Source organism: Ostrinia nubilalis, chromosome 7 (genome assembly GCF_963855985.1).
Source record: "Ostrinia nubilalis chromosome 7, ilOstNubi1.1, whole genome shotgun sequence".
Classification (NCBI taxonomy): domain Eukaryota; kingdom Metazoa; phylum Arthropoda; class Insecta; order Lepidoptera; family Crambidae; genus Ostrinia; species Ostrinia nubilalis.
Window position 1 is genome coordinate 7,539,813 of NC_087094.1, and position 60,269 is coordinate 7,600,081.

General features: G+C 37.1%; 2 protein-coding genes across 3 annotated transcripts; one reads left to right on the plus strand and one right to left on the minus strand.

Moving 5' to 3' along the window:
* Window positions 1–16,438: 16,438 nt before the first annotated feature.
* Window positions 16,439–18,030, minus strand: LOC135073582 (uncharacterized). Of its 2 annotated transcripts, none has more exons than XR_010257646.1 (3): window positions 17,516–17,673; window positions 17,234–17,403; window positions 16,439–16,742 (listed from the first exon to the last, which is right to left on the minus strand). XR_010257646.1 is itself a non-coding variant. In XM_063967751.1 (3 exons), the coding sequence occupies exons 1-3, from the start codon at window positions 17,980–17,982 to the stop codon at window positions 16,439–16,441; spliced, it is 489 nt and encodes a 162-aa protein (XP_063823821.1). In that variant the 5' UTR covers window positions 17,983–18,030. The 2 variants fall into 2 exon arrangements, 1 of the variants encoding a protein (XP_063823821.1); XM_063967751.1 differs by lacking the exon at window positions 17,516–17,673 and adding an exon at window positions 17,968–18,030.
* A 2,842-nt stretch (window positions 18,031–20,872) lies between these two features.
* LOC135073483 (uncharacterized) lies at window positions 20,873–29,664 on the plus strand. The gene is made up of 2 exons (XM_063967667.1): window positions 20,873–21,631; window positions 29,404–29,664. The coding sequence occupies exons 1-2, from the start codon at window positions 20,873–20,875 to the stop codon at window positions 29,662–29,664; spliced, it is 1,020 nt and encodes a 339-aa protein (XP_063823737.1).
* The last annotated feature ends 30,605 nt before the right edge of the window (window positions 29,665–60,269 follow it).

Here is a 60,269-nt window from a genome sequence, read left to right on the forward strand (position 1 = left end):
GCGAGGCCTAAAACTTTTTCTACGCGCTCAAATGATCTGGTGATTGTTTTTTAATTTATTTCGTCGTTCGGCGCCGTCATGTGGTTTCAATCACAGTCCGACGATGCTTTTTATTTTTTGTGAAGATGAAATTAACGCTGAGTTAGCTCATTATAATGCAAGGATTAGGAGAACACAAATGGAATCGTTTTTTCAAGTGGTTTGCATATAATTAAAGACTCTACATTTTTATTAGACACACAAGTGTCCATTCTCGAGTTTCAATACAAAAGCAAACAAATAGAATCGGTACTCCAGAAATGAATGGATTGTTATTGCTGTTTTTGTCCCTATAGGTAGAGCAGGGATACCCGAGGGTTTTAACCCTCATTATGTTTCATTTATGAAAACAATAGGAGTAAATAGTGAATGTACCGCGTCAATGGACCTTCCATAAAGTTGGCGTCCCGCAGCGTGGCACCCTCATTGCAACATCTGTCACTAAACGGAACAACTATAGTTCCATTATTTTTTAGACGTCACTTGTCAAATGAATCAAGAGGATGTCGCAACAGATTGGTTATCATGATGTTACACATTTTAATTTAGAATTCATGACATCATTGCTAGCTTATATGTAGGTATATGCCAGTTCATTTTTGAGTAACTTGGAATATAAGGTTAGCCAGATAGGTAAAATGACAATGAAAACGAAATTAACTACGGTTATTAAAAACTGTCGTCGCAACTGATCGCTAAAGAATCATCAGTTTCATATCAAGAATGCGCATCTTGTGCAGTCAACAATAATACTTAGGTATACCTCTACCTAAGCTGTTGTTTGTCATTCTACATTTCTGGAATCATCCAAGTACAAGCGACATACTTCTACCTGCTAAACACTTACGACGCCATCTCATTACTTACTCAAACAAACATCTCGACTCGTATTCTCGACTGTCAGGAACTAAATGAATTCAAATATTCATTACAAACGAGCCGTATTCCGACGAACAAGGAAGCTGCGCCCGCGCCGCGTGACGTCACGCACCAAATTAACCCGATTCCGAGAATTGAACTGTTGCTGCACTTGTCTTGATCGGCGGCACACGTGTGGACATCCTAACGTACAATGTAAGGACATGCCCAACTTAAATATAACTCCGTACCAATTCTGAAAAAGGCATTAAAGTAGGTAGCACTACTTCACAAACATTGATGTACAGGAGAAAGACATTTTTATCATAAAATGTGATTTTATCTTCATTATGATGATGTGTATTCCCATTACCTACATAGAGTTCGAAGAAAAATTAAGGCAACAAAAGAATAAACGCAAAAAACTTCCATACTGCTAATTTGTCTAACTTGGTACTTAAAAACTAGGATAACATAACTCACTATTGAATTCAAACCTGTCTCTCAAGGAAATTAATATCCCGGAAAGCTTAATGATTAACTTTCTGTCAATAAACCGTATAAATAGCCGGGATATCTACGCAACAGGTCGTTCGACAGCGGCGCGGGCGCAGCCATAACGCGGGCATTAATAACACGCGCTCTCCCGCGGTCTCCTTATGAAACTGCCGATTGTAAAGAGGAAATATCTAAGTACTTTGTCCACTTCTATCTACATACCGATACTTACTAAAAAATCCATAATGTAGCTTAGACCATATTTTTGCTTAGCTTAAGAGCGTTGTCACATTTTTCATGCAGAAATCGAGAATTTGGCAGATTTCGAAATGATTTTAGTCATATAATTTATTGTTATAGCTTCTTTTGACTTATATCATCGTAATTATCATACGTTTTTACGGAATGTCTATTGACAAAATCTCGTTCAAATTGGATTTTTGCCTACGAAAACAGCGAATTTCGAAAGCCCGATTTCCAGGTAGAGGTGGGCGCCACGCCGGCGCGCCGCCGCCGCCGCGAATTTTTTCACGCCGCCGCCGCCGACGAAAAGCTGTCGGCGCGCCGATACTGATCCTGTACAAACTATTTGAAATTTATTCCTCTCCTATACTGTACTAATTTGTGTTTCAAACGCATAAGAACAATTTATTTATTGAGTTAAGCGGCTATTCTAGTTCAATAATTAAATTAAAAATTGTTTATTGACAAAAAGTTTTATTTATACAATATTTGTGCGGAGGCTTCCCAGTAAGTAATCGGAGATACTTGTGTTGGGAATGTCTCGCATCTTTCCAAACGGTAAACAAAATTACATCGCTTTTTGCAAAATACAATTAAGTCCTAGTATCACTGCGACCGGTACCGATCTATTGTGATCGCCGCTATTTTCCTTACAGTTCGCCTCCGAGTCCTGCATCCATTAGGAATTGCAGTATCTTTTGGGGGGCGAGATATCTTACATCTTGTAGGCTTAGGATGTGTTTGCCCAGGTGTAAGCTCCGCTTGCGCATCAAAGGTGCGCAGTCCGTGGGAATGTGTAGTGGCGTTTCATCTGCCTCTTGGCACATCCTGCACGTTCTTGATTCGGACAGTCCCATGGTGGACAAGTGCTTGTTTAAGCTGCTGTGTCCAGTGAAGGCTCGAACTAAGATGCGCATTTTGATCCTACTCAGTCCTATGATCTGCTTAGAGCATTTTCGGTCATAGGCTTATAAAAGAACTTTGGAATGAGTTAATCCTAGCGTGTCTGACCATGCCTTAAAGGATTTGTTTAAATAGATATTCTCCAGGGTCATTCGAGCGAGACTTTTGGGAATGCCACAAAAGGGTTCTGGACCATATTGTGTTCCCTCCGCTTCCGCTCTGGCCAGTTCGTCGGCATTTTCATTGTCCACGATTCCCGCGTGACCTGGAACCCATCTCAGCGTTACTCTGTTACGTTTTCCTAGGGTATTCAGTCGACTCATGCAGTTTTCTACCAACTATGAGGTGATTAAGTTGGAGTTTAAGGCCATCAGCGCGGCCAGACTGTCTGAGCTAATGTAAATTATGTGGTTGGCATAATTTTTTCGCAGATTAGCTTCCGCACATTCAATAATGGCGTAGACTTCTGAAAGATAGAGGCAAATTTGCCCAGGCTTTGAGATAGCCTAAGCTTCGGCTGCTCTCCATACTAGAGGTGGGCGCCACGCCGGCGCGCCGCCGCCGCCGCGAATTTTTCCACGCCGCCGCCGCCGACGACCAGCTATCGGCGCGCCGATTCTGATACTGTACCAACTATTTGCTATTTATTCCTCTCCTATACTGTACTTTCTGGATTTGTGTTTCGAACGCAGAAGAACTAACTATAATATTTATTCTTTAATGTATACTAATATTATAAAGAGGTAAAGTTTGTGTGTTTGTATATTTGCTAAATTGTAAGGGGTAATCTCGGGATCTACTGAACCGATTTTAAAAAATATTTTACCAATAGAAAGCCAAATTATTAAACCGAAAAATTCCACGCGGGCGGAAAGCTAGTACCATATAAATTGGTACACAATGCGAACTTAATGCCGTTGATATTAATAAATAGATTGAATAACTTAATACTAACTGTACTAACAGTTAATCCAGTATATTATTCAAGTTGCTGCTTCGTCTAGTAAATAAATAATTGATTGCGAGAGGCGCCGATCCCTCTTGCTGTCAAGAAAAAAATCGCCGCCTTCATTTGGCATACTACCCACACTATTGGACTATACATTAAGCGAATCACTCACACAGAGATTGCCAAATATGTCTCGGAATGCAAATGGGAACCACAACCTCTGGAAGGTAACAAAGTACCTCCCTCAAAATGTTCTCCGCCTATTAGGTCCGGTAATACATGAGTGGGAACTGACAAGAAAAATCACAGACCTTTGCTACATGACAAGTCGGTTTATTTAAACCCATTGACACGGATAATCCAAAAAGTCTACAATTCAATCCAAAAAATAAGATTAAGCATTGAACTTGATCCGAGACTTGCAGCTATACCTGTCTTTGATTCCTACTGATGATGATGATTCATCCTACTGATTTCGGTCATGGCGACCACTTCGACTTAGCTGTCTTGGCGGCGCTAGTGTGCCCGAAGCTGGTTTACGTAGCCGATTTTCGCTGCAAACTCCTCTCACATTGAGAGAATCTGAGCATACCGCCAACATAATTTTAGTGAATGGCGGCAGATGTACGGGATTTACATCATCGCGTTTCGCGTCGAGTTCAGTTGTGCGTTGCTCCTTGAACTCGCGGATTCGTCTCTTCACAATCTCCCGCCATTCTAGGCGCTGTGCTGCCAAACCTTCCCATTGTGATTTGAGAGGGCCCATTTTGCATCTTTTCATATTATGCTGCTTCTGGACATCTTTGTACCTGACTATCTGAGGAGTTGACCGCCATGTTTCCGCTTACTCTCCTTAAATTCAAAGTAGAAGATTAATTCCTACTACGCTAAGAGAGGACGAAAGACGCAGGAGAACCAAAGTGACTGACATAGTCCGCAGAATCGCTAAAATCAAGTGGCAGTGGGCGGGGCACGTAGCTCGTAGAGCTGATGGCCGCTGGGGCAGGAAAATTCTTAAGTGGCAACCATGAGCCGGAAGACGTAGCGTGGGCAGGCCTCCCACTAGGTGGACCGACGATTTGGTGAAGGTCGCGGGAGGTGCTTGAATGCGACCGGCGCAGGACCAGTCTGTGGAAATCCTTGAGGGGAGGCCTTTGTCCAGCAGTGGACGTCTTTCAACTGAAATGAACGAACGAACGCTAAGAGAGATGGCTAAGCTAAAAAAATAGCCAAAATATACCCTAGTAAAGCACCTGCATTTGATCTGATCACTATGAACTTGTGTGTCTTGACAATGACACACTGAGTGAGAATCTTGCAAGTCTCTTAACTTTGAAAATGATCCATAAGGCTGGCAAGTCGCCTAACGAATTCTCCTATCGCTCAATTAATCTGACATTTGTATTGTGGAAAGTTATGGAAATGGAAATGAAAAATATGGTTTATTCCCTTGCCTAAGTATGACCCATGTAATATAGTATACCCGACCTTAAATTTTGACAGAAACCATACCAACCATAATCAGTACAATGTTTGGAAAAGAAAGAATCCTGTACATTTTTTTTGTTGCATAACAAGCCAGTTATTTAATTTTGACCACAACCGCACCTGATGTTAAGTGGGATGCAGTCTAGTTTAGTTTAGTTTGCTTTCGATGCGGCTTCAACTGGGTTTAGCATAAAGGACTACTCTATGAAATTAAAAAGTACCTTCCAGCACACTTCTACTACCCGCTGATAGAGTCTTATCTCAGTGACAGACAGTTTTAAATCAAACTTAGTGACAAAATCTTCTCTTTTAGCTGCAGAGCTGGAGTACCCCAGGACTCTATACTTGGTCCGGTACTCTGTAATATTTAAAGTAGCCCAGACACCAAAAATCTGCGGCCTTCCTCAAATGTAACTGTGATCTTAAAGCGACAAGACTGTTGCAAAGTCAACTAAATGCCACTGATGCTTGGCTGACCAAGTGGCGCATGTAAGCAAGCCCCGAAGTCTCACCATATTATCATTTAAGACGTGAAACTTATCCTCTGGCCAATCTAGACCTCGACACATTACTGCAATCAACCTGCATTAAAAACCTGGACCGTAGGATGACATGGAAAGACCATAAATATAAATAAAACAGATCTGAACATAATATTCGACCGACAGTCAGCTAATCCAACAATAACTATGTTCTTCCAAAGAGTTCAAAAATACATGTTAAGGGTACTTTTATCGAATAGATAAATAAATACACGAAAACCTGATCTCGGCCAAGCCCGCTATTCAAATGTCAAAGTATCTATGATCAAGAGAGCTAATTTACTATGGTTAACCACTGCTCCAGTGGCTCTATTGTGTCAAACCCCAACCAACTGCAAATCACCTGATTAGTCTTGACGAAAGATACTATAAAAGCAGATTTAAAAAAAAACCTAATGTGTAAAGGTCAAACAAGGTCACGCCGCCGACGCCGCCGCCGCCGAAGTCAAAAAGTCGGCGCGCCGCCGCCGACCAATTTTATATCGGCGCCCACCTCTATTTCCAGGTAACTCGCGAAGGCACAACTTTGAACTAATATTACAACAAATTTATTTCTAAGTAAGAAGATAGAATGTATTCATTAGAATAAGCATACCCTGAAGAAGAAAGTGTATTGAGAAAATTTTGATGTTTAATTCATTAAAATGCATTTTTATCATGTCTAAGATAGTCAAAATTCGAGATAATTACTGCAATAAAACAGGTCACATCTCATAATCTAAAAGTCATTTGGCAACATAAACTACTTTATACTTAAGAAGAAACATAGTACTATTATTGTGTGAAAAAGAAAAAATATCTATCTTCAATCTTCAAATGAAAAATTAATTTGAAAATACTATAAAATCGGATGCATCAAATGGCATAAATCAGTCGTGCTTTGGCACTCGTAGACGCCGGGTCTATGTCAGTTGACTGCCCACTGACGTATATGCGTCACGCGTGATTTTTTCGTAAATTGTAGTATGATTGAGTACTTTTGATCCGCAAGTATTTTTAATTTATTTGTTTAGGTAAATCGGACTTGTAATTTCTTTCTTTTCAAACTTTTTATTATTTTACTTACAGAATATGGGTAGAATAGATAAAAGATATTATTATGGTATCTGTTTGGTCAGGAAAAAATAAATGACTAATAAAATTTTTAACAGGGTGTCAAAACATTAGTCTATGCTATTGTGTTTCTACCAACATAAAATATACTCTTCCTTACTAATAAAAGTTGAATAGCGTCTGTATGGTCACACAACGCTTCGTCATGTTTTTCCGAAAGTTCAATTACTGACGACTGAATGAAAGAAATTGGTGCGTAACTATTCATCTGATATTAAACGTTTAGTAATAAAGGTGTAGGTCAGGTAAATGGCAAATCCACCAGCGGTCGCTCGATGACACTTAGACAAATAGTTTTATAAAACGTCAACTAAGTTGGTTAGGTATTTGTATTGTAGATACTTATATACAAATGAACGTATAAAATGAGTTTATTTTTAAAAGTATAGGTACAGGGTGGAAACGATAAGTGATTTCACTTGATTTTTAATTATACAACATATCGAGAAACTGTTTACTGTTCCTGTAAGTGCTTCATGAGCTCTTTAAAACAATAACAATAAATAGGTCAAAGAATAAACTGGATCTATGCGAAAATTCAATGTTTCCGAATTTCATACTAAATGTATGCCGCCAGCCATACCTACCATATTAGAAGTGTTAATTTTTTAAATTTAAATTTTTAATTGAGTAATATATAATAAATAATAATCAAACAACAAACTCGTAAATTGCATTCTTATTTAAATTATTTACGGAAAACATGATTTTAGGTTTAACTTGCTACAATATCATCAAGAGATACTAATGAATAAATACTAAATAAACAGATAAAGGGGACGGCATTAAGGCACTCAGAATTCTCAGAAACCATTGATTTCGTGTTTGTTTGTAACTGTATTAAATGTATGAAAGCTGGAAATATAGGTTTTTTGAACAGATTCAGTTCGTTCTTAAACATATTATTGATGCCGTTTGCCAGGTCTCATGAAGCGCTTTTTCAGTAAGTAACCATTTGTTCGACATCTTGTATACCTACTATAAGAAATATTCGAGTGAGATCACTTATCGATTATTTTCGTCATCCTTATTTGTATTAAATTTAATTAAAATACACTAAGGCTGAGATGCACCACCTAACTTTGACCCTAACTGACAATAACCGGTGTTTTATGTTAGACAGATTTTTGACATCCAAAATTTTGATGTCAATGTTAAAGTAAGACGGTGCAACACGGCCTAACAAATGTATCGTAGACAGTACTTTTTATTTTCTTCATAAATCTTTCTTTTCTTTGTAAAGCTATCTACAAGCTTTTATTTTCTTTGACATCTGGAGTTGTAAAATCTTGCAACTTAAAATTTACTTACTTCCCGCTTTCCCATTGAGCTGAAATTTTGCATGTCTACACAGGCATGCAAAATTTCGTTTCATTTCGCACTAAATAGTTTAATTTACACGTGTTTTCATGCGATGGCCAAGTCAATATATTTATGTAAAACGTTAATGATTTCCTGGACTGAACTTGGTATTACATGGATCTCACAACTTTTTACCGTAGAACAACTGAGTAGTGAGACTTGGTTTTTTGACAAGTATTGTTTTTGATGGGTTTGTATTACAGAAAGCATGTGTACCTAATGGGATAACTGTTTAAAAACACGATTAGATAAATTTTGCTCTATGGATAAAAATCTTAAAGTTACCTCTGATTTTTTAGCATTATACGACCGTGGTTTATAATAATAAATTCTATAAAATCACAATGATATCAGTATTTACCTCTTTGATTTCCTGACTTGTTTAGATTTACAAAAACTAAATATTTATTATTAACTTTTAGATAATAATTTGAATGGCGCTTACGATGTTTAATTACGAGCTCTTTGATGGACACATATATTATAGATAACGTTTAAAAAATGGCACGCTCGTTTTCATACATTTCATTCTATTTATTTAACCTATCCATATTTATGTGCGGAAACGTCACAAAATCAGAATAAATTTTAATTTTTCCATCCAGCATCATAAAAACTAAAAAGTCAAAAGTAAAATTTAAATAGTAAATATTTTTCATAAACAAGCTTTTGATGCTGTAAAAAGAATAAAATAAAACATAAATTCTTTCAAACCTATCAACTTATTACTTTACTCAATTTAAAGATTAAAAACTTGTCGCGGGATTTACTAGTGTAAAAAATACATTAATTACGTAACTTGATTTTGCTAAAAGTCTGATCTGAGAAAAAATCAAATAGGTAAATTATAAATTATTTCTTTATTATTATGTATGATGTACTGTCTTAGGTACGATACAACTACGGATTAAGATCGTTTAGTCGACGCAGCGTTGAAATTGTACAGATAAATGCAGTTTGCGCACTCACTACGCGACGTCAAGCAATAAAAACCTAAAATTCGAACGCCAACTTTTTGCTACAACGCTCTTAAGACAAATTAGTGCTTAACTTGTCGTTATTCATCTTCTATATCTTCTATACATAATAAATCTGTAGAGAGGTCAATTCTGTACATGAAATATATTTTCAAAATAACTATCAGGGGGTGATTAGTGATCGATACTGATGCCAAAAATGCAATCAGTAAAATTTTTGTCTGTCTGTCTGTCTGTCTGTATGTTCCTTATAGAAACAAAAACTACTCGACGGATTTTAACGAAACTTGGTACAATTATTCTTCATACTCCTGGGCAGGTTATAGGATACTTAGGAATTCCCACGGGAACGGGAATTAGCGGGAAAATCCTTTTGTATGAAAAATCCAAACCGCTTAAGTTAGACGCTTGAAATTTGGCACGCAGGTACCTTAGTAAACTTAAAGCTTAGTTACAACAGGATATTGCAAAATTCCCACGGGAACGGGAGTTACCGGGAAAAAACATTTGTATGAAAAATCTAAACCGCTTAAGTTAGACGCTTGAAATTTGGCATGCAGGTACCTTAGTAAACTTAAAGTTTAGTCACAACAGGATATTGCAAAATTCCCACGGGAACGGGAGTTAGCGGGAAAAAAAATTGTATGAAAAAATCTAAACCGCGTAAGATAGATGAAGGGGGTAAAACGGGATCCACGCGTACGAAGTCGCGGGCGGCCGCTAGTGTTATCATAAATTATAATAGCTCTCTACTCGTATTGCCACCTTTTTCAGTTAATTTTAAGATAGTAGTGTCACAGATGGTAGTGAGTGTGTCACTGAAATCCACACGAGCTTGAAAGATGCAAAGCTACAAACTAGGATCACTTCGTGCGATAATTTTATCGATTGTTAACTAGTTTATAAGTTAAGTACCTAATTAATTATGACACAAAGGTAACTTGATATATTAATCATTTCAAACATACGTGAACTCATCGGCCTAAATGTTTGTCTACCCCACGCGGTGTAAGCTCCGGGAGACGTGGAAAAAATGTTTATGTCTACGAGTCTTCCGAATCAAAACAATAATTGAGCAACGCATTTGCCTGACGTTTACGTTGACACTTTGACAGTCCCGTCATCGTGTCCCGGATACAAATTCGAAATGTATTAATACCAATTCTTGTAGAGACGAATGTAGCATAATTATGTAGAGTAATTACTCTAACAACCTAGTTTAAAAAAGATGAACAATGATAAGTTACTCTATATTAATTTAACGTTAGCTAATCACAAAGATACAACTTTTCTATGAATACCTATTTACTTTTGGATTGCTATGTTTTTATCAGTCCATTACAGAAAGTGAAAGGAAATAAGTTTGTACAAAGTTGGATTTTTCAGGAAAATATTTTCAAAATGAACATACAAAATAAAATTATAAGGGTATAAAGTTGGAGCGTTTCAACCAACACGTTACACATTTTACTTTGTGTAATTATTTCGTTCCTTCACAGAATTCTGCCGTTATTGGACCTGAAGTGACTTCCCGGAACCGGGGCCGGTAGTAACAGGAAGTCCCCCCAGTCTCCCCACCACCCTCTCGTTTCTGGTCAAGGGACTTCCGCGCCCAACTTTCGGCGATGGGCGGAACATAAAACGGCGACTGAAAATCATGAAAATTCTGACATGAAACTTAACTTCCTGTATCCTCTTCTGGCTTAAAATTGAATTTTGTTTAACTGTGTAGTGAACTCAGTAATTGGAAGGTACTTAAACTGTTATTAATAAACATTTATTATCGGCCTTGACTTAATACAGTAGATTGTAAATTATTGTTATAGGAACTGTTCTACCTACCTACTAAACGACTTAAAACCGGACTTCCGTGCTTAAAGCAATTTTAGTACATACTTTTATGCACAGTTTCTTGCTATTTATTATTAAATACTTATTTTATTCTAAGCGTTTAGTATTAATTAAAATAATCGTGTTTCGAAAACCATAATTTACATAACCTGACATTTTCGCTGTGATATTTGGGGCAGGAATATAGAATTGAGTCAAATCCTCATTACCAAAATAACACTTATCGACTGACTCAAACAATGTATTAGGTGAGTATTTTTTACAGATTTTAGCAGCTATTAACTTTTTAAAAGTAGGTAGCTAAAGTTGTTTCTTGCCAGCAAAGCCGTCATAAAAAGAGGATTTAGGAAGATAACGTGTTGTCGTTAAAATCCTACCGGTTGTTATAACTCGTCTCCATGTGTCATGATGATGCGCCACGGTAGCGAGGCGCGAAATCGGACACTAATCCGAGAGGCTGGCACACGAGCCGCTTGCCTACAAGTGCGAAACTTGATATCCGCTGCTACATTATGGTTTAATAATACCAATGAATTGGAGTCGCAGATTCATATCACTCTTTTAAAGTTCGTCGACTTGCTATTAAGTTTCTACTTGGCCGCCTTACGAATGCCTACCTACTTTACATTATAATAATTCAGTAAAATTAATTAGTATTCTGTAATACTTTGACCGTCTACTTGGGTATCTAACTGGTAAATTCTGATTTTTGTAGGTCAAATAGGTATTAGAAAAGGGAAAAGGTAATACATATTTTGCAACTCTACTAAATTCGTAACAGTCCTGCTTCATTTTACGGTATCTACAAACAAAGTAGTTAACCAATAAAAAGGAAATTGTGTATGATTTTTATCGTGCTCTTCTCAGTACTAGCCAAATATTATAAAAATCTAAAAATGTATTTTACTAGCTTGCTTACCAACTTAATACATCAGTGAATGGATAAGCAAAACGCAATTAAAAAAGTACTTAACGTCATTCAGTGCAATATTGCCTTAAATTCCTTGTTCCCTTCAATCAAATCGCTGCAAAAAGAGCAAATGCGAATTTAAATGCGATATTCAACTTCAGACGGTGTGCTTTACAAGACCACACTGTCTGCGATCGATTTAGCGTGAAAGCATTCTGAACGTTGCCCCTGGCTCGTTTTACGTTTTTCTTATTAAGGAATCCTTTATTATCTGTCTGGCATTTGATACGGCAAAGGCAGCTGGCGCCTACCGCTTCCGTAGAATGGGTGCGGATTGAAGAAGATCGCGGAATTCGATATTTTGTTGATGGAAGCTCGAGTCTGGCGTATCGATTATCGGAGACAATCTGCCTCGTGCTCGTCTTCGGTAACGTAACCCGGAGGCCTTTGTGGTGGCTGCACAATGGGCATGTGCGACAGACAAGATAAAAGACAGCTTTAGATTGGAATCGGTCATCGACGTATCTGATGGTATGCGAATGGCGTACGTCGGCGTTGCAGATGGCATGTTGTTCACGTAACAGTACCTAAGTATACATACATATACCTATTGTGACTCATCTTTAAAGAACCTAGATAATGGAATACATAGTTTCGTTTCAATCAAAATGCATTCCAAAAGTTAAAACGTGACCTACCTAAGTCAATAGGAAGAATCGTCTCAAAAGAAAGGCGTTTCCTATTTTCAATTTTCTTTTGACCGGTAAAGCACAGTTAGCGCGGTCGTCAAGTTAGCGCCCTACATGCATAATGCGCGTTGTTACGGCGCGTTACGTGCGCCGGCGCAGCCGTTATGCAAGCGCCGCGGAACCGGCGCGTTCGCCGTGAGAAGCGGCGCAACACCTGTAATACACCGCGCTAAGTGCGCACGATCACGCTTTGCAACTCCGCTAACGGCGCGGTAGTGTTGCGAGGTGACCTAGGTTTGTGGGACGTCCCGATTGTAGCCACAGCAAAGATGAAAAACCATGAAAACGTGCCTGAAACTATGTATTAGGGATTCGTTTCAGGAACTGAAAAAGAGTCTGCTGGTAAAATACTGGGTACAACGCCAGTAACTAACAATTTAAACATGAATCTCAAATTCTACTGTTAGGTACAATAGACTCCCTTTTGGGTTCATAAAGTCAAGGTCAAAATTGCTACAAATATTATGAAACAAACACGACGTGCATTTTGAATTACAGCAGATACCCACTAGCCCTTTTGCAGCAGATAAAATTGTTTCATATACGAATAGGATTCTGAAAATAAAAGTTATAGTCAACAATCACATGTCCCGATTCTCGGCATTCACTACACCCCTCACTAAAAACAGATAACGCTTTTTACAAACTATCACCCACTGTCTCACCCTATTTATTCATACCGTAATGCGTCAACTTCGTTTACGCCAAGCCAATAAGTTACAATCGCAGCAAGAAATAACAAAGTGAAAGAACTGACGAATGGTCGTTACCAACAATCATTTTGAAATCGGATTGCAAAATAAAACAATAATTTTGAGTTTACGAGTAGGTACTAGGTAGGTACTTTGTCACTTCAAACACAAAAGCTTCATATCAGCTATTTCCAGTGCCTAAAAATTACTGAAATTAAGTTTTAAATGTGTGCAATAAAACATCATGTAAGTAGGTAATTAAGAAACACTGTAAACATTGAAAATTATTTTTAAAAAATTAAGTGGGGGTCTACAGAAGATCCGTTGAAGAAAATAAGGTGGCTCATCATTTCTGTTGAATCGACTTAGCAAAACATAGCTCTCAAAGGAAACTGAAAGATTTGATTTTATTACCTACCTATCTAGTTACCTACTTATTAAATTTTGCATCGGTTGTAGAGTGATGACTCAAAACTAGATCGCTATGAATAAGTAGGTACTCCACATTCCGTCACTCATAATACGTTTCGCCGTTTAAAGTGCAACCAGACGCCAAAAAAACGTTAACTTGTAAAGAAGACTCGAATGTTGAACAAACATGTGCGACGCAGTTCCTTAAAAAACCTGATGCTTTGTAGAAAAAAACTTTAGAAAAAAAGACTTAAACTCTGAAGCTCGCTTCGACTGACAGGAAATATGATATTTTATTTTGGGCGTGGGATCAAACCGAGTCGATAATTTGTGTCTCGAATAGAACTTCACAGGAGACGGAGAAATTAAATTGTTAAAGACGCTTAATGTTATTAATAAGGAAGGAAAAGTTCTTTATTGTGTGAAATATTTGTGAACATTCGGTAATATCAAAGGGAGACCATAGTTGTATCGACTGTCACGGTCTAAAAATGTTGCAACAAAAGAACAAAAGGGAACTTTCGTTTTTCAAAACTACTATGTTATAAAAGCTCTACATACGAGCCGGTAATCAGTACCTATTTATCTGAAAAAGCGCGTATTACTTGCCCTAGCTTGCAGACGACCTTACATAGCACTTGAGTTTAATAAATATGAAATTTCATGAAATTGAAAAGCTTTTTATCTTGACATGGTTGTGACCGCAATTTAACTAAAATGCACGGAGAAATTTTGATTACTTCAGTCGGTATGCCATTTTTCCTGTTTTACTTGGTAAGACAATTAAATAAGACAACCTTGTCCGTTTTCAATTAAACGGGAAAAAGGTGTAACGAAAGTAACCAATTAGGGTAATCATCGCAAAAGACAACGCCCCATCTGAAGTGATAGGCGGCCGTACAAATGTCAGACGGTCCGGTTGTAATGAGAGAAATCAATATCAATCAGCTCCAATCAGCATCCGGAAGCCATGGCTGGACCACCGACACAATGACGCCAGCGAGGGAGCGCTGGCAAAAACCTGCTTAACAGAATTGGGGACAGTTCAAATGTTAAGCTTTAATATTTCACTATTTACCAATTACTTACTAATCAGGTATTTCACTGATAAACCAGTTCACTATTTAAAAACTGAAAATTTCGAATTTCCTCTGAAATTTTCATCACAAAACGGTAATTTCATAGCTAAGCACTTAAGAATTTATTCGAAGACTTCGGGATTTTTGGCTGATTTACAACCACAATTAACAACAAGGTACTTCTGGTCCTATATGGTAACTTAAATCGTTTTTTTAATAGTTAACATGCTTTTACTAACTACTAACGTCCGAATAGCAGGGGCCGCAATGACGCGAGAAATAGATTTTACGAGTGCGTGTGTGCCACGATATTTACGTGTGTTTACACTTCAGACGATTTTATAGGCTCAACGACACCGTCACCAGGGCCATCAACGAATAAGGAGCACTCAACATCTCTTTGCGTTGCTTGCTCAAGCGTTCGCGCCTTTATTTTTATTGCTGCATTGAGTAACTGTTGTGAAACCTGTCCGAATCGAGAGAAATATCGTTTGTTTTCGATTTAAGTATCTCTTCTTTTAATTTTACGGCCAGATAATAGAAAACGGGAGATGTTGATGCTTCCCGCGAGCTGTAATATTAACGTCTCAAAATTAATCTCGTCGCGTTAGTTAGATGCTCGTAAAATTGGGTTACATTTTGATGTCACCGCCACACATACATTTTAATATGTAGGTAGGTATCTATCTATTCTACGAGAAACATCATATATGTATAGCCTACGTTTTCAGTTACGTTTCTCATAAGCCCAAGTTGGTCAAAGTTTTGACAGATATGTAGATAATGAATAATTTATGCTACAAATTAGACTTTTCATTCAAAAATAAATTGTGATCCGCAAAGTAAACTACTAAGTAAGCAGGTATTATAATGTAGCTGCTACATAAGCCAAATCTAACAATGAATTCAATTAAGCTCTACAGGCATCGTAACATTATTCATGTCAATCTCAGAAGTTCCAAGAGAAAGAAACAAATGTTCCACTCTGTTCTAAATTCATACATCATTTAACTTGTTGCATCATGGTTTTCACCCACCTACGACAGGACAAAGGCGCTGACTCACCGACGAGATTATTAGGCCTAATATTACGCATGCGTATGCGCAACCAACAGTGATCTGTCTTGATCGCTATTCCGAGCGACCACATAGGGTATTTCAGAAGCCGTACCGATGATGTCAACTAGGTCCTTCCTTACGCAAGCTGCGAAATTATACTATCCATAAAATACTAAGAACGTGTTCTCTACATTTCAGTGTGTGCTCTACGTAGAATTTGGCAAGGAAGATAATTTCTAAAAACTATTTTCCCTTTTGCAGATTTATCAAAGCTTAATAACATATAGGAGATGTGTATGGTATTCTGTATGCTCCTAAAGACAAATCAAAGAAAACATCAACTAATACCTATTTTAATGAAGCAGCTACCATTTTAATATTACCGGTCCATCGAATTAATATTTTATGTTATGCAAATATTATGCTGTCTATTCTTTCGATCGAAACACATTTTCAATGACAGGATCTAAAGTAAGGTATCAATAATTGATATTGGTCAAGGTAGATAACTTAACTTGATAAATTAATAAGCTCGTTAAAGTTACGTTATCGTGTTTTCCTAGATCGAGTTACTAATGCTTTATCCATGAATCAAGGTTGAGGAAAATTGAAAAAAAAAAGGAAATGACGTGCCTACAAATAAAACATTTTATACCTGATGGGTAAAGTTGTAAAAGTTTATTTATAAAGCCTAAAACCAATCAAAAATAATGATTCATCCTTCGCCACCTTCTCCCGAATATGGGATGTGGTTTAGAAACTTCACATTGACAGGGACTGCAAAGTATCCAGTGACGTGGTCGCGCTTATGCGCCGCTGCCAGCTGCAAATTTGCCTTTGCACAGGGTATGGGCGAGACAGCCTTAGGGGACGCTCGAAGGAACAGCTCGGCCGTCAGACCTGGCGCTAGGAGGAACCTGGTTTGTGGGTAGCAACGCCACCGCGCTCCGAGGTACGCTGTTTCATCCCAGAGCTCGCAGCAGTGGATGTAGATTGAACGCAAGCAGCTATTCCAAATCCTAAAATTTTAGAAAGGATCTCCTTTGAGATAACATGATAATCCTATATGAAGAAAATCTTAAAAAAACATGTCAATTTTCCTTGTTGTGACCCCAATCTCAATGAGTCTTAACTTCGAAAATATTCTGTTTAAAATAAACATTTCAAAAATCCATCCTCAATATCTATCGAGGAAAAGTAAGATAATACCGGAATATCAATCCATTTTAAAATACCAATTTAATTTTATTCTGTGTTTGTTAACAAGACTTTGTTCTGTTGTCCTTGTCCTTGTTGTATTTGACACAAAACAGCCTTTATTTAACCTAAAGAAACTAATCGTTACTAGCTACTTTACTACCTTTTAAATGTATCTAAGTAAAATCTTTCTTCCAACGTAATCATCTTTAATTTTCTTCAGACGGCGTAAGAAGTTTGTTTTAAATAATTAAGTGTAGAGCTACAGGTAAGTAGATTTTACTTGTTTCATTTATTGAATTTGAAGTCTCACCATAACCTTTGGACGATCGCTTCTTCATTGATTTCGAACAGCAACTCTTGAGGAGACCACGCTAGCGTCAAAGGGTGGGAAGGAACTGGTTTCGGTATTGCTGACACTGGCTCCAAAACATCAGCTCTCGATTTTTCTTTGCGAACTTTGGTAATTTCGATGGCTGGTATCTGAAATGACACACACGTATTTTCTTCGGGGCCTAGATAGAGACGAAGATGCGTCTAATAATAAATCATAATCTTCTATTAAAAATAGATGAACAGAAATATTGTAGAGCACCTCTTCAGGAAGTATCTTTTCTCGTAAATTGGCACAAATTACAGGCGGCAGTGTGCCCGTAGTAGGACTATCTCTTTCGGGCGAGGATTCCATTAATTTTAGTGGTATTGATTAGTTCTTAAATAATATAAATCATTTTCAAAAACTATCCTGAAAAAGGGAGGTAAATGTTAGACATTGATTGACGTGACAGTTTTCTTCTTAATATTTTCAGTATCTTCTCCGTAGTAAATGTACAAAAAATAGACAAAATTCAGCGCGTCTTCAAGAAAATCTCAGAAAATATAACATTCACAATTTCGTATCAATCAATTGATTGAGATTGATTGGCCTTTACGAAATTAAAATGCATAATTATCAACCGTGAAATGTTATTCATATTACGAAAATTCTGCCGAGCATTTTTTACTAAAATTCAGTGGTATTTCGTACTAAAAATAAATAAGACTCACTTCGATCTCGTGCATAGCACGTCAATTAAAATAGTCGTGAGGGCGTCGGATCGTGAAAGCCGGCCGGCGAGTCGCGATGCGCGGGCGCCGCGGCGCGTGACGGCGGGCGGCTCCCGCGGCCGCGGCCGGAAGTCTTGCGCGCTTCCTCTGCCCGCGCACCGGCCGGAGATCCGGTTGCGACGCTACACCAACCGCACCTAACGAAATCTTGATAGTTCACTGGGTTTACATAAAGACAAGCAAAAAGAAAACACGCAATTCAAGTCATTAGCCAACAATATTAATTGGATTTTTAATCGAAGTGTGTGATTGTTGCATAGTCATAAATGCCGTAATCAACGATCATGAAATTGATAATTCAAAAAAAAGTTTACATTACACATAGGTAGATTAGGATAAGATCATTCCCCTTATATTCCCATCTTGATAATTTAAGATGGTAGAGACAGGGTGAGACTAAATTCGATCTTCAGCTTGAATTCCTTCCAATCACTTAGGTACGTGATACTAAGCTCTGGTTTTCTAAAATCTTGAATAGAAAAGAAAATTAACAAGCTTAATTTTGGCACGAGTCTCGTTTACCTTTGATTTTGTGAAACATTTGAAAAATGTTTGACGAATAATCAGTCTGTTGTGCTGCGATTTGTTAGTGTTAATGTGGCCGCAATCAGCCGTAGACTAAACAATGAGCTCAGCTGCCCGACGGTGTCCCGTGACAGCCTAGTTGTAAACAATGACTCCCATTATGTTCCCGATTGGGCACTAAGCACGAATCTGCACTAAAAAGTAGCTGTGCTAGATTTATGGCCGACAGTAAAATATTTCAGTATTTATGTTACTATTACTTCTATGAGTAACTAGTTAAGTAGTAGAAAACCCTGCCCCAAGAGGCAATAGATTTGTTTAGTCGCCTGCACTCTTTAACCACGCCGCGACGGGAAGCTCTCTTCGCCTGCATATCATTTGATGGAAAGTCGAAGGTGTCAATTGCAATTTGCATTGCATAGCTCTATCACGTTATTAATGAACCTACGATCAATTTATAAAGAGTATTCAGTAACTACTCGTCTTTGTCAACGATTGGTCTCGATCTATCGATTCACAAGAACGATCGTCGACGGTTCCCAAAACAGATATGTCATCACGGCGATTGACTTCTCAGAATAACTATTGTCTTGATCGCTTGTTCTGGAAGCCAATAAGCACGCTTTCCCAGTGCGTCCGAGGGCTGAGGCGAGGCGAGGTGAGCGGGGATGGTAAGTAACGGATGAATGTCCGTGGGAACGGTCACCACTTCCGCTCCAGAGTACTCGTGCGCCGCCACTCTCAGCTATTTCCTTTACCATAGGGTGACCCTCGGCGCGGAGGTGTGACGGACATTTGTCTTCTCAGATGTCGGAGCCACGTAAAAGGACTAATGAATGGGTGGGTCCAAGATGGGACAATGGGTTTCGTGCACGATATCCTGACCTTTGTGACGAGAAGCAAATTCGGAAATGGATGTTATGCCCTTTGGTTCGTGCATTGAAAGTTTAGATTTTAGTTACTGGTTTTTGCATCAATAATGACAGTAACAAAGAAAGTTATACAGGTTAATTAAATTAATAAGCAAAAATATTTAACCTTCAAAGGCACTGACTTAGGCCTTAGGCCCGCGAAAATGCGTTCAAGAAAAGATTCAAGCCTGCAATTTGTCAAAATTTCAAAATCAGTACTTTTTAATTAGTTTTAAAATAAAAGCCTTAAAGTTGGTTCCACTACATTCGTTAGCGGATCGCTTAAGTATGTTGCACTACAGGACTGTGTTGCAATGTCCCTCGTCGGTTCGCTGTAAATTTTGCAATATTTATGATTAGCCAGCAGAAACGATTCAATTCAGTCAGTTACTTTTACATTTTTATTCTTTTTTTACAACTCGCAATAAATCTCTTATCTAGCTGATCTCTGGGCAATAAATAATATTGAACCACACGCCATTTATGTAGGTACCTACCTTGCTCCCACTACGTCTAAGCGAGTCTACTATATCACAGATTTTAACAAAGAGTTAGGGAAAAAAGTTTCCTGTAGCACAATCGAACCTCTGATAAGTATTTTTATTTATATTTTTATCGTAAAATAATTAATTTTTGGTAGATGGATAATTAATTTATGTAAGTGAAACCGTAATGTAGGTAAGTTTTATGCATATCATTGATGCGATTTTTTTGCTTTGATTTAATACGGCGAGGGCGGGTCAATAAAACCATACATACCTATACTTAACACAGGTAACCATGGATGCAAGGAATATGAAAATTGGTATCGATTGGAGGCATCACCCAGATTGATTTCTTACCGTGTTAACTTTTTGCTCCATTTTGCTCTAACTTTTTGTAGGTACACATTAATCAGAGTAATAAATTAACTTTATGAATGAAGAGAGCGGATTGAGTAGCGTCCTGCGTTCCCACATCATTGCCCAATACAATCAACAATAGAAAACAATAGTTATACTGTTCCTTGTATGTATCGGCGGCTGAGCCCGCCAGTTTTATTTTAGTCGCAAATACACCTTTCAAGAAATCACATGTTTTACTGTTCCAACCTTCTGACGTACGTTTTGTGGATTTAACTTATAAAGTGGACATTACTTATAAGTGGACAACAACAATAATATACCTGAACATAACGTATATTAATATAATTACGTACATCGGGTATATATAAAATTAACGTACATTGGTGACCCCGACGTGATCATTACGTATACAGTGTATGAATACGCCCGACGTGATCATTACGTATACAGTGTATCAATACGCCCGACGTGATCATTAGGTATACAGTGTATAAATACGTACATTGGTGACGCCAGTTGAACATTTTTTTTTTTTTTTTACGTTTTGGACAGTGCATTGTGGATATGAATCCTCAAGACGGACCCGCACCTATTTACGCCGCGCCTAATACGCCGGCGCCTTCTTTAGCGGCACCGCCCGCACAGGCGTCGACGGAGACGGAGACTTTGGCGAGTATAAGTGTTTCGTCAAGGATACCTGATTTTTGGTCAGACCAACCGCGACTCTGGTTTGTCCAATTTGAGGCCGTAGTAGAATCGCAACGACTAGGAGATGTAACAAAACAAAACTTAGTCGTTACCAAACTCAGCAAATCTGCCATACAACAAGTCAGCGACCTGCTGTTGTCACCACCACAAGAAAGACGATATCAGACATTGAAGGACCGTCTATTACAAGTGTTTGAAGAGTCTGAGACGCGGCAATTTCAAAAGCTTTTGGGGGAAATGGAACTGGGCACCCAAAAGCCATCGCAACTTCTCCGTCGGATGAGAGACTTGGCTAGAAACAAACTACCAGACTCCACGCTACAAATAATGTGGACCAGACACTTGCCGTCGGCAGTTCAGGCTGTTCTTGCTGTCACCGAGGTCAAGGACTTGGAGAGCTTGGCAACGGTGGCGGACAAGGTTATGGAGGCAACCAGGCCAGAATATACAGAAATAGCCGAAATGAAAACCTCCACGCCGGGAAGCATTCACGAATTATCGGAAATGATTAACCGACTGCAAACGGAAATCGCTGAGTTACGCCGGTCCAGAACACCTCTACGGCAGGAAGATTCAACCGTACGAGGGAGAATAGGCCGATCGGGTCAGCGCGACGTGAGTAAGTCCCGAAAAAAACCAAATTGGTTATGTTTTTATCATCACCGTTACCGTGCTAAGGCTGTGAAGTGCGTCGAGCCTTGCAATTGGAAGGGAGCTAAACCGATATCTACGCGGAAACTCGACGCGATACAGCCGGTGGCGGGGGCAAGTATCGAATCGCATAATAACCGCCTTTGTGTTTTCGACCGAAATAGCAGACTAAAGTTTTTAATTGATACGGGTGCCAACGTATCTGTGATTCCTGCAGTTAAAAAGTGTGTGTCTTCGCTTTCAGATGATTGTAATTATAAGTTATACGCTGCAAATGGTACTGAAATTAAGACATATGGTATGCGTACTCTTGTTTTAAATTTAAATCTAAGGAGAGCATTTAGATGGACTTTTATTATAGCGGACGTAAAGCAGCCAATTATTGGGGCAGACTTTTTAAGCCATTTCAAACTGTTAGTTGATTTACACGCGCGAAAATTAAGGGACCAAGTTACCAATCTAAATGTTCTCGCTTCGATTATTTCACAGGTTTTTTTTGGCCAGATATGAATCGAGATATATCAAAATGGGCTCGTGCATGTATTAACTGTCAAAAAGTAAAAATTACGAGACATACTGTATCTGATGTAGGACAGTTTGGGCGACCTGATCGTTTCCAGCATTTACACATAGATATAGTAGGGCCTTTACCAATTTCGGCTGACGGTTATAGATTCTGTGTAACGATGATAGACCGATGTACCGGATGGCCTGAAGCATTTCCTGTTCAAAACATTACAGCGGAGACTATCGCTAGAATAGTGTTTGAGGGTTGGATATCTCGTTTTGGATGCCCTTCAAAGCTTACCAGCGACCAGGGTAGACAATTTGAAAGTGATCTTTTTAGACAGTTAATGAAATATTTAGGAATACACAAATTGCGTATGACACCTTATCACCCTCAAAGTAACGGCATGATTGAGCGGTGGCATAGAGCACTTAAAGTGGCTTTGATGGCACGCTTACAACGCAACAGTTCTTGGGTAGACGAACTACCAGTTGTATTGTTAGGTTTACGCGCCGCTACTAGAAGCGACAGCGGTGTAAGCGCAGCTGAATTAACTTACGGCAAATCAATTCGATTGCCAGGCGATTTTTTTGAAGATACTAAATTTTGTGATACAGATTCAGAATATTTGCAGAAACTAAGAGATTATATACGTAACCTGAATCCGAGACCATCGAGTCATCGTAATTCACATTCTTTATTTGTTCCTAGTGATTTAAGTACTTGTAAATATGTGTTTGTTCGGAATGATTTAATGCGCAAATCTCTTCAACCCCCATATGATGGCCCCTATGGCGTCATAAGTAGGAGAGGCAAAACATTCGTCATTAAAATAGGAGAAAAAGAAACTACTATTTCAATGGATAGGTTAAAACCCGCGCACATTCTTAGTGACCATGATTTAAACGATACTTTTGATTCTTTTACTAATTCTAGTAGTAGTGATAACTACGGTAGTAAGAATACTAGTACTAATAACGCAGACACTTCTAGCAAAGTTCTAATTCCAAAAACAACGCGAAGTGGCCGCGTTATCAATAAACCGGTGCGTTTTGACTTGTAAGTTTTTTTCTTTCTAAGTAGGTAGAGCGGCTCATCGTTACTTACTTAGGATAAGTTTTTATAAATACAATGTTCTAATGTTTAATACGAAACATGTAAACTATTATGCGTAATTAATTAGCTATTAGTTTATTAATTTAAGATTGTATTTTTATGTACTTACTTTATACATGGTTTCATGATTTTTTACTTTACTCTTTATTCAAATTGATTTATTGTATTTTGTTTGGCAAAACATTTTTGTTATTTTGTTTCTGAGATGTTTATTGATGTTTAGTAATTTGTAATTGACATTTTTATATTGTATAATGATAGGCACATACAACTTTCTTTTGTTTTTACTTTTTACTAAAACTTGCGCATTGCTTGTAATTTCACAATGGACCAAGTGCACAATTTGATTGAGCGTATTATGTATTATGTCTCTAGATATTTTTAATTGACATAGAATTTTGTTTTATAATGTTGTTTCAAATATTCATTATTTTGTTATTTACTCAATCAAGTGTTATTGTGTTTTATTTTTTGTATAAGGAGGGGGATGATGTAGGTACACATTAATCAGAGTAATAAATTAACTTTATGAATGAACAGAGCGGATTGAGTAGCGTCCTGCGTTCCCACATCATTGCCCAATACAATCAACAATAGAAAACAATAGTTATACTGTTCCTTGTATGTATCGGCGGCTGAGCCCGCCAGTTTTATTTTAGTCGCAAATACACCTTTCAAGAAATCACATGTTTTACTGTTCCAACCTTCTGACGTACGTTTTGTGGATTTAACTTATAAAGTGGACATTACTTATAAGTGGACAACAACAATAATATACCTGAACATAACGTATATTAATATAATTACGTACATCGGGTATATATAAAATTAACGTACACTTTTTAACAGTATTTTAACTGGTTTATGTGGATCTAGGTAGGTGTGAAGCAAGTACGTTGACCGCTGTCGTAAGTCTCTCTTGCTGTTATCGCGCGGCCGGAAGCGGCGCGACGGAAATACGCAATCTCTACCAATTGGACGAGCGCTGTCACGCCGCGTGCGCGTGCGCTCGAGTTGCCTTCCTAACCCCTGCCCACACGTGAGAAGAATACGCTCTACCTACGAGCCTAACGACGTGAAACTTCTGATTACCTTGATGACTCTACCTACAATGGATCTGATTTGCAGCTCTTGGAATTGCAGCTCCTAGGTGGGAGTCCCATAGTCTGAAAGTCCCATAAGTAAAAAAATGTGGCCGCTTGTAATGGTGTTCCCTAACCTTGATGACAGAATCAGTCATCAATCATGACTACATTATACAGGCTGTTCAAAACACTGAGCGGTAAAAAACACAATATGCGATAGTTTTGTTTGTACAACTGTTTAGTTATGCTTGATCAAATATTATACCTACTATCTAAGCAATCTAAGGGATGCCTATAAGCCAAAACTTCACTAAACATTATAGATTTTAAAATTGATAAATTAAATAATAAGTCACAAAATGATAAGCGCTTTAGTATCTTTTGTCAATTATTATTTCGAATATCTTATCTTCTATTTGTGTGGCAAACGTCCGTTATATACGGATGTTAATTTACTAATGTAATGTAAATATTTAGATTAAATGTACAAAATAGTTTCCTAGAAAAAAGAATATCTAAATAAAAGATTACATAAGCACGTGTATTGTAAGTACTTATTTAAATTTTAATGGTTCTAATACACGTGCTCCTCGACAAACTAGTAAAATTACCTATTAAATAAGCGAGGCAGTTTAAAATATGCCTTAATCACGATTTTATATCAGCATGGATGGTATGTTGGCATAAATAAAACAGAATTCCAAGCATTTACCTGGTTTTCGCATGATTAATATATGTGATAACAAAGATATAAGGCTGATTATCTGCTTCTTATGAATATGATTAATATTATAAAATAATAACTAAACTTATACATACTTGCTTCAATTAATAACTTCAGACTAGTTAGGTTTCCCTGTAAGGTTTAATACTTAAGTAAATTAAACTTTATTTAAGATCATTCTTAATTTGTTGTTTAATAATAGCAAAGTAGAGCCGATTACCGGTCTTTAATAGAATACACGTGACTTGTCGGCGCGCGACTGGGAAAAACAGCTTTAATATTCCAATAATAATGATAATTAATCATTTTATAACATCTTAGCTATTATTTTTTTATATTTGAACACTTCCTTAATGGAAATCTGTTTTGAATTAACAATAAAATAGAATATTGCACATCTTAAATTAAGTGAAGAAGAAATAATTTTCTTGGGAAGCTATTAATAGCTATGCATCATAGGTAATGATTACTAATTAATGTTTATTCTTTGCTTTTATGACCTATGATATAAATTAGGATTCAGATAATGTAGCCACAGAAAGTGACAGTCAGGTCTCAATAATTGAGAATATTACTATTGTAGAAAAATTTTATTCTACACTGACTGATGTGAATTACACAAAAGAAAAACCGATCTCTACATTTACAAACACTCCCACGTTCCACGAAATCTAATTAGCAATACTTACTGAACATTGGATCCAAGTTCTTTGGCGTAGTAATAATGTATTACACGACGACACTTCATGTATCACTTGTGCCTAATCACAAAGCGGAACCGGCAGTTCAGCTGCCCAACTTACAAAGATCCCTGTAACTTCCTTTGGTCTCAGTACAATAAACGAAGGGAAAGGAACTTAAATGTACTGTAGAGGTTCTTGTTTCAGTGGTCGGCTCAGCTGACATTGACCTCCGAGCCGACTGGAGCTTCTCTCTGCGGGCATAAATATTCATACCAGTTATCTACATAATTATTAATGGTACGAGAACAGTGAACACACGATGAGACGATACGTCTGCACAGTTAAATCTTTGTGTTTGTTTCGTGCTTAGAATGTTATTATTAAGTACTTTTTCTCACTACATTACGTTAATACTTATGCCCATAGGTAGGTATTGAAATCATAATACCTACAACGCATCGTACTACTGAATTAATTAACTATGTAAATATCGTGCCTAATTATATTCTTAGGCAATTAATTCTTGTGACGTTTATGCGAGTAACCATAAAATCAAATGGTGGAACGAAACTTTTCCTCCATTTTAACATTTCCCGTAATTTTCAGTTCCTTCCTACTAAGATCAGCTATACAAGCTGTTGTTGGCGGCTTTACCTGTAAGGCTTTCGGTTTGTCACAAAAGTGTTACGAAAATAACTGCTTCAATCAACACCATGTTATCTTCGTAACTTGATAAATTAATTACTTATTCATTAAGTCGTTTAACATTGAAAGCGGCCTAATAGAAAACCATCCAAACTTCCCTATTTAAAAACCTAATAAAATACTCTATTTGGAAAACCTATTGTCGTTTAAAACTAAAACGGGTTTACTCGACGCCATCAAACCGTTCTATTGGCTGTGCGTTAATCGCTGACTAACATTATCCGCACATGTTACCAACCAATTCTCTAAGATTCCGCGAAATCTGTTTTTATTACTTCCTTCGTGATTTGAGGCAAAAAATCCCGTCAGACTAGACAAAGTTCCGCGTGACCTTCATCGGTGTTCATCTGTAAAAAGCTGTCGGGGACCAACATACGTGAAGCGACAAAAAAGCGGTCAAGCGTGTGTCACCCGCCAATGTGTGATAAACGTACCATTTCGAGTTGACCGTCAGAATTTTACGAGAATAAAGTAATTTTGGTTAACTTCATTTTAGTGCTGGCCTAAGCGGGTCTTTTGTGTAAATACAAATAATAATAAATTAATGTGTAAACATTAATGTTATATCACAGAATAATAATAAGTATATGCACACTTGATGTAGCCTAGGTACTAGCTTGTTTAGAAATTGCAATTTCAGAAGTAGGTAGTTTTCTTCTAGAAAACGTGACACAAAAATGGAACGAGCACAGCACGGTACCCTAAAAAATGCTAAATAAACCACAGTACGATCGGAAAGTCCAGGCGGGTGCCGTCTTGTTTTCGGAATAACACTTGCAGAACCGGTTTCGCGACGCCAAATATCAACGTGTTTCCTTCCTCGTACGTAGCATCCATCGGTCGTGCCGCGTGCCGAGAGCCCGGCTTTCTGTAGCCTTTATCTCTTGGCTCCCCAAGCGTGTAATAAAGTCTATCGTGTTACAGACATATTACATGCAGCCTGTAATAGTTATAAAACAATTTTATAATTTACTAATTGCACGCGTGCAGTTTACAAGTTTGAGAGCACGAGCCAATAAAGTAGAGACATTCGCATGCCGTTTCGAAATCATGAACAACTGACGAGTCCGATCTAAAATAGTAACTTGTCCAAAGTAAGTTAATAGGAAACCAATCATAAGATATATTTTAGTACTAAGTAGGTAGGTAGGAAGTTAATATTATGTAGGTACTACTATCACAGACGGAACCAAAATGTTGAGTCTGTCAACAGTCAACACACTTTGCGGTTGACCTAAAACTGCATAACGCATGCATTCGCATTGTAATTCATACTTATTAATAATGCAGCGTAAGGCATTAGTCAACAGCGGACTTTGTCCCATTGGTGTTTTCGTCGCCGCTGGAGCTGAAAATAAACACGAGACGGAAGTCGTACGTACTCGCAGCAGCATGCAAAACCGAACGGATTTATCGATTCAACTCCGGCAATATGGCGACGGTTTATTTATCTTCTATCTACCTTCCTGGCGCCGCACTTCCGCCGGAAACGGGCGTCGTCTCCGCTCTAACCCTTACCCGAGGTTCCGGTTTCCGCCCGCCTTTGAAGTTTCCTTTTTGCTGCCCTATTATGGAACAGGATTCTCAGTTTAATAAATGCTATATTTTAGCGAGCTCAAAGATAATGGCTATTTGCTTTATTTGAGCGAGGCACCTCGTTAAATTGAAGGCCGCGTGACGGTGAAAAAAAGGACTTTCATGTAATATTTATTTAACTAACCGCTTATTATTTTACATAGGAATCTAGATTGAGTCACGGCCTCATCACTGATCAAGAAAACTGGTGTTAAGTATCATAAATGACGAGTTTGAAAAATTTTAAATTTTCAGTGCCAATCCAAAGAATATTGGGAAGTGATCCTCATTAATATCAATACTTGAAGTTTATTTTAGAAGAAAAGTTAATAAAATAACACATAGGTATGTTACGATGTATATTGATATTAAATATGTACCTACTAATTCAATAGATGTTTCGCAGTAGCTATAACTGAAGTTGCATCTTAGTTTCACTAACCGTTAATTGCTTCAATTTTGCGGTTGTTATAATGATTGTTGTCTTACAAAATGTAACGTTAGTTTCGCTCATCTCAGCATTTTAGCAAATAGCCGTACAGTACTGTTCATTGTGATTATGAAACATTATGTAAGTAATGATAAGACGCGTTTCATGTCATAACATTATAATTTTCTTAAGATTCATCAAACCGACAATCCCTTATAATCAGAGTCAACGACAACCTTCAGAATCAGACTCAATGCGTTCCAAAAACATTACAAAACCTTAAAAAGCTGTGTCTAAATCTCGGAAATTATTAAATTGGCACTAATAAGCAGAACATTCTACATCTAGGCGTGTGCCTGGCTCGCGACCCCGGTTTCATAACGCTTCCTCCATTGCCCAAACCGAAAGCGCAATTTCTACGGTCGGTTCGTGCAAGTCAAGCAACTGCCTATCCTGTAAGTGCACCTTTAACATCCGTGAACAGAATTTTCTAGCACTTCCAGTGGCCAGTAGAAGTTTAATTGGTGCTCTATATTACTTATGTACTGTTTTCCTCTTAATCTACAATTTTAATGTTGTTTTATTGTTGCTCAATGGTATTTTAATGGATCACCTCTTTAACTGCGTATAGTAATGTAGGTAATTATGCATGTGTAGTAAGTAATAAATTGCTAGTCACAGTAATTGGAGGTACTCGTACTACGACATTAGTAAGTTTCATGTTTTCTGTAACAACAATCTCATAGATGAACATAATTTTCAGTAGGTACCTCTTCCATAAAGTAACGGTAACCACCATTACAAAATAAGTAATTTCTATAATGGCATGTCATTATGAAAATAATTGTAACGTAAGGGCTTTAACTACACTATCGTATGTGAGCTAATCGAATTGCACATCACGGACCAGAACTGCGATGTAAGTTTCCTGGTAGAAGGCGGTTTTGCAAGAGCGGGCGCCGGCTGTCGCAAGCTCATCAGATCGCAGCGCTTCCCCATTGCAAGTTGCGCGCGCGCCGCCCGCGAGCGACCGCACCGCGCCGCCCAATCTCTCCGCTTGCCAACGCCGATCTGCGAACCACCCAGAACTTCCTGCCGACTGATGCAACTCCTGCTGCGGTCGTTTTGCAAATTACACACAACTAGGCCAAACTCTGTCGGAAACCAATAAATCGTGACAGGAAAGTGTGGCCACTAAACATAAATAACCGGCATCAGACAGCTCAAATAAAAGCACATCATTAACAATATCGTAATAGTGACATAATACGTCAAACATGAACACGGTGAAGAAATAAGACTCGTTTTTAAATACAAGGGAGAGCGCAATCAATTGCACAGTCGTACTTCTCAACATTGTGCTCGCTCGGGCTTAGTTCATCGTATATTGCAGTATAAATGAAGTTAATTGGTCAAAATAATGCGGCCGCTCGCGAGCTCACATGGCGTTGCGCAAACGATTAGTTTCGGCGCATCTTGTATCTCGGCCTAGTTCGAGCGCAACGTGCGCCCGTTGTTGTCGGTTACGTCAGCGCGGATTGGGTCAGGCAGCGGCGCCTGCGCGCGTCCACACCACTTACGTTATGTCATACAAACATACTAAGTGCGTAATAAACGTACGTGCCGTAGCTGCAGGCCCTACGGTTTATTTTAATCGAACTCATTACAAATTACATAACATTCAGATTAGCGCAGCAGTTAGCTCATCGTCCTCCGGCATCGTTAATGCGACCCATCACTTCAACAATTTATTTCGCTATTGTCACGACTCGGCCGTTGAGCCAATTTATGTCGCGTAAAATAAATAAGCCTTTGTTATCAATTAGCGTTGTCGTTTACGGATCCTGTTCCTGTCGCCTCTGTCGCAGGCGCAGGTGCTCTCGACGCAACCTATATTGCTGGCGTGTAGACATCAGTATGCAGGCGCGTTGCCAATTACAGTGGAGACCTACTTTCTTACCTTCGAACTTTTACTTCCTGCGGGCCAGGCAAGGCGGCCGGTCGCACCACGCAACGAATTACGAAAGTAGCGCGAAATGCTCGGCCGACATTCGCGCGCCGCTTGCGCCACGTTTCAGGAAGTGCCGTTGCGGCGGGATTACGTAGTGCGGTGTTGCTGCGCCCGCGCCCGGACACTATCCTTCGCGGGAGCGGGAGTGCGGCTCTTACCTCACGCTCGCTGCCCGGCGACATAAATCACGCGAGTTACAACACTGCCGCTTTCAGCGCCTACAGAAACTCCATGTGCTGAACACATTCGGACATTTATTTTAAGCTGATTTAATTAAATTCGAATCAGCAGAAAATAACAAATGAGAATCCAAAGACGGTCTGCACGTAAAAGTGTCATCATTTTCTAATAAAAGATGATCTCATGAATTGTTGATAGTGTTTGAGATGTTTATGTTTCAATCGCCTTTTGATGTCGCTGGGTTCCTAATATGTCCAATGCCCATTTCTTAAAAGTGTTGTTACCAAGTTATGTATTTTGTAATCCAGAAAGTGAACGTGCAGCGGTGAAGAAACAAATCTTATGGCTTCGTCCGCAATGCAGGATGTATAATCTCACTCGGAACTATGCTGCGTTACCTAAGTCTGGAGGCTTGCCTAACATTCTATAATATGGTTATTGCGAAATCGCCTGGTTGCAACATCACTTGCTCAATATTACGGTTTGACAGATTCATAATATGTAGTCACGGCTCTTTTTGCAACGATAACTAAACCAACACATGGCTAGATAGTGACTAAAGTGTTACAACGCTGATATAAACTGAATAAAAATTTCAGTATGAAAATTTTACTCAGCAGATTGGTCAGTTAACTTATTAATTCTTCGGTCTGTTAATAGAGAAATATGAACTCATAATATTCAAGTAAAAGATTGATTTTCGTATATAAAATGCAAATGCGACAAGCACCATCCAAGTTAAATTAAATAGGTAGGTATCTATCCCAAGTCCCAACGTAACCTGAAAAGTGCCATTGGGAGATTCGATTATTCTATTAGCTTAAATTGAAAATGGAACGCATTCTGTAACAAATTAATGAGGGTTTTCGCGAATGAAAGATCCGCTAGATGGCGGGACGTGCATGTGGGGTCTGACTGCTGCGTGATTGGTGGATTTTGACATATCTGTCAAAAATAATCAATCATGCAGCATTTGGACCTTGCGTCTACGTATTGCCATCTGGCGGATTTTTCATTCGCGAAAACCCTCATTCATTCAAAAATAACACCCACGCAATACACATATACTACATTCTACAATTGAAACCCTGAAAGCATAGATCCATGTAAGCAACTCGTTAGCTCTACAAAAAGGAGTCACGCAGATAAGTTATGTCGAATTGCATATACTAGTTGCGCAAGACCGTCGCGCACGTTACAAAATCGGAAAAAAATCATAAAAACGTATCGGGGCGAGAAAATTCACATGAGCATATTCCGTTAGGCGGTTAATTCGCTCAGTGCATAACCCCATCTTCTAAACACGTAATGTGCAACGGTGCGCGCCGGATCTCGCACGACCGGTCCCAAAAGTGGGTCATCTCTTTTTGTTCCACCACGTTATTCCGTAATTAGAAGGAGGGGGTGAGTGCACTTACGTCTGTAGTACCTACTTCTCATGCTAGGCTATTTGAATATGCTCACACACATTACGTGAATGTTTGTTCATTTGCATGCGTTACCCTTTCCTTGTTGCACCGATTTGAGTCATCGGAATTATAAACCGGACTAAAGTGTTTTCCAGACCACATTTAGACTTGTGTTACTTTTTTCTTTCTATATCTTTATTTTATAGAAAACAAGTCTCTATTTTTCTAGATAGCTCTACATTTGTAATATTGTAGAGACCGGTATGGTACATTTTAAATTATTTCCAGATCTACACAAAGACAAAACTGCATCAAGAATTTATTCAATTTTATTATAATTTCAATCCACTTGGAAATACAAACTGGTTACCGGTCATCAGTTAAGTGATATAAGAACGCAATAACTATTAATTATTCCTGCAAGTATACAAGAAATGTAGCGAGCTAGCGAGTGAGATCAGAGGCGAATCTCACGGGGTGCCAGCCAAGATGGCGGCACGCGGAAGTGCGCGCGACTTCCGCGTTGCCCTGCGCGCGCGCTCGTGATGTGGCGGCATGCATTATTAAAACGGCACACAATTATTTCAGCATTAAAGGAAATTATTTGTAATTGTTTTGCAACAAGCTCAAACATTTTACGGGATTTACTCGTACAAATAAAAGATTGTTTATCCCCATCCCAAATATAGGATCTAGTAACTATTAGTCAAGTAAGCACTTATTACTACAAGCTATGTTTAAAATGTTATATGTATAACAGTAGCTGAACTAGAGGTACCTACCTATGTAACATTCGGATGACTGTTGATAATACAGATACCGTTATTACTTGATGCTAAATAAATAGGTAAGTACTGAACTACTGAACATCAGCGCTGCGCTTCTACATAGAACACCTAAGAGTTAAGTTACTGTGTTTTTCATTTCTCTGGCCCTTTCTGCGTACAACAAGAGGCAAAAGTCGTCTCAGTATCGTCTTATTTTAAATAAACCAGGATGAGTTCCCTGCAAATAAAAATCAGACCACATTTAAAATAACTACTACTTAAGTAGAGTATGTTAAAAAGACAAGTCAAATACTTAACCTTTCCTGGTCGTGTAGCATAGCGACGCACAATGTGACTGTAGATATATGATAATACCTATTAGTTGATTGTGTGCAGTCAGAAACATGCGATGTGACAGAGTAATTGACCACAGTCTAAAAACTAAAAGATGTTTACTTGCTGCTATTAGAGAGCGTTTACTTTTACTAGTAGTCTAATGCTTCTACGAGTAGTATAATTAGGGCAAGTGACCCGGTTGTGGCCACCGACCCCTTTGTGGCCATTTAGAACTTCAAATCGTTATAACTAAGGCAAGACTAATATATTACTCTATGGTTTACGGGAATAAAAATATCTAATATTAGCAACACTGATAGCGTTAACAGCTTTGATGTGTCAAGCTTCACTTCAATCCAACAAGTCATTATTTTTTGAGAAGCATTAATTGTTTTAAGTCTTAGCAAAAAGGCTAAGGCGAGCGGGTGAGTAAACAATCATTATTTTCTAAATCCTTCTTATTTTTTTAAATGTTTATGTTAATCCTTAATAAAGAATACACTGTCTAAGTGGTACTAATGATATTTTATCGCTATTTGTTTATTAAGGGGTTTATGAGAGGTGGCCACTAATGGAGCCAGAATGAATGAATTTTCCCATTTTTGGCCACATGAATGGCCAAAAGTGGTGCACGAAGAACCCCACTTTTGGCCATTTAGTTTTTATCGTGATTTTTCAATTTAATTACTTAGCTATTTTGATATAAGTAATCGATTCATTTTCAGAGTTACCATTATAATGCCTCCATCGAAACCAAATACTAAAAAAATCGGTGTTGTGAAAAGAAAATTGTTCCAGTGCTAACCGCATAAACTTATACTATAGGTTAATGTTGGTTGATTTCAATTCAAGCTGAGATATTATATTTCATACTAGCGGCCGCCCACGACTTCGTACGCGTGGATCCCGTTTTACCCCCTTCATCTATCTTACGCGGTTTAGATTTTTTCGTACAAATGTTTTTTCCCGCTAACTCCCGTTCCCGTGGGAATTTTGCAATATCCTGTTGTAACTAAGCTTTAAGTTTACTAAGGTACCTGCATGCAAAATTTCAAGCGTCTAACTTAAGCGGTTTAGATTTTTCATACAAAAGGATTTTCCCGCGAATTCCCGTAGCCGTGGGAATTTCGGGAATTCCCGTTCCCGTGGGAATTTCGGGAATTCCTTGTTGTAACTAAGCTTTAAGTTTACTAAGGTACCTACATACCAAATTTCAAGTGTCTAACTTAAGCAGTTTAGATTTTTCATACAAAAGGATTTTCCCGCTAATTCCCGTTCCCGTGGGAATTTCGGGAATTCCTTGTTGTAACTAAGCTTTAAATTTACTAAGGTACCTACATGCCAAATTTCAAGCGTCTAACTTAAGCAGTTTAGATTTTTCATACAAAAGGATTTTCCCGCTAATTCCTGTTCCCGTGGGAATTCCTAAGTATACTATAACCTGCCCAGGAGTATGAAAAATAATTGTACCAAGTTTCGTTAAAATCCGTCGAGCAGTTTTTGTTTTTTTTTATGAATTTTGATGGCCAGAACTGGCACAAGACTGTGGCAAGAAATGGTGTAAAGCTGGCCAAAAATGGCACAAATTCCCATTTCTTTTTCTTTTCTACAGGATTATTTTTCCATTTAATCATTATGAAAAAAATGTATCCTTAGGCTAGATCTAAATATATTTAATCACTTTTTACAAGAAATAAGTCCGTGATAACAAAAACTGTAAAATGATATAGCCTCGAAGTCTAAAAAATTCTTAAAATGGCCAAAACCGGGTCACCTGCCCTACAACATTTTTCCACTTACAATGGACCACTCACGACATGATCAGGCCAAAGGTAGAAGTGAGCTTCTTCCGGAATCCTCAACTACATCAGGAACTGGATATCTTACCTCCAACTGCAACATTAACAAAACATATTAAATAAACTGTAATTGTACACCACCATGATCACGATCATCATACCACATACCTACTGTCATCATCATACCTAATGATTCCTACCAAAAACCTTTGAAAATACGAGACCTTTGAAAACAAAATGAACCTTTCTTTTCTGTCATTTCATTTCGAATCAAGACTGTGTCGCCAAACTGGAAATCACGTTTCTTTCAGGCAAGATTCCAATGCAATAACACTTTAAGTGCCTAGTATAATTAATATCTGGAGTGGATGTACTGTGCCCCGCTAGGCTATGGCATGGCGGCCTGCCGGCGGGGTCGCGACGCGCCCGGACATACCGCCCACAATTACGGCCAATTGTGCCAATTGAACAGCCCGCCACCCTTCCGCTTTCTACCGACCAGCGTTGTCATCTACGAATCTATTGAACATCTGCAAGCCGGAAAATTAACACGATTTTAACTCTACATTTCGCCATGAACTCACGGTATAAACTGCACCAATAGGAGATTATTAATCGTCAAGTTTTTTGTCAAGTGTAGCAGCTACGCTACTGTAAAGCTATGCAAAGCGCAATGACCGACTCTACCTAAACTCCTGAGAAGAATGCCTTCACAGAAGTGCATGCTATGAGTAACTATGTATGTTTATTACAGCAAATTCCTTGTGCAACTATGCAATGATTAAAATATGAAAGAATCTAATAAGTCAATATTGCCGGGGTATTAAACTAAAGAATCGATTGACGTCATAAATTAATGTACATATTAAGGAAAACGTCGCGAGAAAAAGAAAATTTGCTAGTAATTTTCCGATGCTTTACACTTCAATTAATCTGAATCAATTAAGCCTATTTTTGTCTGTTGTATTTGTTTGCTGTATGCATGCTATGCATTCTGTCAGGCTGAAGAGCGAAAACAATAAGTATTAGTAGCAGCTGCTCCTCAGCCAATCTAATCCCCCCGAGTTCTATTACTAAAACGGCAGTCGTAATATCGTTTATTCTTAGTCCTTAAATTAATGATCATAGGATTGAAAACTCCCCAACAGTTATGTAACGCACGCAGTCTAGATTTCTACACCGCAGCAATTGGTTCAATTGATCAAAACCACCGGTCACCCTTCCGCTTATGAGATGACATCTGAACCTTCTGCATATAGCTACTTATGTCTCTTAGGTATTTAAAGCGCTTGCATCAACAATTTACTCGTATTTTTCATTAAACATGAGATGGACGGATGGGCTAACGAATAATTATATCTCTACCTAGCTAGTGTATAAAAAACTAGCAGTGCCCGCGACTTCGTACGCGTGAAAATGATATATAGCCAATAGCCTTCCTCGATAAATGGGCTATCTAACACTGAAAGAATTTTTCGAATCGGACCGGTAGTTCCTGAGATTAGCGCGTTCAAGTAAACAAACAAACTCTTCAGCTTTTTAATATTAGTATAGAAAAGCTACTGGTAGCTTTCATCGAAAATTCTGCCTCCGTTTGATAAGTAACGCATACAACGACGACGAGGTTGTTTTTCTTTTACCTGGCCTACTTTAAAGTTAAGTCTTTCTTTTAACTTATGAAATATAATCGATATCGAATTAGGCCTAAAACTGGAGAACTTTTTCAGGTTTAGTTTTTTAACTTTGATGTGGATTATACGAGTATTTTCAAATAAAACAGAAGCTTTAGAGCTTTTAAAGTATTGACGCCAACTAAGTAGGTAATCAGAGTTAGCGTTAGAAAATTGCACCTTATTTACTTAAGATATCATAATATAGAGCTACTCGTAGATGTATACTGTTTGTAAATACACGTCCTAGATATAGAATAAACATTCTTAATTAATTGAATATTCACTTAGACGGATAACCATCAATGTCGCCACTTTCCGTGTATTTATCAACACGTGTAGTATACGTAATAGATACTTATATTAAACACTTTATACCGTTCAATGTACATACTTAAGCCTGTTATAAATAACAACTAAGTATAAAACACATTATACGAATAGGTAGGTAGGTATTATTAATAATAACACAACATACCTAACAATATTAGTATTGACGTGTATGGTTTTCACTTGTATGAAGGACTAAACGTTTGTCGACTATATTAATATTCTAATTTTCATTGTGAACACAGACAAAAAACAACCATGTAAAACAAATCTACATGAATTAAATAAGTAGCCCTACTAGATATTGAATATCATTTTTTGTTGATCTTACTACACGTGATTGAAAATAATCATACCGTGTAAGTAAGTAGCTAGCGATAGACATATTTTTTGTCTAATCTCTACTATAGGTGTAATAGCTAATTACTTAATTTATTAATCAGTAAACGAAACGTTGCTAAGTTGACCGGTGGACACGTGTAATTTATTTACTAAATACAAGAAAATGGCGGACTTAATGCCAAGACTCTATTATCCAACTATTGGTCGCAGATAGAGTCAAGAGTCAGTGCCTCAACTACGCTGTAGATGGAAAAAGAGCAAGGAAAATGGAGCTAGTAACTAAAGGCACATACATTATAATCTTTGGAAAAAACATGTTTTCTTTAGGCTACGAACACACTATAGCCTTTGCAGGTCTTATGCGTTTTCCAAGAGTGTGATAGCCGCGAACGCTACGAAAACCAGCTGCGATCAACGCTGTGGGATCTTTAGTTAACAATCTTTTGTTTTTATTAAATACCACAAGTCAAACAAATTACGAATGTGCATCGCAATGTGAGTGGGATGTGTTTATTCACGCACTCGCGCTATTTTCTTGTTATTTTGGGTCGAATGTTGTAAAAATAGCTAGTCTAATCTCAGTCTTATATCTTTAGAATACCTACTAAATTATTTCCTCAATTGGCGAGCGTGGTGGGGGGATGACGTCACCGGCGATAACTCGGAGCTGGCCGGTTTCCGGGGCAGCTGCGAACTGCGATAGCTCTTATCACAAGTCCGCTGTCAGCGAGGTGGATGATCGATATATCGCGTTTGTGTGCAATTACATGTTGTTTGTTTACCCTTAGGAACCGGCGACTCATCCCACGATTCAACCGGATCCAACAGAATCAACAACTTGTGTCAATTAAAACGTTGCAATCATCTCACTTACACTTACTAGTTCTTCACACAAACGCTATAACGTGTTAAATTTATTTTGCGATCACGTGAACCGCAAGCCTAAACTTTGGCCAAAAATAAAGTGTTTGTACTACGAACACTGACTGAAAGCATACGTGGTCTTGATACCTACTACATAACTACAGAAGTACAGAATAGGTTAACAAGAACCTTATAAGCTTTCTAATAAAATTAAAATAATTGGATAAAGGAAGAAGCAATCAATAACCCGGAGTCTCGGACTGAAGGGTCAAAAGGTTAAGATATAAAAACATCGAAGCAAAGTTCAACCGTCTCTTAACGAGTGTATTTGCGGCAATTACGTCAAGTCATAGCCGGTGCATAGTAGATAACAATAATTGCAAAATAATAAGGTGCATGAACTAGTTCCGTTATCAATCGGGCATGTTTTGTAATGTTTGTTTACCAGACACTTTTCTAGTTCAAGTTTAAGATTTTTGCAAGTCTCTATCTTGAGATATGCAAAACATATGTTTACATTCGTGCTCGTGTGTTACACAATTCCAAATTGGGCAATGCGATGCCTACATCTCGTTAATTGGTATTACCTACATAACAAATCGGCAAATATTTGACGCGGAATACTTACAAGTAAGGCGGAAGACAGCACTAATTATACGTTCAAATAGTTGCGATTAAATGCAAAACGGGTGGGTTTGTGTATCTGGGCAAAGGCAAACAGACGCTATGGTAATCGGTTCGCATGACACAAAGTTTTTGTTAGAAGAAATCACATTGTTTTCTTCTCAGCAGAAGAGAGTGACAGTCCTCGCGTGAGCGGCGCGGGCGACGCCCCCGGTTTCTAAGCGCAGCATGCGTGACCAATTCATATCACGACTTTAATTTATGAAGTATAATAGCGCGTAATATGACCTAAACTTCTTCTTAATACTTCTAGATAGATATTACATAGGTATATTCAGAAGAACAACCGATCTCTTTCTAGTTAGCTTTCGTGGCTTCTAACAACCAAACAGTTCATGTTTCACATTCACTTAAACCTACATAGGTTACATACCTAAAGATATGTTGAAAAATGCAGCCTTTTTCTTTAGAAAGTCCTTCTTATACCTGAACATACAGCAGGATTAAATAAGATGTATTATCATTTTTTGAAAATCCTTTGAACTAGTTTGAATCACATTATTTCTAGAATTATAGAGCCTAATAAGTATAGAAGAAGTCCTAAATCGATTTAATTTTTAAAATACTACTTTTGACACCTAAGCTTTCCCTAAAGTTTTCCTGTGAACCGATGAAATTTTTGAAATATGTATAACAAATCGCAAAATCAAGCCTTTACCTAAAAGCATCCGAGAGTTTTATTAAACTTAAGTAACTAGCAATAAGTCGAATGTGTCCTCAGAGAGGAAAAACTTTTAAATACCTGAAGCCGTTATTGATAAATTCTGTGTTAGTATTTGAAGATGAACATTCGAAATCGTTGTTTCATTCTTTATCGCAATTATCAGCCGTCATTAACGTGCGGATTAACTGAAAACAATACGATTTTACGCCCGCACCAGTCACTCTCACCGAGCGGTCGCGTGCGCGTGAGCATTCCACTTTCTGAGCCGCAGATATTTCGCGTCGTAATCTTGCGAAACTCGGCGACAATGAACTTGGCGTAAACAGCGAGATTATTTCTTGCATACCTCCGCTATGTTAGTGTGCTAATCATGATATCAGTCTTTCCATTTCAATACCATGCACTGATAAAGTAGGTAAATAATAAGGCGCAACATCCCCAGGGTCGATTACAGATGAAAATAAAGTAAAGTAGTACCTAGTCCTACTGGACTGGAGTAACTACCTACCTATTGTGTTTACCTGGTCTACCGTTCCAACTTTAGCAGATTCTTCTGTATCTATCCAAAACTATACCCTACCTACTTTAAACGAGTAGGCACCTAAAGTTTAAGTCTGGAGACCAACTTTCCTAAGTTACTTCTTTACGGATGCTTCGTTTGTTTTACAAAAAAGATTCAACAGATTTTTGCTTATAACCTACAACCTTACAACCTATGTTTGCGCAAATATGAGTACATAGACGTCATAAGTATCATTGATATTTATATTATTTAAATATTTTTCAAACTATCCATAGTATTCATAAAGTGTTGAATACCTACCTACATATTTAAGACGTTGAAACTTAATTGCTGCTAAGAAATGATCAGTATCCTAAATGACCCATGATTATGATGCATAAAAGTAGAACTTCGTTTTAGGGGATCTTCCACGTAATTGTTATAATTATTTCCTTAACACTTTGAACCTGCTCATCTGTAGCATCCTGATCAAACTGGTTCAGAAGACAATTAGCGGCAGCCCGTTTGTATCCTGCACGACGAGGAAGTGCAGGACCATCGGCGCGCGCGCAGGCTCCTCGCTCGTGTACCTAATTGCTCGTGTGAACCGCGACATCCGGTTAGATCCATTCATTTTCCTCGGTCTCGGAGTTTTTCTCGACGCGTGACGCAAACACGGATGTTGCAAGCATCTATTATATTTTTATGGCGTTTTGCACACTTATTGCTTAGTGACCAAGCAATTATTGCGTCTTGATATTTTGCTGCTTGATCACATGGTTCAGTTTTTTGCCGAGGCTTGCCATGACATCAAACTCGGTCTTACTCAAAATTATCAGTCTGGCTCTGACAATATTAAGAGCAAATTGAGCCTTATGCCCGTTTTCACCATCAATCCCTAATTTTTAAGTGACCCCTATGAAAACAAAATACTTACCTGTTATTTGTTACCATAGGGGTCACTTAAAAATTAGGGATTGATGGTGAAAACGGGCATTAGTCTCTTACAAAAAATTTAATTATCAAGTAAAAGTAAATTAAACTTGACCCCTTCTTACAAGTTTCCTTCAGCCAAGAAAGTTTTGAATTCCGGTAAGTACACGAAGAGCAACACCTTCCACCCGATATTTAATGTTTTCTTCTTCTATGTATGAGCGGGTAAAAGCAGTACCTAAGTACAAATCAAAGGTAGAGTTGAGAAAATGCGCTATTTTTACACTAATGTAGGCAGTCGCAAATTTAAAAATTAAAGATGCGCTGTTATTCAGCCGTGTAGATTAGCATCCAAACATTTTAGTAGTAGACTAAACAGCATTTTCGAGTTTCCTGGCTGTTTGCGACATGAACCTACCTGACTAAACACATCGCTAATTAGTTTTTTGTGTTTGTTTTTACAGAACACTGTCAGCCAACGCACGGTAGAAAGCCGAGACCTTGGCAATAGCCTTGCGCGTGGAAACGAATGAAGACGCGGAAGCGCATTGTTTTAGCGTAGATTACGTAGATCGATGGCGGCTGCGCGCCACGAACAACGACCTGCCATGTTTAAGTACGCGTGTATGTAAAAACATTATGTTATTCTCAAGCGAAACTGCTTCGAAAAAGGAAGACAATAGACACATGTTTTATTTTTGACAAAATTTCAAACCAACTGTTGCCAGTCAAATTATCACTATCTACCGCATAACTACGGTTATAAAATCTTCACTTACTTAGGTACTCGTATTCATATAGTGCCTTAAGTCAACTTTGATACATCAAGGTAACACGGCGATACAGTAAAGACGGTGGGCGGTACAGTTGGATGGTATTTTAAGTACCTATAATGTAATGTGAAAAACCAACAATAATGTGGTTTAAGATCTTTATTATTTCTCACAAGAATTATAATTCACTTACGTGAGATAATTAAATACAATATTTTGTAACAACAGCTTTGGATATACGTACAAACTAAAAGATAAACAAACAATTTCATAAACTAACTATAAGTGGGTACTTCACAATTTGCGCGCGATCCGTAAAAATATCGCCAGCCAGCGCGCGCCGAGTCCGACTAAACGTAGAACACAGAGTTAACCGCGCGGGAATGGAAGTGGCCTATTCTAACTACGCTCAGGTAAAGATGTGTTTCATTAACAGTTTTGTGCAGAAAATTCAAATAAACTTTGATTTAATTTATGTTATGTATTTATATGATTTCAAGTTAACTAGTAGATAAGTATATTATGTGTAGAAAATTAAATATATTTAATGTTGTAAATATTTTTTAAATAATTTAATATAAATATTTTATTACAAATTATCTTTCAAAATTATTTTTAATATAAATTTTAAGGGATTTTTTAAATAAAGACATTGATTTGGCTTCTTTAATATTTTTAGGTAGTTTATTATATAATTTTGCACCCTCATACATAATGTTTTTCTTTCCATAATTTGTTCTTGGAGGTCGTAAGCACAAGTCATTCATGCGTCGCAGACTTTTAGTGTGAATATTTTTCTTTTGTAGAAATGTTAATTGACTATGGATTTCTTTAGTAAATATTTTCCGAACCAATACACAGGTAAAGTATGTATATGTCTGTTTAACGGTCATAATTTTGGTTTCTTTGTATATTTTCTCTGTGGGTGTCAGAAAATCGTAATGGAACAAAGCTTTCACTAGTTTATTTTGCGCTATCTGTAAGGGCTCAATATTACTTTTAGCCGCGGTTCCCCAGACCTCCACCAAGTAGTCAACATGTGGTTTAATTAAGGAATTGTAAACATTGTATCGCACTTTTAGTGGCAAATGACGAACAATACCTCGTAACATACCGGTGAGACGTGTTAATTGGGATTTAGTTTTTTCCAAGTGTGGTTTCCAAGTTAGTTGACTGTCCAATATGAGGCCAAGGTATCTTTCGGCAGATTTTTTTGCAATAATTTGGTCGTTTATTTTTAATGGTGGATAGTTTTTAATATTTTTGTTTTTAGCCGAGAAGATTACGTAATTTGTCTTCTTCGTATTTATAGTGAGTAAATTATATTGAAACCACTCATTCAGTAAGTATAAATCTTTTTGTGCATCTTCGATAACAGATTCAATACAATTTCCAAAATAGAATAAACTAGTATCGTCTGCGTAGAGGGTGATGTCACCTACAAGACCAATATCTTGTATGTTATTTATGTAGATTAAGAAAAAGAGAGGGCCTAAGATCGAACCCTGGGGAACTCCGCAACAAATGGGCGTTACATTACTTTGGTACTGTCCTATCTTTACCATTTGACAGCGATTTGCCAGATAAGATTCAAATATTTTAAAAGCATTTTCTGTGATACCAATACTCAAAAGCTTTTTGAGAAGCAATTGGTGGCTTACTGTGTCAAATGCTTTTTTTAAATCGATAAATATTCCTAGGCAAACTTTTTTCTGATCAATGTTTATTTTAATTTTTGATATGAGGTCTATTGTAGCCGAAAGAGTGTTTGATCTGGGCCTGAAACCGTATTGTTTTTGATACAAAAAGCTGATAGAAGAGAGATACTGATCAAGTCGGTTATAGAGCACTCTTTCAAATACTTTTGATAGTACTGGAAGCACAGAGATAGTACTAAACATATCCTAATATATAGATAAGTAATAACACTAATAACAGTCCACAGTCCAACAACCACTCATTCATTACCTAAGTTAGGTAGGTAGGTACTTATATTAAGCAATATCCTAACTAAACTAAGTATACCTACATCGGTCCTCGTGCCATCTACTGACGAAAACTCCTTTGCACCATCAATGACGTAATGACATGTTTTTCTCTTTGCAGATTCAACAAGCATGTGTAGTATGTATGCAAATGAAACAAACAGGCTTCGATTACAAAACACAATAATTGCCCCTTGCATGTTTATGTTAATCCAAAGGAAATTGAGCACTTATTTACAAATTCCCTTTATAATCTGATATTGATAACAAAACATGCCTGAAATATTAGGATAATTTTATAATATCACGGAATTTCCATGTTTGTTAGCCTTTGCTTGTTGTAGTGGAAAATTTAAGGTAGTTTCTTTCCTATAATATTCTAATTGGGTAAAAGAGAATAAAATAATAATTGGGGATCTAGCCTGGGTTGTAAGTTGTAGCCACAAAAAAATAACGTCTTACATGTAAGGCCTACTGCCAATAATTCTGCATGTCGCAAACATTATCCGATAAAAATCAAAAATATCGATTTACCGCAGTTTTCGTGATCGTGAGTTATGATTGATTGTAATTTAATTATTGTGATATTTAGTACACATGGAGAGATAGATTAAAATTAAGATACGTTGGATGATTTTCCAAAGTCATTGTCCGTGATTAGGTAGGTACTACTGCGATCCTGAAGCGAGCTCGTATTATGTTACGACCGCAGCGCAACAAAAACAAACCGAGAGAATGTCCTCAATCGTGCGTGTCCCGCACTCCAGCGCTTGCGCAGGGCTTTGACAAAATCCTTTTTAAAATAAGTAGATGTTTAAAAATGTCATAAATAAATCTAAAAACTTTTTAGGAACTTCTACTTACGCCTTAAATATTTTGCGCCAATTTTCAGCGTAATGGAAAACTAATTTAAAGATCTTTTGTTTTCCTGGGTTTTAAGGTTACTTTTGAGAACCATGGGGTTTAAAAAGTTTCAGTTTTCCTACACAGAAAATTTGCTAAAATTAAAAAGTACCTAATTAAAGCAGTTTCTGGTAGGTACTCAGCCTTAAACGGAAAGCAATTACTTATTTTATCAAAACTTATCGATTCATCAATCTATGACGACAATGACTCAAAAACTTATCAGTTTATAGAATTATAATCATAATTACGATGATTAATAATGTTGTTTAAACTAAAATATATTACACCAGGTATGTACTTAGTGAAGAGATAATAAATAACTAATCTTATTACTGGCGTTACATTATCTATTATTTTCGCCAGTCATGCGTCCACAGGCACTAATAAACACTTAGCAAGTCCCAAAAAAAAAAAAAAAAAAAACACTTAGCAATAAAGCAATTTGGCAAAGCAATAATGTAAGTAGAATTTTAGTGGAAGTAGATAAAATATCAATAATTAATTACTGAAAGTGTTCATTCGACGCTTATGCGATTCAAAAGCTTAAATCAATATCGTAGAATCCGGCCTTAAAATTAATTTCATAATAATATTAGACTCTTCATCAAAATATTCAGTAAAGTGCTTGTTATATTTTGTATTGGGCTTAATAAGATTAAATAGTTAAATTTTCATTATGAAAAGGTACAAATTAGCAGTAGCACAAGGTAATAGGTACTACTATCAAGAGCTGTTGTTTAATTTTTGTGAGTAGGTAGTTTGACTTTGAAATAGAGACTATTTTCCAAGAGAAATAGATATAAAACTTGAAACACGGAAACGAAGAACTGTATCGTGAAAGCTGTCAATCTCGAGTCACGTGAAGCGCAAGGACACAAGAGCTTTTTTAGTTAGAGGTTGTAGAGTTAGAGCGTGCAGAGCTTAGAAGCTTGACTCTACATGAGATCTGATTTTTATTTTCACAAAGTGAGCTCTGTAGTCTCGTTCTGGCAACATTTTAAATAAGAATGTTTTGGTGAGATCCAGTCCAATCACATACTTAAATAAAAAAATCAGGATAATCTCTATTCTTCGCACAACCCTGACGACTTATCCCATTGCGTGGCCTGGCCGGGCCGGGAGGGGGCAGGAAGCCGCAGGACATCCGACACGTACAGGAAGCAGAACCAGTCCCAGGCTTTGTCCCTCCCGACCCTCCCCTCGCGCCCGCCCGACCACATTCCAGCGGAGCCTCCGTGCGCTTGCGCACCCTTAGCGTGCGACTGCGTTGATTATTATATTCTGTTGACGACACACCTACTCATTTTGCCAGAAGATAAACATTTAAAACTTCTGCACACACAGGAAAAAACATTTTTATCCCGGCGAACAAACCTGGCGCATATTTTCACCTCATGCAAACGTGGATTACAATGACTAGACATTATAATCCAAATAAAGAACAAAAATGTGACATCGAGCCATGGAAAACTTCAAAATGGTATCCACTCAGTCAAAATTACCGGGTAGGACAAAATTTCAGGAAGCTGGGTAAGTGGTTTCCCAGAGGTCGAAGATGGCTTTCAAGGGGTAACGGAAAAAAATTAGGAAAACGATGTAAATGACGATCCCAAAGATCCCATCCTTAATAAATTACCATCTGACATCTCTAATTGAGGAACCTTGATAGAAGGAAGTGATTAAGGCAAATTCTAAGGTATCCAAATAATCTGGAAAAACAGCTGGGAATAAAGTTAATTTCCATGCTCAGTTATAAATTACATTCTAATTTCCACGGTGTGCTTACCGTAACAACAGTGAATTGATGGCAAACCTGTTTTGGATTTAACACATACGTAGAAACGTGACATGAAGGCGCTAAATAGATTAGTGCCCATCTGCTAGTTACAACTTGAAAGTAAATAAAAATATAAAAGGCATGTTATAATATTATTGGTTACTGTGAGTAATCAATCAGACATACGGCCGAATACTGAAACGCCATTTAAATATTTGACGGCTTCTCAAATAGTTAAGCAGCTCCTAAACTTACATTTCGCATACTCAAAACAATATCTGAGCAGTTCTCAATTTTTAAGCACCTCTCAAATTAAGTTGCACTCAAACGCCACTCAAATGAATTTTCGCATACTGAAACGCCATTCAACGCTAAGCATTACTCAAACAACTGTCAAATCGTCTTACTAGCTGTTAAATTTGAGAGTGCTTGCGCGGTATCTTAAATTCTATTCTTATACCTAAATCGACCTAAATAGTGGTAAATAATGTGTGTCATCGTTATCATTTCTTTCGAGCCTCGAGGAAATACCTAGATCTAATCGCAGGAACGCAATAAGGCTGAACGCTATTGAAAAATATTATTATAATGACATGCAATTCCGAGCGAGGTTCCGCGTCTCTAAAGAAACGATGTTGTTTCTGGATTCATAATTTGGAAGCTCTTTGAAACCCCTCACCAAACGCCATACAACCAGTGGACCAAATACTTATTATAATCCTACTGTTCTACGCAACGGGAAGTTATGAACGTGTACTAGGTGATATCTTCCACATCGAACAGCCAACTGTGCATCGTATAGTGCACAAAGTAACAATCAAAATAGCTGCTATGAAATCGCTTTACATAAACATGCTTATTTCTGAGGAATATGGGGACATGGGACATCGCATAGTAGCATTTCCAAGAGTTGTTGATGATTTGTCAATTTGATGCTCTGTCAACAATGATAAATGTCAATTGTGGTTACGTTTCGGTCCACGATCGCCACTCAATAGATTTCAACAATAAAAAGTATCACCTTTAAAATTATTTTTTTAATTAAATAAAAATGCAAGCATAAATTTTTTTATATGATAAAACGAGATTTATATTAATAGAAACTAAAAATAAACTGTTCTATGTTAAGTTGATTGAGTATATTTCCATAAAAGACAATACATAACCAAACGATGCTGCGTGTAATGGATAAAAAACGTAAAGTTATCATTTGTGTAAATGAAAACATACTTTTTTTGGTAAATGTTGCCATTATGTAAACATTTGAGAGCTGCCTAGCTGATCACGGCTTCAAATCCGTTGAGTGGCGTTTGAGAATACCATTTAAAATTGAAGGATACTTAAATTTAGGAGCCCGTCAGCTGAGTGAAAGATTTGAGTAGTGTTTCAGTATTCGGCCGATACCTACGTAGAACTTGTAACCGAAAATGCAGTTTCCACTTTTGACTTTACACCTAATTCACGTTGCTTACCTACTTTACGAATTGTAATTTAACGTCCAAATTAAATAGCAACTTCCACATTATGTATAGGTACTATACTTTTATTTATATGTACTTACGGAGGACGTTACTGGCACGTTTCTGGTTGTATAAGGTGAACGTTAACTCTTTAAGTTATGGTGGTCCACTATATTCTGCCATGCTGTATTAAAGGATGGCAGAAGGTCAATAAACTCCTCAAATTATAGATACTTTTTGGACTGTTAGGTTGGGTGAATGGGATGATGATTTTCCGAGTCTTCACTCGGAAAACCACGTGAGCAGAGCCGCGAACTAATGCTGGTACTTAAATGTGTAACTACAACGAAATTTTCTAATCTACTTGAACCTGAAGAAAACAAACTTCGCTATTTTCGTTACGTAAAAATAACGCACTTCTATTTTTAAGACAAAGTGAAGCTTTAATAAACTTCGAGAGGAAAATGCGATATTTCACTTGTTTATTACCTATAGAATTTATTTATGTGACAGGGTAAATAAATTCCTACAGGAGAACAATTTATCTAGAATGTATGTACCTACCTATTGTATTTGATTTCAACAAAAATCATACACATGAAACTCTGATCCTCTTTATAATTATGTACAACAATGTAGGTAGGTAGGTAAATAATAATTATGTATGTGCTACCGGGCCCGACACATACAACCATCCAGACGAATTACGCGCTTCTAAATACGTCGCCAAGCAATATCACCCTCTATAAATACAACGGCCCCCAGTACATGATTAACACTGTTCAACGTCTCCGTGAAACGGAAAAACGTCGGTACCGAAAATAGTTGCTGAATATTTCCGACTCATATTCCGCCCGCTCGTGGAAATGGTGTCTATAGACGGTCGGCGCGCGCGCAACTTCCGGAACGAAGGAATAAACATGGCGGCGTTGCGGCGAGCCAACATGGCGCTATTTCCGGTCGCGCTGAATCACGTATGAAACGACTAACACTGGCTTGCTCACTGCATTTCTGGATTGTGATTCAGACTTACGCAAGACGTGGGTGTCCACAAACTTAGGTGTTTTAGAATTCGCTGTCTGGCACACGTAACGTAAGCACTCACACAAGGTCGACGCCGAATTCTGAGTCTGTCTGTCTATTTGATGCTGACCATACGCACGAGAATAGCATAAATACCTTCACATAGAAATATGTGATGATGATCCGGAGAGTATTTTTATCTACGACTCCGTAAATAATGTAGGACATTAGAAAAAGGCAGATCTTCAATACACAGCCGTCATTAGCGTTACAAAATAAATAATCTCTCATTTCTGACGAAGATGAGTGATATTTAGGTAAAATTGAGTCCAGCATTATCGGTGCGCATAATCTTTATGATCTTACGCGCAATTTAAATTCTAAACACCACATGCAGTAACAGAAATAAAGAGCATCAATATGTCTGAGAATATAAAACGTATAGACGATATCGGCGCGTGATTTTGATTCTTGGAATTATTCGATTTGTCGTTCATGTGTCATTTAAATTAGAGTTTTATGAGACATTAATATGAATTCTATAGAGTACCTAAAGCAGAGACTCAACATACCTACTCAAGTGGGAAAATTGTTATACCCGCAACGATCATAATAAGGAAGCTTATGAAAAGTATTTTTTGGATCGATTATTACTTCTAGGAATAAGAGATTGGTCGGTGCAACTAAATAGTAAAAAGCGAAGCATGTTGACAAGCTTTTCCTCGTAACGGGACGCATGCGTGTGCCCGTGTAGGTACCTGGGACGTGAACCGGATCCACGGACATTCCGCCAAGCAACGGTGCAATGGCCCAGCTTCACTTCCATCGAGGCTCAACGGGAACAGTCATGTCAGATAAAGTACTACAAGAAGATAGTAGTTACACATTAAGCAGCACAAAAGTTAAACAGAGCTAACTCTGCAACTTTTGGCAACTCTTGAATTGTAAACTTTATCTTGTTGGATATCTTCAAACATTTTGTAGTTGCTAGACTCAGAGGAGCGTAGACATGAGAGATACTTAATGACCACAAAAGAAAATTATGTAAATGTCGAGAGTACAAAAACACAACTCCCTATCTTTCCAAATGTAATACCAATGTGTACTTTTGGGAAAGTTTAATAGTACATTAAGTGCTCAATATTTATTGTAGACTCTACCCACATGAAACTAAAGTGGACTTTCTTATTTCTTTGAGCTGTGCCTGTGTAGCATTCAAAATTAATGCTGTAATACGTTTGATCGCCCAATAATCTGTTTAGTTTTCACACTACTACCTAGTACTGGATCTGGGATTAAGTTTGCACCGGGTGTGCAACTTTATGATATTTATTGTTGTTTTTAGTAACTGTAAAATTTTTTGATTATATTTTTTAATCGCGGCTGTTTTTCTGTATAAATAAACTAATAAAAAGTTTAGACTTCATTAACGTCTTTGCTCTACCAAGAAAACCAAAATCAGCATCATATTAACCCTCATCATAGTGCCAGATAATCGGTAATAAGCCGCTACTGCCTTTGAATCATTCACTGTTCTCTTCCTATGGCTTCTTCTTTGTGCCCTTTATGATCTCTACTATCCTGATCGACTATTACTACTACTACTACTATTATATACTACTACTATACTAATCCAGTGTTCCTATGGTTGCATGGCTTTATGTCATCATATACCTATGTCTATTATCATTCTGCCAATGTGTTATTAACTTTTCATTTGCCGTTGAATGGACAGATCTGTACGTGTCTGAATTAATTTCCATTAGAGTCTGGAATCGTCGTATTAAAGAGTTAAGCAACAACAATGCTTGATCACTGATCTAAGTTCTGGATTTTCCTTTATTATTCTACAAAAAACATATCAAGAAGTATAAGGAAATTGATACGCTTAGTTATCAGACAAATACTCGGAAACACTGACGCTTCTTAGGATTTATCTTCGTGTTTACGTATAAAGTAAGATACGGATGAAAAACTTGGGTAAAATGTAAAGTACTGGGATATACACACCAAGTTTTACATAGTTACATCACTAAGAAATGAATTGAATGTTCCATATTATTAATTATTACCAATTATTAATGAATAGTTGATTGAATACTATTCATGTAATGCTTTTGCTACCATTGACCTACATACGCTTATGTTATTGCGCGTATTTAAATTATAACGCCAACGATTTTATTGCCGTCAGATTTATCAAATTAGGTCATTTGCAAATGTTGTGTATAATTACCTCGATGATAGAGTCATCGTGGACATAAAGCGGTCGTTGTGTTAATATTATAGCATAATTTGGCAGTGGAGTGGACGTTACGAAGGCGCGCAAGGTTGTCGCACCGGCGCACTGTGATTCGTGTAGAACAAGCTAGCTGGACAAAAGTCATTGTTGAATTTCTGATTATCGTTTATAAAAAACGATAAACAACATCCCAGACATTAAGGATTCCACAATTTTTTACTTTGTTAATTACCTAGTCGTGAGTAATTAACATGGTAAGTGAGGATATGAGGATAGTGTAATTTTTAATTCCTAATTTTGCTCGACTTTCGACAACACCTGACATTATTTTTTACTATGGTGACCAAATATTTGTGTGATGGATTTTGAAGACAAGGGTAAGTACTTTTTATTTTCTGTACAATAAGGTGCATAATAATGCACATAGTTTTAAAAAGTATGGCGAAATGTTGACCTTTATATTTTTCTCAAAATTTTATGTTTGGAAGACTAGAAGTTGTATGCCCCCACTTGACCCCAGTCTGGAATTTATATATATTGTAGCTGTAACCCTCTAGTATTCAAATATACCAGTTTCAGTTTGCACACTTTTGCACAACAATTTTATTTTTTCAGATTAATAAAAAATCAAGTTTTTTGATAAATGATTAAAACATTGAAAAAGTGACCAGAATAGCATGATTTTTAATTTATATTTTCAAAATGTGATGTATTGGGATCACGAAAATTCGCTGAGAGAGTTGAAGAATAGCATCAGTCGCATTTCAATTTCATTTCAATGGACGAAATACGGCAAAACAGGGAACGCTTCATGAAAAACAAAACTGAGTGGATTCCCGGAGCCATAGTGTTACATGTTTCTGTTCATAAAGTTCAGTCTTCCACGTCGAAAGATTCTACACCTGGACGACCACTCAAGGAGTTCGACGAGTCCAGCAAAAAGACGAAAAGAAGAAGACTTTTAGACCTCATTTCCTCAAGAAGTACTTGAGAACTGATATTGGCTGCTGAAGCTGCAGCGCAAATGTCTGCTGGCCACAGCAACTTGGCAAGTCATTAATGTTGTCCCAGTCTACCCACTAAATTAAAAAAACTGAGATTCTTTGTTCCATATAAATCGCAAAAATGTTTATATCGAAAAATTGATTTTCATTAAATTCTCCATAAAAAACGGGAATTTCATACTTTAACACCTAATACATCATAAGACCAATTATTATTATACTGTAAAGTTAGTTTCTTCTTTCCTTTTTAGTCTGTTTCTCTTGATTTTAGGAAATAAATATTTTATTACCAAAAAAATTTTTTTTTTCAAACCTACCTATAATAATTATAATAACAAGCCTAATTAATCTTAAATTGCACAAAAAAGTAAGTAATGCGTGTATTACACCCATTAAAGTAAAAAAATAATATTGTCCAGCTAGCTTGTTCTACTCGAATCACTGTGCGGCGGCCGTGACAGTGAACTTGCTTTCTACGACAGCGCGGGCGCCGGGCGCATCGCACGCTCAAGAACAACCATCGGCGTCGTAGCGAGGAAGGAAAATAGTGTTTGTTTGTACTGGCAACTCTTGTGGGAAGGAAAACTAACGTTCTTTTGTACTTTTAATTGATACTCGAACGGATTACGACTATTAAATTCTAATAATTGGGATATTTACTTTGAATGATACAAATGACTATCATTACATAAATTGGTAATGATAAGAATTTAAATACGATAAATTGTACCTTTGCAACCAATTAAAACAGGAAAATTTAATGTAGAGCAACATATTCACAACAAAAATCAGTTCTATTTAGGGCTCTACACTGGCTGTTCATCTTTCTACAAGTGTCTGAAATGCAAACCCGTCACAGCAATACGGAAATCGTACGAGAGGCGCAATCGAACACGCAACGCTCAGGGAGGCTCTAATCGCCGTCCGCGATCCCACTTCCGCGTGCATCATCCCGCTGCGCGGCCTAGGCCGAGCCTCCGTTAGCGCCGAGCCCGTTACGTGACGCGCGTGACCCGGATCCGGCGGCACCGGCGCGGGCGCAGCCCATGCCACACCAAACGAGCCGACAAAAACAACTAGTATGCGATTGACGCCGCTAAGGGATGATTGCTGATGAAGAATTCTCGGCAAGCTAATTGGGTGAAATTACCAGTCTGTTTTACCAGGGTATGTAGGTTAATTATGCCTTCGCAGTCAAGGCATGAAAAAATTACACATGTAATTGACTTCTTCTAGTCTGTAGTCCTACAACTGTAACAAATGAGCTTGTGTCAGATTAGATGAGCCTTAGAAGTAAATCAGGATGGTAAAGTGGGTAGTAAATTAATATAATTAGGTTAAGTTCAAGCTTGTACAAGCTATTTATTACTTAAAATTGACAACTAAGTTGGCCATTGGTACATACAATTACCATCAACATTGTTAAGAACCGGAGAGAATCGGAGAAGATGAAGACTCTACATATAGGCTCGTAATTATGTAATTGCATAGAATCTTTCGCAAACCGACTGGCCGATTATACAAAATTAACAACTTGTCTCTCATTTGGTCCCTTTACAGAAAGTTAAATCGACTTTTAAGAAACTGGTTTTATCAACCCAATCCACGAAAACCGCAACAAAGTATTATTCATGATGTTCACTAATTACCATATTATTACTTTCTTAACGGAAGTAGGACGTAGGTAATAAGGTACAACTTTGATTAAATTCGATAAGTATCATTTAATTTAAGTAGTTGTTAATGTTTTTAAAACGACTTGAATGTTAAGTTTTTTTTAATTAATGTAATTTGAATAGACCAGCGTGAAAAAATAAATTCACAATCAAATGCGGTAAAACAAATACATATAACGAGCCACCTGCAAAAACAGTTGAACTTGAAAAACATAATACAAATACAACACACGCAAAGACTAAGCATGTAGTTAATATTAGGATTGCAGACATCACGTACGCGTTTCACAGAAGCCGTGTTAAATTACGAATAAGTATAGATTCGTAACATTCCTCATTAAAATGTTCTCGATGGCGTCTAATTACCACATCATCCTAATAACAACATTGGTTGTTTATAAATTGCTGCCTACTTGATCAGGTTCGATCGTCCTCAAGGCGGGGCAAGATGGGCGCCACTTGCAGGGATGGCAATAAGTCGTTTTCGTTATAAAATAGTTACGTAACTACTGATTTCATAACAATGTTTTCGTAGCAATTCCGTAACAGCAATTGACTGAGATCGTATTCGATAAACCAAACTTTGCGATACATATTGGTACAAAACTGAATCAATCATAATTTTACAAATGAAATGATATAATCAGTCATTTTTATATTGATTTAATTACCTAACCGGTAAACAACAAGATAAGAATCTACGTGCTAACAGAGCCTAAGATACTAAATACCTATGATATTAAATTCCCTATCTATACAAAATAAGCAAGACAAGTTCGCGCTCTACCAACTGTCTGTCGCTGGTTCGTTAGAAACTTGCATTGTATCACTAATTAAACGCACTTAACAAATCAAAACTCAATTAAGTTACGACAATTACGAATCATTACTCAAGTTCCGTATCAAAGTATTTTATTAAACAATGTAACGCATTGGTTACAATGATGTACAGCCCTCAAGCAACGGATAATGATGGCGCACAGCCGAGTGCGACCACAGAGCGTCGCGGGCGCAATTAACCGAGCAAGTAGAGTGCAGGTGGGCCGCTACAGCCGCGGGTGGCACTTAGCAAGCAGACTGGATGGGGCATCGCCGACCGTGAACTATGTCGCGGCCTGGTGGGCAAATTATTTGAGAGGCAACTCCGACATCCGATTAAAAGGGTTGAAAAGATTGTTTCTTTACTTATAGTCGTGTGGTATCGGGAGGTAGAATAGAAACACCCCCACTCATATCGGTGGATGTCGTAAAAGTAGACGAAGTAACCTATTATGCAGACTTCAGGCTGCCCCAACCCATGTGGCCAGTAACTATAGGGAGTGCAAGTCGAATCCTACATTTTGCTCAGGTAAATTAGAGGATCGTATTCCTGCAATGGAAATAAATTAATCTGATGGAGATGATGATATAAAATTTGATGCAGTTACATGCCAGATGAAAAATTATTCTGTATATGTTAATGTTTAATTATGCCTACGTGTAGCCGCCATTGACTTGACACACTCTAATCTAAGTAAAATGGAGAGCTACCTGAAAGAGCTGAATTCATGTCCGATTTCTCAAAAAATTGCAAGAGTACCAAGTGGTAAAAGTCCCACTTGTAGGTAAATAGATTTCAGTGGGACTTTTACCATTTTTCTGTAATATTCGCTCGGGGATTATTTACCTACCCTAATTGCATGACAGTAGGTAGGAACTACGAATTTTAAGAGGTCGCTGCTGAGTCAAATGTAAAATACGGAAAATAAATGAGGAAATTGTTACGTCAATACATAATAACTGTCGTCATTTGCCTACGTGCAAACAGCACCTAAACTTTAAAGAGCTATAAAAAATTCTAATGTTAACATTCTTCAGTCTTTGCTCAATTACAAACATTCTTCATTCCATATTATTGTATTTTTGGGATAATTATATTCTGCTGTTCTCTGATCGTACTCGTATTATTATTAGATAGGTAGGTTTGTTTAGTGACATTTGTCTTAAATATCTAGATCGACCGGTTGCAAGCGGTCGGTATCCAGCTAGGTGCTACCATTTTAACCTGTTGACATTTATCTATCTTATAATATAATTATTATCTATTTTATAATGATTATGAAAAATAGGCTGTCGCAGAACCGATCAAAGGTTCTCAAATGAACCCCTAGTTGGTAGCGGCCGCGGATAAAAAACGAAAGCTTAATAAAGCTCCTTGGTGGAGGCTTATGTCCCGTAGACTGCCATAGGCTGAAATTAGACTATGCTAGACTACCACAGAATAGGTTACACACTGACTCTATGTTTATTGTACATACTTAATAGTCGTACGTGTCGCATTATTTTTTAATTTTTTTAAAGATAAGAAAATTATGTAGTCACATTTTTATTACAGGTTTAATTAAACAAATGATAAATCCATTAATCTTCATCTACATCCACGTATTTCCCAACCAGTGTATCTAGGTGAATCGACTAGATGATTTAGTGGCTTTATATCTAAATCCAAAATAAATGCCAAAAATAAACTTTAAATAACGATTAAATGATTATGGATTATAGATAGCTGATTATTCAAAAGGACGAGATTCAAGATAGTTCTAGAATTAGGTAGCGGTTTTTTTAAATATCAAGTTTTTGGTGATTAAATAATATATTGAACAAACTATTTAGACAAAGAAGAAGCGCTTTAATTTTATTTTTGTTTACAAATTAATACTTTATACTGTAAATACAATTATCCATTTAGTTATCATACAATTTATGTCGTCAATATGTAGTTTAGACTTTTTTCTGCGCAAGAAATATCGCTCAAGAAGAATATTAGGCAGGTGAAAAAACTTAATATCTAATGCTTATTTTTAACACGCTAAGTACAACCCTATCTCCTCGATGAAATTTTAACGACATCATGTTATCTCATTGAATGTCTAGGAGATAATCTTTTATAATGTTATAAGCCGAGGAAGTACCTAACATTTAATTCGATTAATTCTTATTGAATAAAAGTTTAACAAAATCGGAAACCCATATCCACCCTGTAATTTAATCACACAGCAGTAACTTGTTCCATAGTAACAATGACTCTACTTTAATATAAAAGAAACATAAGTAGGTGTTTTACCAACGCAATGATCATGAAATTTTATAGTTACCTACTAATATTTCAGTAGGAAGTTTAGTATTAAGCTTATACACAAGTAGTAGTAGTAAAAAGTAAATAACGTAGATAAATTAAATATTGATGTGCAAATCGTGAAATATATTTATAATAATATAGATAATATACACGAGCGAGCGACATCGACACTGTTTAAGACATGGTTTTGCAGAAGCCGGCCACTTGTAAACTAGTCGGTAAAAAGTATGCATACATTTGAATTTAATTTCTTAAACAGGAAATACCGCGGTGCCGCAAAATCGCGAATGAGCCGATAAAAAAACAAAAGACAAAGTAGTCGCGTAGAACCAGACGAGGAATGGAAGATTTTGCTGCGAACTTAAAAATAAAAATATTTTACATGGATTCCTTTTGAATAATAAGCACTTACCTAACCAAGTTAGTAGGTATGTAAAATAGGTGGGTAATAGTAATATGATGTTTATTATACAGGGTGGAAACGATAAGTGATCTCATTCGATTATTTCTAAACTATACAAGATATCGAGAAACTGGTTACTGATTCTGAAAGTGCTTTACGAGCTCTATCCAACGGTACCAATAACAGGTCACAGAATTAAGGTAAACGGCTACTAGTTCGTGATAGTACGTAAGTTCGTAAGTTTTTTTTCTAGCTCAAATAATAAGCAAATGGAATATTATTTATAAAAATTCTTTATTACTACAAAAACTCTATTATTTAAGCTATCTAAAAAACCAAGTACCAACATTGTGGCGCCAAAAATGAGAGCAATACGAAGCTTCAAACTCTCAGAGAGCCAAAAACAGCCGTGCGGCGTGAAAACGTTGCTCTCACCGTAAGGTTAGCGCTCCAACTTCTTAAGCTTATAGAAAGGCGAAGAAACGTCCATTTGCATAAAACTTGTAATAGTGGTTTCATGTGTTCCTTGACAATTGATTTGGCTTAGAAAAAAGTTATATGAAAACGTAGAATTCCTTTAAAATTGCGATTATTTGACTCACGAAATAGCGTACATATTATTTTCCGGGTGTCCCCTGTTTCGTGATACTACCGAATCAAGGATATTATGGATAATATTTTGATGCTTGGTTTTTAAATAATTATTTATGATAATTGAAATGTAAGTTATGAAACAAATAGTACATTTATTTAAGTTTCTCATGATCTAAATTCGGTATATGTTTCGTTCACTAGAATTTATATGACACGAGTTTGAAGTTCACATAAATGACCAATTTTAAGATAATTTAGCATAAGTACTACAAGCGTAATTTTGGTTTTAATTCGATTCGTTTTATTTTTCTTGGTTTATTTGTATTTTATATGGGATAGATAATAGTTAATTGACACAATTTGACAATAATCCATGAATTTTACTTGGGGAATTTGGAATAATCAGTATCACGAAACAAGGAACCGTAATTATTGTTACTTTTTCCCAAGTTCGTGATATATAAATGTATAGTGTTAGGTACTTGTATGACACATAACATCAAAGAAATCGACATATTTTTTAGTTTTTAATACTTACCTACCTAAGTAATAAATTAATTAATTTTTATTATGAGTCATTGGCGTATATGGGGCTATTTTCAGGGGGGGGGGACTACCCTCACTTGAAGCAGCTCCAGGGTTAGTCCCCTCCCCCCTCATTTTTTAAACTTAGACTTGTATGAATATTTTCACATATCGTTAGAAATAAAAAATCTAAATTTTATGAGTACGAAGGGGAGGGGGGGGGGGTGTAAGGCCCCCCTACATTTCTGATGATTATATAAATATTTTCACATATTGTTAGAATAATAAATCAAAACTTTATACGAAGGTACGTACCTACCTAGCTAGACAGACTCACATTATTTCTTATGAATATTTCAGGTAGGTAAGTAATATCGTCAATTTCACAGAATTATTTTATTCTAAATTTATACTATCGTTTTAAAATTTATTAAACCCTTAATCATTATTAAAATATCCTAACTCGATGCGTAAAACTATCCCGAAATAGGGGACATGAGTTCACGAACTTAGAAACAGAGCAAAATTTTATCACGAAACAGGATCCAAACAAGAGGTCCGCAGAACAATTAATATTAAAAAAAGTTCAAACAATATAACTATAATTTATGTATTAAGTTACTGTCAAAAGACCAAAGTTTAGCATACAAAAGCTTTCATACTGATATCATGCTTGGTTATTTTTAAATAAATTGTTAAAGTCGTAAGAGCCTTAATATACCGAAGTAGGGGGCACTTACCTTAACTGGATCTATCCGAGAATTCAATGTCTCCAGCTTCCATACATTTAGTAAAACCACATAATATTAAAAACTATACAAGATATCAAAAAAACTGGTTACTGATCCTGAAAGTGCTTCTCGAGCTCTATCCAACGGTACCAATAATAAGTTACAAAATAAACTGGATCTATCCGAAAATTCAATGTTTCCAGCTTCCATACATTTAGTACTGCCACAGTCATGGCACTCATGGCTTGATAATATTATAGCAAATAAAGCCTAAAACCAATGTTTTCCATGAATAATTTAAAATGAGAATGCAATTTCCGAGTTCAATTTAAGTTTTTATTATTTATTAAAAAATATAACACTTCTAATATTGTGTGGCTGGCATACATTTAGTATGGAGGCTGAAAACATTGAATTTTCGGATAGATCCAGTTAATTCTGTAACCTATTACTTATACCGTTGGAAAGAGCTCGTAAAGCACTTTCAGGATCAGTAACCAGTTTTTCGATATCTTGTATAGTTTAGAAATAATCGCGTGAGATCACTTATCGTTTCCACCCTGTATGTTGGAAAACAGCTCTAATTGTTATTCTAAAGTGGACGACCATTTTCCATACTTTCAATTCAAATATATGTAGAGCATTTTCTTTATCCCAAGTTTTAGCAACAATGCCGTAACAAAATAAATACCATAACAAGACAGAACTCATATACCTACCTACTGAACTGATGTACGAATAGTTATATTGTACTGTAACTAATGACATTGAATTCTTCTTATCTACATTTTCAATTCGCTATTTACCAACGTTACCCACGACGTCAGTCATTCGTGTGCGGCCTACGTGCAAGAGATATTATGTAAAACACTAATGCTTAAATACTCATCTTAGATGTAAATTTAATTTCATGAGTTTTATTTGCATTACATTAGTTATCTAAAACATCCGTACCATTCTGAGACCAAAACGCAATTAGAAGCTTTAATTTGACTGCCAATATACACCAAAGACTTCATGGTTCAGTATTGAATAGGTCTCTCTTAACTCAGTGGTTCTGGATTCACT

What these genes read in the sequence shown, in the direction of transcription:
- LOC135073483 (XM_063967667.1), top strand. Translation starts at nt 20,873, where the DNA reads ATGAATCCTCAAGACGGACCCGCACCTATTTACGCCGCGCCTAATACG. An exon ending in GCCGATCGGGTCAGCGCGAC is followed by an intron (nt 21,632 to 29,403) that starts GTGAGTAAGTCC and finishes ATCACGGACCAG; the next exon opens with AACTGCGATGTAAGTTTCCT.
- LOC135073582 (XM_063967751.1), bottom strand. An exon ending in GCGATCGTCCAAAGGTTATG is followed by an intron (nt 16,743 to 17,233) that starts GTGAGACTTCAA and finishes CTAAAATTTTAG; the next exon opens with GATTTGGAATAGCTGCTTGC.